The 72,089-nt window shown below is 44.8% G+C and overlaps 3 protein-coding genes across 3 annotated transcripts; all 3 read left to right on the top strand.

Moving 5' to 3' along the window:
* The first annotated feature begins 29,249 nt into the window (after window positions 1-29,249).
* On the top strand, window positions 29,250-33,544 carry LOC123401867 (monodehydroascorbate reductase 2, peroxisomal). Its single transcript, XM_045095722.1, has 7 exons — window positions 29,250-29,533; window positions 30,216-30,267; window positions 30,756-30,836; window positions 31,100-31,218; window positions 31,313-31,532; window positions 31,661-31,779; window positions 32,643-33,544. The coding sequence occupies exons 1-7, from the start codon at window positions 29,411-29,413 to the stop codon at window positions 33,357-33,359; spliced, it is 1,431 nt and encodes a 476-aa protein (XP_044951657.1). The 5' UTR covers window positions 29,250-29,410; the 3' UTR covers window positions 33,360-33,544.
* Window positions 33,544-36,536, top strand: LOC123401866 (monodehydroascorbate reductase 1, peroxisomal-like). Its single transcript, XM_045095720.1, has 7 exons — window positions 33,544-34,190; window positions 34,312-34,363; window positions 34,518-34,598; window positions 34,738-34,856; window positions 34,996-35,215; window positions 35,378-35,493; window positions 35,589-36,536. Exons 1-7 carry the CDS (start codon window positions 34,065-34,067, stop codon window positions 36,351-36,353), a joined length of 1,479 nt encoding a protein of 492 aa, XP_044951655.1. The 5' UTR covers window positions 33,544-34,064; the 3' UTR covers window positions 36,354-36,536.
* Window positions 36,537-37,415: 879 nt separating this feature from the next.
* Window positions 37,416-40,277, top strand: LOC123402363 (putative aminoacrylate hydrolase RutD). Its single transcript, XM_045096283.1, has 4 exons — window positions 37,416-38,311; window positions 38,502-38,591; window positions 39,631-39,698; window positions 39,848-40,277. Exons 1-4 carry the CDS (start codon window positions 37,601-37,603, stop codon window positions 39,984-39,986), a joined length of 1,008 nt encoding a protein of 335 aa, XP_044952218.1. The 5' UTR covers window positions 37,416-37,600; the 3' UTR covers window positions 39,987-40,277.
* Window positions 40,278-72,089: the final 31,812 nt, after the last annotated feature.

Below are 72,089 nucleotides of genomic sequence, written 5' to 3'. Positions count from 1 at the left end.
AAGAAAAAAGGAAAGGCAGGAGAGGAGGAAGAAGAAGAGATGGAAGTGGCAGAGGAAATAGAAGTGTTGGAAATATGCCCTAGAGGCAATAATAAATTAGTTATTATTATATTTCTTAGTTCATGATAATCGTTTATTATCCATGCTATAATTGTATTGATTGGAAACACAATACTTGTGTGGATACATAGACAAAACACTGTCCCTGGTAAGCCTCTAGTTGACTAGCTCGTTGATCAAAGATGGTTAAGGTTTCCTGGCCATAGGCAAGTGTTGTCACTTGATAACGGGATCACATCATTAGAAGAATCATGTGATGGACTAGACCCAAACTAATAGACGTAGCATGTTGATCGTGTCATTTTGTTGCTACTGTTTTCTGCGTGTCAAGTATTTGTTCCTATGACCATGAGATCATATAACTCACGGACACCGGAGGAATGCTTTGTGTGTATCAAACGTCGCAACGTAACTGGGTGACTATAAAGATGCTCTACAGGTATCTCCGAAGGTGTTCGTTGAGTTAGTATGGATCAAGACTGGGATTTGTCACTCCGTATGACGGAGAGGTATCTCGGGGCCCACTCGGTAATACAACATCACACACAAGCCTTGCAAGCAATGTGACTTAGTGTAAGTTGCGGGATCTTGTATTACGGAATGAGTAAAGAGACTTGCCGGTAAACGAGATTGAAATAGGTATACGGATACTGACGATCGAATCTCGGGAAAGTAACATACCGAAGGACAAAGGGAATGACATACGGGATCATATGAATCCTTGGCACTGAGGTTCAAACGATAAGATCTTCGTAGAATATGTAGGATCCAATATGGGCATCCAGTTCCCGCTATTGGATATTGACCGAGGAGTCTCTCGGGTCATGTCTACATAGTTCTCGAACCCGCAGGGTCTGCACACTTAAGGTTCGACGTTGTTTTATGCGTATTTGAGTTATATGGTTGGTTATCGAATGTTGTTCGGAGTCCCGGATGAGATCACGGACGTCACGAGGGTTTCCGGAATGGTCCGGAAACGAAGATTGATATATAGGATGACCTCATTTGGTTACCGGAAGGTTTTCGTGCATTACCGGAAAAGTTCCGGGCTCATCGGTAGTGTACCGGGAGTGCCGGGGACCATCGGGAGGGGTGTCACGCCCCCAAGGGGTCTCATGGGCTATGGGAAGAGATAAACCAGCCCCTAGTGGGCTAGAATAAGTTCCCACTAAGGCCCATAAGGTTTGAGAAGGAAAAAACACAAGGTGGAAAGAGTTTCCAAGTGGGAAGGTGGAATCCTACTCCAAGTAGGATTGGAGTAGGACTCCTCCACCTCCAATTTCGGCCAAACCTTTAGGTTTTGAGGCTGCCTCCTCCCCTCCCTCCCACCTATATATACGGAGGTTTTAGGGCTGATTTGAGACGACTTTTCCACGGCAGCCCGACCACATACCTCCACGGTTTTTCCTCTAGATCGCGTTTCTGCGGAGCTCGGGCGGAGCCCTGCTGAGACAAGGTCATCACCAACCTCCGGAGCGCCGTAACGCTGCCGGAGAACTCTTCTACCTCTCCATCTCTCTTGCTGGATCAAGAAGGCCGAGATCATCGTCGAGCTGTACGTGTGCTGAACGCGGAGGTGCCGTCCGTTCGGTACTAGATCGTGGGACTGATCGCGGGATTGTTCGCGGGGCGGATCGAGGGACGTGAGGACGTTCCACTACATCAACCGCGTTCACTAACGCTTCTGCTGTACGATCTACAAGGGTACGTAGATCACTCATCCCCTCTCGTAGATGGACATCACCATGATAGGTCTTCGTGCGCGTAGGAAAATTTTTGTTTCCCATGCGACGTTCCCCAACAAGAAGAGAGGGCAGCGGCAGTGAATTATGATGATGAAGACTTGGGAAATATTGCTCGATTAAAGAGGCACAAAGAAGATCCCATGGAGCACATGGACGGCGACACATATATTGAGGACCTTTTTATCCACTACTACATGATGCACATGTTATCACAACTGATTCTTGTAATCCATAAAAGGAGAGAGAGAGAAAGCATGGAAGAAGAAGAAGAAACAAAGGAAGGATGATATTCTCAGTTCACTAGCAAAGTCGTGAGGTGGAACCAACACTCAAGCATGTGAATTCACATGCATGAAGTGAGGACATTGGAATGGAGATCATACCAAGCAATGATGATGGCTTCGAACCTGCAATATTAGTTGCGTCAAAATACAAGAAGAGTATAGCACAACCACTTCCAACTAGAGTGTGGTATGATGAGGGCAACTTGCTTGGAAGTGAACAACTCTGTTTGCTTGGAAGTGAACAACTCTGTTTGCATATGTGTTTTGTGAACATGCATCAATATAGAAGAGCCTTGAAGAATTATTACATACTTCAGAGCACAGACTATAAGTATCCTAGGAATGAGTAAAAGGCACGCGATATGAGAACTTGCTTTTTGGGTGCACTTAAGTCACACTACTTGCAATCTGGAAAACCCATCATAGAACTTGCATTGCAGGTGTACCTAGGTTACATTCGCCATCTCGACGAGACACTTGCCCTGTTTTCTCTGTTCGAGGGTCATGGGAGGCGCATATGTCATCCATGGGCTGGGCTCTTTTTGCATAGAAGACCCTACTGGTTAAGTGTGACGCCCAAGATGCGATCCTATCCATATTTTGGCATGAGGGACTCAACAGAGATATAAGCGCATCTCGTTGTTTTGCAAGAATGGATATCGTCACACGTACATGTACATAATAGATGAGGATATGGAATTGGCTTACACTCGCCACAAACTACATCAAGTTCACATCAATACAAGAATATACACTCATCATGAAGAATAGCAGGGTCCGACTACGCACGAAGACAAATGATAAAAGAACAACGTCCATACTTGCTATCCCAGGTTGCCGGCCTGGAACCCATCCTAGATCGACGGAGAAGAAGAAGAGGAAACCCCAAATAGAACAATCATCACGCTCATGTCAAAGTGTCGCTTTACTTGTACCTGCAACTGTTGTTGTAGTAATCTATGAGTCAGAGGGACTCAACAATCTCATTTCCAAAGGTATCAAGACTAGCAATGCTTAATGGGTGAGGTATGGTTAAGTGGTGAGTCTACAACAAGCGACTAAGCATTTATTTGAGGTGGCTAACTTACGAGTACAAGAATAAAAGAGGGGGATGGTCTACGCACAACGGAGGTGAATTAATGATGATCAAATGAATGATCCTGAACACCTGCTTACATCAGACATAACCCCACCGTGTCCTCTTCCGGATATAGAACTCACGAGAAGAGACAGTCATGGTTACACACAGTTGGCATATTTTAATTAAGCTTACGTCAAGTTATCTAGAACCGGATGTTAAACAAAGTTTCCAAGTTCCCACATAATCGCGGGCACGACTTTCCGAAAGATTTAACCCTGCAAGGGTGCTCCAACTAGTCCATCATAAATTATCACAAGCTGCATAGAAAGCCTCGATCATGAAACTCGTGATCTCCTCGGATTCCTTAGTGGGAAACCTCAACTCTCAGATAACCCAAAGCATCACCGGAATCCCGATGCAAAAGATATTTCATAAAAGGTAAAACAAGTCCAGCAAGGCCGCCCGACGTGTCGACGATCCCGATAGGAGACGCGTATCTCGTTCTCAGGACACGACGGATGAGCGATGGTTACCATGCCAAAACACCAAGTTGCCCCGGGGAGCGTTAATAAGCTGCTCTAGGTTGGACAACACTCATGCGGAGCATTGGCCCGGGGGTTGTTTAATTATCCGCGGGGGTGGACGGGTCCCTATGCAAGTTTATTAGTTATTAGGAAAATATAGTATCAAAGTTACGCCTTGCCAGACCAGTTTTAAACTAAAATGAATTATCAAGGGGGTCCCCATAACAACCCCGAGCATGTTAGTACCACTTACTTGTGGCACTGCCACTTGAGTCATGTTGGTGTAAAATGCATGAAGAAGCTCCATGCTGATGGATCTTTATACTCATTCATTTTTGAAACGTTTGAGACATGCAAACCATACCTATTGGTACAAACGCATGAAGAAACTCCATGCAGATGGATCGTTTGGACTCACTTGATTTTTTAATCACTTGAGACATGCAAATCATACCACATGGAACAAGAAAGTAACTTGTTGGAAGTAATACATTTTTGATGTGTGCAGTCCAATGAGTGCTGAGGCATGCAGTGGATATCGTTATGTTCTTACTTCACTGATGATTTGAGTATATACAGGAGTATTTACTTGATGAATCACAAGTATGAAATATTGAAAAGTTCAAAGCTACTTCATAGTGAAGATCATCGTGACAAGAGGATAAACTGTCTATGATATGATCATAGAAATGAATATCTGAGTTGCGAGTTTTGGTACATGGTTAAGACAATGTGGAAATTGTTTCGCAATTCATGCCACCTAAGAACACCATAGTGTGATGGTGTGTCTGAACGTCATAGCCGCGCCCTATTGGATATAGCACATACTCTAATGTCTCTTATCGAATTACCACTATCGTTTATGGGTTATGCATTAGAGACAACTACATTCACTTTAATTAGGGCACCGCATATTTTCGTTGAGATGACACAATATGAACTATGGTTTGGAGAAACCTAAGCTATCGTTTTTTAAAGTTTGGGGCTGCGACGCTTATGTGAAAAAGTTTCAGTCTGATAAGCTCGAACCCAAAGCGGATAAATGCATCTTCATAGGATATCCAAAACGGTTGGGTACATCTCCTATCTCAGATCCGGAAGCGAAGTGTTTCTTTCTAGAAACGGGTCCTTTCTCGAGGAAAGGTTTCTCTCGAAAGAATTGAGTGGGAGGGTGGTGGAACTTGACGAGGTTAGTGAACCGTCACTTCAACCAGTGTGTAGAAGGGCAGAGGAAGTTCTTCATGTGGCGCCTACACCAATTGAAGTGGAAACTGATGATGGTGATCATTGAGCTTCGGATCAAGTTATTACAAACCTCGTAGGTCGACAAGGTCGCGTACTACTACAGAGTGGTACGATAACCATGTCTTGGAGGTCATGTTGTTGAACAACAATGAACCTGCGAGCTATGGAGAAGCGATGGTGGGCCCGGATTCCGACAAATGGCTAGAGGCCATGAAATCCGAGAGAGGATCCATGTATGAACACAAAGTGTAGACTTTGGAAGAACTACTTGATGGTCGTAGGACTGTTAAGTAAAATATGGATCTTTAAAGGGAAGACAGACGATGATGGTGAAAAGTCACCATTAAGAAAAGCTCGACTTATCACAAAGATGTTTCCGACAAGTTCAAAGAGTTGACTATGATGGAACTTTCTCACTCGTAGCGATGCTAAAAATCTGTTGGAATTATGTTAGCAGTTGTTGCATTGTTTGTGAAATATTGCACATAGGATGTCAAAACAATGTTTCCTCGACGGTTTCCTTGAGGAAAGGTTGTATGTGATACAACCAAAAGGTTTTGTCGATCCTAAGGATGCTAACAAGTATGCAAGCTCCAGCGATCCTTCTATGGACTGGTGCAAGCATCTCGGAGTTGGAATATACGCTTTGATGAGATGGTCAGAGCTTTTGGGTTTATACAAGGTTTATGAGGAACTTGTATTTCCAAAGAAGTGAGTGGGAGCACTATAGAATTTCTGATAAGTATATGTGGTTGACATATTGTTGATCAGAAGTAATGTAGAATTTATGTAAAGCATAAAGGGTTGTTTGAAAGGAGTTTTTCAAAGGAAATAGATAGAGCTACTTGAACATTGAGCATCAAGATCTATAGAGATAGATCAAAACGCTTAATAGAACTTTCAATGAAATGCATGCCTTGACAAGTTTTTGAAGGAGTTCAAAATAGATCAACAAAGAAGGAGTTCTTGGTTGTGTTGTAAGGTGTGAATTTGAGTAAGACTCAAATCCCGACGATGGCAGAAGAGAGAGAAAGGACGAAGGTCGTCCCCTAAGCCTTAGCCGTAGGATCTAAAGTATGCCAAGCTGTGTACCGCACCTCATGTGTGCCTTGCCATGAGTCTGTCAAGGGGTACAAAAGGTGATCCAGGATTGAATCACTAAAACAGCGGTCAAAGTTATCCTTAGTAACTAGTGGACTAAGGAATTTTTCTCGATTATGGAGGTGATTAAAGAGTTCGTCGTAAAGGGTTACGTCGATGCAAGCTTTGACACTAATCAAAATAACTTTGAGTAGTAAAACGGATTCGTATAATAGAGTAGATATTTGGAGTATTTCCGAATAGAACGTAGTAGCAGCATCTATAAGATGACATAAAGATTTGTAAAGCACACACGGATCTGAAATATTCAGAACCGTTGACTAAAACCTCTCTCACGAGCAAGATGTGATCAAACCCCAGAACTGTATGGGTGTTGGATTCGTTAAAATCACATGGTGATGTGAACTAGATTATTGACTAGTGCAAGTGGGAGACTGTTGGAAATATGCCCTAGAGGCAATAATAAATTAGTTATTATTATATTTCTTTGTTCATGATAATCGTTTATTATCCATGCTATAATAGTATTGATTGGAAACACAAATACATGTGTGGATACATAGACAAAACACTGTCCCTAGTAAGCCTCTAGTTGACTAGCTCGTTGATCAAACATGGTCAAGGTTTCCTGACCATAGACAAGTGTTGTCACTTGATAACGGAATCACATCATTGGGAGAATCATGTGATGGACTAGACCCAAACTATGAACGTAGCATGTGATCGTGTCATTTTATTGCTATTGTTTTCTGCGTGTCAAGTATTCATTCCTATGACCATGAGATCATGTAACTCACTCACACCGGAGGAATACCTTATGTGTATCAAATGTCACAATGTAACTGGATGACTATAAAGGTGCTCTATAGGTATCTCCGAAGGTGTCCGTTGAGTTAGCATGGATCAAGACTGGGATTTGTCACTCCGTGTGACGGTGAGGTATCTCGGATCCCACTCGGTAATACAACATCACAAACAAGCGCTGCAAGCAATGTGACTCAAGTGTGAGTCACGGGATCTTGTATCACGGAACGAGTAAAGAGACTTGCCGGTAACAAGATTGAAATGGGTATAGGGATACCAACGATCAAATCTCGGCAAGTAACATACCGAAGGACAAAGGAAATGTTATACGGGATTATATGAATCCTTGGCACAGAGGTTCAACCGATAAGATCTACGTAGAATATGTAGGATTCAATATGGGCATCCAGGTCCCGCTATTGGATATTGACCGAGAAGTGTTTCGGGTCATGTCTACATAGTTCTCGAACCCGCAGGGTTTGCACACTTAAGGTTCGATGATGTTTTAGTATAGTTGAGTTACATGTTTTGGTGACCAAAGGTTGTTTGGAGTCCCAGATGAGATCACGGACGTCACGAGGGTTTCCGGAATGGTCCGGAAACGAAGATCGATATATAGGAAGTTGGTGTTTGGATTCCGGAAAGTTTCCAGGCATTGCCGGAAGTGTATCGGGACTGACGAATGGGTTCCGGGGGCCCATTGCATGGACCCACCACGCCCCAAGGGGTCCACGTGGGTTTATTGGATGTAAAATAAGGTATAATGGGCTGACAAAGTCATCCAAGAAAGCCCATGAGGAAAAAATGGAAAAACCAAAAGAGGTGGGAAAATAAGGAAGGAGTCCTCATCCAAGTGGGATTGGAGAAGGACTCCTCCCTCCCACTTCGGCTGACCCAAGGAGGGCCTCCTTTGGCCGGCTCCCTAGGGCTTTGCCCCACCGCTTGGCTCCTCCTATATATACTAGAGGTTTAGGGCTGTTTGAGACACAACTTTGCCACGTGCAACTCAAACCTACACCTCGTACTTCTTTCTCTAGATTAGATTTCTACAGAGCTCAGGCGGAGCCCTGCAGGAATAGATCATCACCAACACCGGCGCGTCGTCACGCTGCCGGAGAACTCATCTACTTCTCCATCTCTCTTGCTGGATCAATAAGGCCGAGATCGTCATCGAGTTGTACGTGTGCGGAACGCGGAGGTGTCGTCCGTTCGGCGCTAGATCGGAATGGATTGTGGGACGACAGTGATTTGAATCACGAAGCTGTACCACTACATCAACCGCGTTTCTTAACGCTTCCCGCTGAGAGATCTACAAGGGTATGTGGATCTAATTTCTCTCGTAGATGAACATCACCATGATATGTCTTCGTGTGCGTAGGAAATTTTTTGTTTCCCATGCAACGTTTCCAAACACTTATCGGTCATGTGTTGTAATAATTCGGTACTTGGATGTAAGACTCTTAATATTGAGCATGTGTGTGTTCGGTGAGCATTGATCTCTCGGATCACTGAGCGCGTTTATTTGACGATCTCGACTCATAAGTCGGGGTCCCCACACCAGATCCCGTATCCGTTGGAACCGAAGGTGATCATGCTAACATGTCGCAGATTCTGGGTAGTATGTGAGATTTTCAGTACAAGAGTAACTTCACAGATTGCTCTTTTTGGTGCCGCTATCTCTTGTGTGAACATCTTTGTCGTGCCCATGTTAGTGCAAGATGCAATGTGTGAGACTGATATTACCAGGCACTCCAAATTGACTGGTTATTAACTGCTATGTCTTTTCGTTTATTCCTAAATAGATGGTGAAAACATAATATTAAATTTATTTGGTTTATTTTTTTTCTTTCAGGCTTCAAGTTGTTTAAAGAAGGATTCACATTGTAACTGTTAGGAATTAATTAAATATATTTAATTAAGGGATAATCCCTGCTATGTCGGTTGCTTTAGTTTAGCAACTGCTCCTTGTAACCGCCTTTGTACTTGGGTATATATACCCACATCTTCAATCAATGAGACATCGATTTCATCATTTGCTCTTCCTCTCTTCTTCTACTCTTCACACGTTATCATCAGGAGCCTCTTCGAGAGAGCGGTAGGCCAAGAACGGCAGCAGAGAAGGGAAGAAATCGACAGCAACCATGGCGGCGGCGCCCTCCAGACCAAGAACACGGCTACCCTCCACCTCGACAGCGCTCCGGCGGCACACCATCAGCGCGTGATGCACACGACAGAGGCACCTCCACGGTCGATGACACCCTCTTCTGCAGGCGCGTCGAAGCGGTGCCCTCCGGCCTTCAACCAGCCACATGACTGTCGACGGCAGCGGCGGCAAACAGCAAGGCCTCACTATGGCCTTCGGCCCTGACCCGACCCCCCAACGCGGCTGCACGCCTCAGGCGCGATGCGGACGCTGGTGACCGGCCACTCCTCGACGCATGGCAGCGGCACCCTTCCCACGACGCTCGCCGGACTCGAACGCGAGACACAACCGTGTGGCAAGCGCCCTCAAGCTCTCGAATCGCAGCCCTGGCGCACGGCTGCGTCGGCGACCAACAGCCGCTGCTCTGCGCGGCAGAGCACAGCGCAGCGTTGAATTGGATTGACTCAATCGATTCGTAACCACAGTCGGCCGCACTGCATGGCTACATCACCAGCGCTCATATACAAAGGATCGATGAATTCCAGTCCAAGCAAGCACGAGAAGGAAATTGGATTACTATCCACACACATACACGCACGGGATAAGGATTTGGAGAAACCTTATCCTTACACAGTTTTGCACTTTCATCCTTCTTGTATTTATTATTAATAGAAATGTCCTGTGTTTCTTTGTTAATCTCTCAGGCTTCACAGATTTGGCAGATTTATGCCATGAGTTTGTTGATGCATAAAAGCCTTTATGCTTACTATAAACCTCTGATTAGGTCATTGTCACTATAATATATATCATCAGGTTCTTCTGCATTACATTTATGTTTTGTAAGTCAATATTCTAGACCTATTTTCTAGAATGTTCTTGGTGCAACAACCATGTTTTGCAATTAATTTTCTTCTTCTTGCAAATCATGACGCAAACTCAAAACAACTCCAAAGTGTCATACTTAATATGACTACCTTAAATTATATTTGTGAAACACAAGGTATTTGATGGCATCTACTGCATATTATGCAGATTATCCATCATTACTGTGAGATCTACGTTTTGTCATTTTGGCAAGACAACTATCTTCAACGTGCTCTTCCAAATATTAATATGATAAGCCCAAATATTATTTGTGAAACACAAGGTATTTGATGGCATCTACTACATATTCTGCAGATTATCCATCATTACTGTGAGATCTACTTTTTGTCATTTTGGCAAGAGGACTATCTTCAACGTGCTCTTCCAAATATTAATATGATAAGCCCAAATATTATTTGTGAATCACAAGGTATTGGTGGCATCTACTGCAAAATTTTGTGGATTATCCACTATTACTATGAGGTCTACATCATGTCATCCTAACATATGACTACCTTCAAAGTGATTTTATTAAATATAGTATAACATAAGGTAACAGATATATAAACATCTACTGACAATAGTCAGACTATGTTTTCTATTACTGCGAGATCTACACCATATTGGTGATTATCTTCAAAGTGTTATCCTACATAAATTGAGGTCTACACATATGGCTATAAGGCATCAGCGGTACTAGAACTTGCTCCTCCGAAGCATTCATTGTTGTTGTTCACTAAAATATTTTACTCTCATAGTAAATATTATACTTTCTTGAATATATCATAGGAAACTATGAAAATATTAGCATATACGTCTGATTACCTTCTATTACATTGGTAAAATACATGGCAATGAAGCCTATGACACTATTTCTAATTATAGTGTCATCCATCCATCAAGAGGGATCGCATAATTTATGACAATGATTAAGTGTCACAACACCTTTACAAGGCCCACATCACATTGTCATTATACTTTCATAGCGACTAACCAATGTGAAATACACAAAGTCTATACGTTTTGGCAGTGACTCTCAAGTCACACACTTCCTTAAGAATGAATTCCAAAACATTAGCAATAATTTCATCGCGTGTGTTGTATTGAAGGATACACCCAGGTTCACCAAGGGTCACCTTGGCCATGATTGTTCCCAAACAAATCATTTATTCATTGATGCCACTTACTCCTAGTAGTAAATTAAATAAATGCATTAGCATTTTCAAGTAACACATGGCTGACATTTCCAAATACACCAAATGCATGATTTGGTGGGAGTATTTATTTTAAGATGATTCATGACATCAGTCATTATATCCACATGTGGCATTGTTGCCACTATAACTCCATCTTGGGAAAATGTGACATGGCTATTATCTTAATAGCTAATATGTGCATATGCATTTTATAAATCACCAACTTCACTTAGTTATCAAACTGAGTACATAATGGATGAATATTTATTCACCTTGAATATTTCCTTTAAGAGAAACATGTTGCCATGAGCACATTTGGAATGATCACCCAATATTTTTTCAAGGCCTCAAGCCTATAGTAACTTACAATTTTGGTAATTATAAAATCAACTTGAAGTTGAGATCTCATGATCTGACATTTTTATATGCAGATCGGGTTGAAAAGCCCTTGATACACTTTACATCTCCTTATGATGGTATTACCATTTTCATGGTAAAGAAACATGTTATTTCTTAAAATCATCATATTCACCCAACGGGTGCTTCAAATATTTGCTAGCATTGAGAATACTATGCAAGTCAGTGGTCACAAAATAGAACCATGAGGAATTCAAAGTAAAGTGGAGGCTAAAGACAACCAATGACATAATTATCTTTTAATTGGGAATTGATCATTTCCAAATGATCACAGAGACAACTCTTAAGTTTATCAAATATGTGGTTATATATATATCGTACATATGATTACCAAACCCTCAAACATATGGTCAAACCACACAATGAGTTTATTAAAAGGCAAATAAGTTCATTGGGGTATTTGAAAATTTGCAAACATACAACCAAAAAATATTCTGGTAAATGATGTTCTCAAATCTTCATCAGAAGGAGAACCAAAAATATAGTGCACAAAAAGAATTATCAATTCTTTTGCGCCTATGATATGTTTGCGTAATTATTTTTCAGTAATATGGGAGATCTCATGCAATATCCTGATTATTCCCAAAATATTGTTTGCCTATACTTGTACTACTACATGTAGTGTAATGTCCAATATCCTATTTATTAGACATTATATTTGATAAATTTTGAATGTATGAATCAATTCATACTCAGTTTTGTTGCGTACAAAATAATTTTCTAAATCTTACAAAATATTTGGCTTTAAGCCTTACAATCCTAGTTTGGGGTTGATTAGAAAAATTATTGGCAATTCTATTGGTCATAACGTTTTAAGTTATAATATTTTCCAAATCAACAGATCTTATGTCCAGTGCATGTGCAATAGGGGAAATAAGTTTTAAGGCTCTCTCACCTTAAAAAATTCAAATGAGCCACTCATTCTTCCTTGAACACATTCAGAAGATACGTGGATTACTCAACCATTATGTGATATTATATAGATACTTCATGGTACTCATGGAAACATTTATAAAATGATTTCTAGTGTGTCTCTTGTCACACAAAACCATGAATGATATAACTAAATTAGTTGCTCAAATTCTCAAAGTAAGAGCAAGCTAGTTATCCTAAACAAGGGATAAATCCATTCGAATGGACAACTTCGTTGAACTCATTTCGCAAGCAATCACTACTGGAAATCAGTTTTTTGCCATCTGCCAAATCTTTGCCGTCTGCTAGCTGATGGCAAAGAGTGTCTTTGCCGTCAGCTGCCACAAAGCAGACGACAAAGAATTGGCTGATGGCATAGAAGGTCTGTGCCATCAGCCACTTCTTTGCCGTCAGCCACAGACGGCAAAGGGCCGCACAGCAGACGACAAAGCTGTAAGGGGGCCCCACCTGACCGCGGGGATGGTAGGTCAAACTGGAGTCCCTTCTTTGTCGTCTGCTAGCGGACGGCAAAGAGGCCAGAGGCAGACGGCAAAGAGTCTAGACTCTTTGCCGTCCGCCAGCAGACGACAAAGCCCTAACGTCTACTAACGGCCGTCCCGCCCCCACCCTGGCCTCTCTCTCTCTCACCCCGACGCCCACCGCCGCCGCACTGCCCCCCACCGCCGCCACCAGTGCCCCTCGCCGCCGCACTGCCCCCCACCGCCGCCACCAGTGCCCCCACCACCGCCACCACTGCCCCCCGCCCCATAGCACCCCGTCGCCGCCACCACTGCCCCCTGCCGCCACCATTGCCCCCCGCCGCCGCACTGCCCCCGGCGACGCCCCACTGCCCCGTCGCACCCGTCCTCCTCGCCGCCCCGATGCCCCCGCCGGTGAGTCCCCCCATTTTTATTTTGTTTTTCCTTATTTTTATTTATGTTAAATTAGTTAGGTTAGTTTTTTAGTTTATTAGGTTAGTTAGGCTAGTTAGTTAGGTTGCTAAATTAGTTAGGTTAGTTAGTTAGCTTGGTTAGTTAGGTGGAGGAGGAGAAGAGGAGAAGAGGAGGAGGAGGATGACGAGAAGAAGAAGAGGAGGAGAAGAGGAGAAGAAAGAGGAAAATGAAAAGAAGGAAGAAGAAGAAGAAGAAGAGAAGAAAAAATAATAAGAAGAAGAAGTAAAGAAGAAGAGAAGAAAAAATAATAAGAAGAAGAAGTAAAGAAGAAGAGAAGAATAGAATAAGAAAAAATAAGAAGGAGAAGAAGAGAAAAAAGAAGAAGAAGTAGAAGAAGAGGATAAAGAAAAATAGAAATAGAAGTAAGAGTAAGAGGAAGAAGAAGAGTAGAAGTGGAGGAGGAGGAGAAGAAGAAGAAGAAGAAGAGGAGAAGAGGAGAAGAAAGAGGAAAAATGAAAAGAAGAAGAAGAGAAGAAGAAGGAGAAGGAGGAGGAGGAGAAGGAGCCCTCCTTCTTCTCCTTCTTCTCCCCTCCTTCTTATTTTTTAGCTTGTTTAGCTAATTATCCTCCAAAATGACATAATAAGCTAAAAACCATGGTTAGCTCATGAATATTATATTCTTAGCTTGTTTTCCTAAAAAATGACATAATTAGACATAATTAGAATATCTGTGTTGATCGGGTGGATTTACATGTGATAGTTGTCTCGTCGCTGTGAGGTCTGGTGTGCGAAGACCTGCTCGTGCATTGTACGAGCTCCGCCCCTGCATTCGTGGGTCAGTACAAATTTCATCTCCTCCTCGCGCCTTCATTTACTATGGCTCGGTTTCCGGATGAAACTTTCTAGATTTAGGTAATTCAATTAATTTATCAGTATGCGTGACCAATATGCGTCTCACGTTCGAAAGGGCGACATCTATAAATATGCATGTCTTTGCATATTTATAACCGCCATCCTTTCGAATTGTCCAACATTATCCATGGACAGCCCGAGTATGTGTAGATTGGGTTCGTTTTCCCGTATGCTGTGCTCTGGATCCGATGCGGAATTTCGTCAGTGCCTCCCTGTTGTTCTCCAGATGCACATCCTCTCTGTTTATTGCGGAGACGTGTATCAGGCGAACAGCTGGGAGGTGCTGCCGAAATTTTGCGTTGGATCCGGAGCAGAGCATGGGAAAACGAACCCAATCTACACATATTCGGGTGGGATTAGGACCTATCTTTACCTATTAGCGTGTAGGTTGCCTGGACGTAATAAAAGTGGCGAACCTGATTAACAGATGAATATAAATGCTAAATTATATAAAAATATATTTCTTCTGTCTTTAGTAGCTACGCAAGATGAGTGATCGTGTGTGGATGTATACCGGTCACCCTAGTCAGAAAGATATGATGAAAGAATGGTTTGTAAAAACAAAGGAATTTTGTGAAAGCTGCATTCGCAAATGGCCAGGAAAGAAACTATTGCCCCTGTCCTGGATGCGGCAACTATAAAAAGACGACAGAGGCTGTAATGATTAAACACCTGCAGAGGAGGGGTTTTAAGCCTAATTATACGGTGTGGACATTTCATGGTGAGTCTATACAACGCACAAGAGCTGAGGTGGTCCGTCGTCGCACGGACGAGCATGGTACCGGGATCGAAGACATGGTGCAAGACTTTGATGATGCTCGGGATTCGGAAGATGAGATGGAGGAATCTGCAAAGGCCTTTTATGAAATGTTGGAGTCTTCAAAACGTCCTCTCCATGAGCACACTGAGCTCTGTCAGCTGGATGCAATTGCACAAGTAATGGCTCTGAAGGCTCAGTTCAACTTGGGAAGAGAATGCTACGACGCGATGATGACACTATTTGGACGTTTCCTACCCAAAGGCCATGTCATGCCTGCAAATCTGTACCAGTCGGACAAAATACTTCATGTACTTAAGATGCCCTATGAGAAGATAGATGCATGTGAGAAAGGATGTGTCTTATTTAGGAAGGAGTATGCATACTTGGACTATTGTCCCAATTGCGAGTCTTGCAGGTATCTTGTGGTAGACAACGGTATGGGTGAGAAGAGGCAGACCAAAATCGCAGTTAGTGTTCTTCGGTATATGCCAATCGTACCAAGACTTGAACGTCTTTTCATGGTCGAAGAGACAGCCAGACAGATGACATGGCACAAATTGGGCAAAAGAACCGAACTAGATGCTGATGGGAATAAGATGATGGTACACACATCAGATGGGGAAGCGTGGAAACATTTCGATGGATTGCATCAGGATAAAGCGGCAGATCCAAGGAATCCCCGAGTCTGCGTCGCCACGGATGGTTTTAATCCCTTCGGCATGACGGCAACCCAATACAGTTGTTGGCATGTATTTGTCATTCCACTCAATCTCCCCCCCCCCCCCGGGGCAGATTATGAAAAGAAAGAACATATTTCTGACGTTGATAATTCCAGGGCCCAATTATCCGGGGAAGAATATGAATGTGTACTAGGAACCGCTTAAGGATGAATTGGAAGAAGCTTGGGATAATGGGGTCAAGACATACGATGCCACTAGAAAAGAAAACTTCAAAATGCATGTGTGGTACATGTACGCTATGCATGACTTGCCAGCGTATGCGCTATTCTCTGGATGGTGTGTGCATGGAAGGTTCCCGTGCCCCCAATGCAAGGCAGCTCTTCAGTTTCATTGGTTGCAGGAGGGTCGGAAGTATTCTTGCTTTGACTTGCATAGACAGTTCCTGGATCCTGACCATCAGTTCAGAAAAGACAAGAAGAACTTTACCAAAGGTAAAGTTGTCAAAAACTTGGCACCACCTGCGTTCACAGGCCAACAGATCCTGGATTAGTTAAACGCCCTCGAGCCTGATCCAGAGTGTCCAGGGTATTTCAAGGGGTATAATTCAAAACACGCCTGGACTCACAAGCCATGCTTCTGGGATCTGCCTTACTTCAAAGACCTCCTTCTTCCACACAATATCGACATGATGCACACTGAAAAGAATATCGGAGAGGCTATTTTTGGTACATTGTTCGACATAGATGGGAAGACAAAGGATAATATTAAGGCTAGAGTCGATCAAGAGACACTATGTCATAGACCGTTACAAAACATGCGAGAAGGCAAAGGAAAGCAAAAGTGGTCGAAGCCAAAGGCCTGGTTCAATCTTGGAAGGCCAGCTATGCGGGAAATTATCTTGTGGGTCAAAATGCACTTGATGTTCCCCGATGGGTATGCAGCGAATCTAAAGAGGGGAGCGAGTCTTGAAAAAATAAAAATCTTTGGTCTCAAGAGTCATGATTGGCACATATGGCTAGAGCGGGTAATGCCGGTGATGTTACGTGGCTTTATTCCTGAGGATGAATGGCTAGTACTGGCAGAGCTCAGCTATTTCTTCCGTGTTCTTTGTGCGAAAGAATTTTTGCCTGGCGTGGTAGAAGACATGGAGGAGTTTGCACCGGAGTTGTTGTGCAAGTTAGAGAAGATCTTTCCACCGGGCTTCTTTAATCCAATGCAGCATTTGATTTTACATCTACCGACCGAGGCAAGATTGGGTGGGCCCGTGCAAGATCGTTGGTGCTATGCAACTGAGAGGATGCAAAAGACCCTTCGAGCTAAATGTAAAAGTAAGCATAGAATTGAAGCATCGATGGCTGAGGCATTCATTACTGAGGAGGTGGCAAACTTTGTGACAGCACACTACGAAGCCAAAAATCATCATTTGCATAATCCGAAGCCTCGGCACAAATGATGCAGACCCTAAAAAAGGTGGGTCCAACCTCAGCCTATTCAAAGGGAAGCTCGCACTAGCCGGTGCTTCGAAACCAATAACGTTGGATGTCGAAGAATGGCGGAACATTTCGTTGTATATCTTCAACAACCTAACAGAAGTGCGGCCGTACATCGAGTGAGTTCTCGGCACATTTTCCTGTAACTTCTAATTCATTTGAACTGCTCTTATTCCCAGATATTTCAAACAGCCGTTACGTCGTCAAATTCTCAGATGGAGCGGTGATCGAAAATGATTCCGTTGAAGAGTATAAGCTTCTGTCAAAGACAGGAGGCGGCTACCCGGTTTCATCTCTTGGTTCAAACAAACGGTAATTATCAATAATGGACCATTTCATTCTTGGTCTAACTTGCGGCTAATGCAACAACCATTTCGTATTAAACTTGTAGGCTAATTCAGAGTCTATGGACGCCGAATTGAGACAAGTCGCTAATGGTTTTGACTATAAGGTCCGTTCATTTGAGAAATACAACATCAACGGGTATCTCTTTCGTACCTTTGGCAAAGAGCTATCTATGCCCGACCGGAAATCTACAAATTGTGGTGTCTCTGCTATCGGCGAAGGTGTTATCGAGTATTATGGAAGAGTTGAAGCAATTTATGAACTTCAATTCTATGGTGAAAACCCACCGAACGTCGTAGTCTTCAAATGTTATTGGTTCCAGCCGAAAAAGACTAGAAGGACTCATGAACATATAGGACTAGTCGAAATCAATCCAAACACCCATTTAGATGTTCCCGATGTCTATATTACGGCTCAACAGGCGACCCAAGTTTTCTATCTACCGTGGGCATGCCAAACGGATAAGAATCTGGAAGGTTGGTATGTTGTTTATGAAGTGCCGCCACATGTCAGACCACCTCTCCCAAATGAACAATATTATGAACCTCACATTAACCCAGACACATATGATGGAGAATTCTTCCAAGAAACACGTCTTTCCAAGAAACGTTTCAAGAACCGCCGTGCTTCACCCAAGAACATGGACAACGACAATGAATCCGACTCCAGCCCTGAGCCGGAACCAGAAGACCTGGAACTCGTAGAGGTTACTCATGCGGATGACCTGTCAATGCTTCAACGATTAAAGGAAGGCCTTTCACAACTTCACGCCGTTGAACCCGACGAGCACGTCATTCATGAAGACATGCGTGATAGTGATGACGATGATGCATTTATTGATGATGATTATTAGTTTGTAAGATTCACAACTTCAAATATATATATATTAATCTTTATTATTCATGTACATATTATTATTCATGTCAGTTATTCAATTTTTTTATGTTGTGCTAATTTCTTTTAATCTTTATCATGGCAGGTCACCAGGTGTGGAAAGATGGTGGGCGCTGGTCCAGATCGCTCGACGGGTTCTTCCCAGGCGCCCCGCACGAGGGGTGGTACTTCCCTTCCACCCCTATCTCTCCGTAGAGCCTTGGCAGACAGTGTGTCGACACCACCCGTGGGTTCTTCTTCGTCGGCGGCATTGCCCACTGGGAGAGGTGTTGGTCGGGTAGGGAAGAAGGGGAAGGGTGCAGGAAGAGGTGGTGGCCGCGGAAGATCCAGGAGGACCGTTGAGCCGTCCTCGCCACCACCACCAGCTCATTCACCCGAGCATAGGACTAGTATGGTCGACCCGTTTGCGGAGGAGGCTACGGGGACTCCGTTCCAGGAGCCTGTTGTTGACGGGCATTCGTCCCATGAGACTCCGGTCCAGGAGCAACCTCGGGTCGAGGTGCATTCGGCCCAGGAGCAGCCGGAGGAGACTACGGTTCCGGAGGCTTCACCCGACGTGGAGAGGCCCGGATGGGAGACCTGGCCGGATCGTACCAAGTTGCCGGATTGGACCGAGGGTCCGGGTGGCTCAGGGGGTGGGGATGGCAGGGATGAGCTTATGGATAGTGAGGGCGATGTGCAGGTGGACGGGGCCACCGTGTACAAGCGTGGTAGTACACGTCTCCCGGTCACGCCGGCTACCCGCGAGCAGAGGCCGGTGATTAAACCTGAAGGAGATAGGTAAGTACATTTACTCTTTTTTTTAGCTTTTGCCTTCAAGTTTGTTCAAATATCTAATGCGTTGACCTTATCATACTGCAGGGGATGGGTACACCCTCTTGGAGTCCACAGGCCGAACTCCGTCCTTGGTTTGCTTTGCCGGACAAATTTCCCGGGGTTTATCACGTTGCCAGGTGAGGGTCAGGTTCCTACACTAGGATTTTCCTGGGAGCACTATCAGGTTGCGCAGGCCCTGCCGGAGGAGATTATAGATGGTGTCTTGTGCCACACGAGGGTCGAGATGGTGATCAAGAGCTTTTGGGTAAATTATCCTTTTACAGAATCTAAAATTAACAATATAGCTAATTATTGTACTAATCAGTGTTTTCACGTTTGATTGCAGACCTTCTATAGGTGTGAGGATGGATATGAGGAGGAGGCGGCCAGGGTTCTCGAGGCCGAGTGTAGGCGGTTACTACAGAACTTGCGCCACGAGGCTCGACCGCAGGCTATTCGAGATTACTACGCCACGCGTGGTATTAAGAAGTAGAAGAAGGATTGCCGCGGAAAGTTTCTGAAGAAGGAGCAATACATGAAGGTAATTACCTATTCTTAAGTCCTTCTACGTAGTTTTATTGATTTCATTCATAGGCGTAGCACTGAAAATTCTTTTTAATAACTTACAGGTGCCCCCGAGATGGTGTGCGGATAAGATGGATTGTTGGGAGGTGTTGGTTGATGAGTGGTGCGCAGGCAGCTGGCGAGCCGTCCACGAGAATGCGAAGGATCAGCGTAGCCAAATGGTTGGTGTGCCACACCATCAAGGCAGCGCCAACTTACTCCAGTTTGGACGAAACTCGGTATGTTATTTGCTTCATGATTCATGCAATTCATTCTTGATGCTAATATTTTGTTCCTCTCTTTTAGGCGCATCACAATAAGACGGAGATGCCACACTTGTACGACCTTTATGGCATGGCCCATACTGCCTCGTACAAGAAGGCGAAGGCATTCTCTGAGTCTGACCTGGATGATCCCAATAACTTCACCAACATATCATCCCACCAGAAGCTCGTGGCATACGGGACGCGGGGAAGGCTACGAAAGGGGATGACTTTAACCCTAGACAGGAACCTTTGGATCCAGAGCTGGTGATGATATCTGGTGGTGGGAGGCCCCATGGCTCGATAGCCATTGGAGATGGGATAATACGTTGTCCACTCACTCTTCCGGAGATCAAGGCGCGCCAGTCGAGCAGCTGTCCTGAGATAATGCGTCATCCACGGCCAGTCGAACTTGCCATCGAGGTTAGTTGTACGGACTAAGAACACTTTCATCCATTTCATTATGTGTTACCATAGATCATTACTGTGGTAACGAGGAATGGTGTTTGAGGCTGCTCTTCAGAAAGAGAGATTGGCAAACCAGACTGCTCTTGAGAAAGAGAGATTGGCAAGCCAGGCTGCTCTTGAGGCTGCTCTTGAGAAAGAGAGATTGGCAAGTCAGGCTGCTCTTGATGAGAGGGACCAGACCACGGCACGATTAATTGAGGAGGAGAGGTCCCGGAATGAGGCGGGTCAACGGGCCGTGTACGAGCTTTTTGTGGTAAGTTTTTTTTCCACATTAGCCAAATCATGTGTGTAATGTCTGTTTCATTACTAACTAATACGACCCACTCTTCAGGGTCTATGCAAGAAGAGCGGTCAAGTCCCTCCGCCGATGCCCGTCTTCTCTTCGATTGACACGGTGAGTTTCATTATGAACTAGCATTAATAATTGAGTGTCATCATGCTAACTGAGACATTGCAAAATATCTATTCTGCAGAATAACTCCCGAGCGACATCGCACGACCCTTCTCCAGGTGTTTCTCCTCCTTGATGACCACTACGGTAAGTTTCTCTTCTCCTCTTTCATATTCTCATTGGCTTAATTTCCCCAACAATGACATAGTTAGCCCATTTAGCTCCAAAAAGACATAATTAGCCAATTTAGCTCCAAATGCCATAATAACCTCAAAATGGCATAAGAACCTTGCTTAGCTCATTAATATTATATACTTAGCCTGTTTTCCTCTAAAATGAGATAATTAGCCCATTTAGCTCCAAAAAGACATAGTTAGCTAATTTAGCTCCAAGAAGAGGAGAAGAGGAGAAGAAATAGGAAAAATGAAAAGAAAGAAGAAGAAGAAGAGAAGAAGGAGAAGGAGGAGGAGGAGGAGGAGGAGGAGAAGGCCAAGGACCTTCTAGTCCTTCTCCTCCTCCTCCTTCTCCTCCTTCTTCTTGATTTCTTCTTCTCCTCCTCCTCCTCCTCCTCTTTCTTCCCCTCTTTCATATTATCCTTGCTTTAATTTCCCCCAAAAAGACATAATTAGCCCATTTAGCTCCAAAATGCCACAATAACCTCAAAATGGCATAAGAACCTTGGTTAGCTCATGAGTATTATATACTTAGCTTTGTTTTCCTCTAAAATGAGATAATTAGCACATTTAGCTCCAAAAAGACATAGTTAGCTAATTTATCTCCAAGAAGAGGAGAAGAAATAGGAAAAATGAAAAGAGAGAAGAAGAAGAAGAAGAAGAGAAGAAGGAGAAGGAGGAGGAGGAGGAGGAGGAGAAGGAGGAGAAGGCCAAGGACCTTCTAGTCCTTCTCCTCCTCCTCCTTCTCCTCCTTCTTGATTTCTTATTCTTCTCCTCCTCCTCATCTTTCTTATCCTCTTTCATATTATCCTTGCTTCAATTTCCCCAAAAAGACATAATTAGCCCATTTAGCTCCAAAATGCCATAATAACCTAAAAATGGCATAAGAACCTTGGTTAGCTCATGAATATTATATACTTAGCTTGTTTTCCTCTAAAATGAGATAATTAGCCCATTTAGCTCCAAAAAGACATAATTAGGTAATTTAGCTCCAAGAAGAGGAGAAGAAATAGGAAAAATGAAAAGAAAGAAGAAGAAGAAGAAGAGAAGAAGGAGAAGGAGGAGGAGGAGGAGAAGGCCAAGGACCTTCTAGTCCTTCTCCTCCTCCTCCTTCTCCTCCTTCTCCTCCTTTTTCTTGATTTCTTCTTCTTCTCCTTCTCCTCCTCTTTCTTCTCCTCTTTAATATTATCCTTGCTTTAATTTCCCCAACAATGACATAATTAGCCCATTTAGCTCCAAAATGCCATAATAACCTAAAAATGGCATAAGAACCTTGGTTAGCTCATGAATATTATATACTTAGCCTGTTTTCCTCTAAAATGGGATAATTAGCCCATTTAGCTCCAAAAATACATAATTAGGTAATTTAGCTCCAACAAGAGGAGAAGAAATAGGAAAAATTAAAAGAAAGAAGAAGAATAAGAAGAGAAGAAGGAGAAGGAGGAGGAGGAGGAGAAGGACTAGAAGGACCTTCTAGTCCTTCTCCTCCTCCTCCTTCTCCTCCTTCTCCTCCTTCTTCTTGATTTGTTCTTCTTCTCCTCCTCCTCCTCTTTCTTTTCCTCTTTCATATTATCCTTGCTTTAATTTCCCCAACGATGACATAATTAGCCCATTTAGCTCCAAAATGCCATAATAAGCTTTAAATGGCATAAGAACCTTGGTTAGCTCATGAATATTATATACTTAGCTTGTTTTCCTCTAAAATGGGATAATTAGCCCATTTAGCTCCAAAAGGACATAATTAGGTAATTTATCTCCAACAAAAGGAGAAGAGGAGAAGAAATAGGAAAAATGAAAAGAAAGAAGAAGAAGAAGAAGAAGAGAAGAAGGAGAAGGAGGAGGAGGAGGAGGAGGAGGAGAAGGCCAAGGACCTTCTAGTCCTTCTCCTCCTCCTCCTTCTCCTCCTTATCCTCCTTCTTATTGATTTCTTCTTCTTCTCCTCCTCCTCCTCTTTCTTCTCCTCTTTCATATTATCCTTGCTTTAATTTCCCCAACAATGACATAATTAGCCCATTTAGCTCCAAAATGCCATAATAAGCTCAAAATGGCATAAGAACCTTGGTTAGCTCATGAATATTATATACTTAGCTTGTTTTCCTCTAAAATGGGATAATTAGCCCATTTAGCTCCAAAAAGAAATAATTAGTTAATTTAGCTCCAACAAGAGGAGAAGAGAAGAAATAGGAAAAATGAAAAGAAAGAAGAAGAAGAAGAAGAAGAAGAAGAAGAAGAAGAAGAAGAGAAGAAGCAGAAGGAGGAGGAGGAGGAGAAGGCCAAGGACCTTCTAGTCCTTCTCCTCCTCCTTCTCCTACTTCTTCTTGATTTCTTCTTCTTCTCCTCCCCCTCCTCTTTCTTCTCCTCTTTCATATTATCCTTGCTTTAATTTCCCCAACAATGACATAATTAGCCCATTTAGCTCCAAAATACCATAATAAGCTTAAAATGGCATAAGAACCTTGGTTAGCTCATGAATATTATATACTTAGCTTGTTTTCCTCTAAAATGGGATAATTAGCCCATTTATCTCCAAAAAGAAATAATTAGGTAATTTAGCTCCAACAAGAGGAGAAGAGGAGAAGAAATAGGAAAAATGAAAAGAAAGAAGAAGAAGAAGAGAAGAAGGAGAAGGAGGAGGAGGAGGAGGAGAAGGAGAAGGCCAATGACCTTCTAGTCCTTCTCCTCCTCCTCCTTCTCCTCGTTCTTCTTCTTCTCCTCTTCCTCCTCTTTATTCTCCTCTTTCATATTATCCTTGCTTTAATTTCCCCAACAATGACATAATTAGCCCATTTAGCTCCAAAATACCATAATAAGCTCAAAATGGCATAAGAACCTTGGTTAGCTCATGAATATTATATACTTAGCTTGTTTTCCTCTAAAATCGGATAATTAACCTATTTAGCTCCAAAAGGACATAATTAGGTAATTTAGCTCCAACAAGAGGAGAAGAGGAGAAGAAATAGGCAAAATGAAAAGAAAGAAGAAGAAGAAGAAGAAGAAGAGAAGAAGGAGAAGGAGGAGGAGGAGGAGAAGGCCAAGGACCTTCCAGTCCTTCTCCTCCTCCTCCTTCTCCTCCTTCTTCTTGATTTCTTCTTCTTCTCCTCCTCCTCCTCTTTCTTCTCCTCTTTCATATTATCCTTGCTTTAATTTCCCCAACAATGACATAATTAGCCCATTTAGCTCCAAAATGCCATAATAAGATCAAAATGGCATAAGAACCTTGGTTAGCTCATGAATATTATATTCTTAGCTTGTTTTCCTCTAAAATGGGATAATTAGCCCATATAGCTCCAAAAAGACATAATTAGGTAAATTAGCTCCAACAAGAGGAGAAGAGGAGAATAAATAGGAAAAATGAAAAGAAAGAAAGAAGAAGAAGAAGAAGAAGAAGAGAAGAAGGAGAAGGAGGAGGAGGAGGAGGAGGAGGAGAAGGCAAAGGACCTTCTAGTCCTTCTCCTCCTCCTCCTCCTCCTCCTCCTTCTTCTTGATTTCTTCTTCTTCTCCTCCTCGTCCTCTTTCTTCTCCTCTTTCATATTATCCTTGCTTTAATTTCCCCAACAATGACATAATTAACCCATTTAGCTCCAAAATGCCATAATAAGCTAAAAATGGCATAAGAACCTTGGTTAGCTCATGAATATTACATTCTTAGCTTGTTTTCCGCTAAAAATGACATAATTAGCTCAAAAACATCATATTTTGTTCTTCTTCTGACTTTCTTATTCACATTTTTGTAGATTGGATATACTACATGCATGGAAGCTGGCATTCATGGAGTTGAACAATGTCGACGGATGAACTTTATATGTATATCATCTAGTTTTCATTTGAGTTGATGAACAATGTCGAACTATATGTATATGTATATATGGATAAACAGTGCAATACTTTGTATGCTGGTTCTTTCGATATATGGGGATGTACATTGATTTATATGTATATCATATATGTGTGGTGAATTATATATATATGTGTTGGCAAGTATATGTGTGGTGAACTATATATCATATATGTGTGGTGAATTATATAAATGTGCTGTCAAATATATATATATATGTGTGTGTGCTGTGAAATAATATAAAACAAAAAAACAGGTACTATATGGGCTCTTTGCCGTCTGCCAGCTGATGGCAAAGACCTGTGCCATCAGCTGGCAGATGGCAAAGGTGCCACATGGCACCTAGTTGTGCATCCTGGGGTGTCTATATAGGCTCTTTGCCGTTTGCCTCCAGGGTGGGCAGACGGCAAAAGAGGAGGGAACAGAGGAGGGGGGAGGAGGAGGCAGACGGCAAAGAGTGGAGGGGGGGAGGAGGAGGAGGCAGACGACAAAGAATAAGGGGGAGGCAAACGACAAAGAATAAGGGGGAGGCAGACGGCAAAGCCTCCGTTAACCCCTAACGGAGGCAACGCCTGTCGGCTGCCGTCTCGAGCACTTTGCCGACTGCTCCTATGGAAAGCTGACGGCAAAGAGCTTTGTCGTCCGCTTTGGGGGGACAGACGGCAAAGAAGGTCCTATGCCGTCGTAGGCTAACGCAGAAATTTTGCCGGCCGTGAGATTCTTTGCCGTCTGTGGTATTCTCTTTGCCGTCCGGGATTGACTCTTTGCCGTCTGTGATGGCAGACGGCAAAGAAGCTGATTCCTGTAGTGAATGTCATATTATATATAATACTTTATGTACATATCGAGAATGTTTAGTTAAATATCTTATCAAAGATAGTGAAATTAATAAACATGACCAAACTTATAGAATTGTAAATTTACCAGCCTCTTGCTGGACAACTACGGCCTTACACACCGTAAGTATGATCTAAATCATACCAATTGCATATCATCCTACTTTCCCCTTGTAGTAATTACGTGGAAATCAACAAAGTATTTCCTATCTGCGATAATTCAGTTACATACCGATATCACCACTCCAGCATACATCAATGGGCTCTCATAGAAAAATAGGGATCTATGTGAGGAATAAAAATTTATCCGTCAATCAAAATTATTCACAGCCCGTATGCTGATTGCATTAGCAATAAGGACATTTCCGGCATTAGGGGGAGATTAGTACCACAAAGAATGCCGAGAAATAAATTAGATATGTTATTGACATTCAGTCCTTATATCCACGTACTCAAAGAATCTAAACAAGAAGTTTAGAATCACATATTTGCAACTCATTGCAAATATGCCACATACATTTACTGATGACGAAGGTGTCACTCAATTTTATATTCCTGCAGTAAAGTGTCAGAAAGAGTGGAGGTACCTAATAAGCCACTCTTCTCCCGAAATGAGAGCAAGAGGGGGAGAAATCTGACCACACGAGATATAATCTCGCATATGCTTCCGCGGAAATAGAGGAAATCAAATCCTCAACCAGTAAATGTAATTCAACATCAAGTTGAAAGAACACCTCACTGGATGCTCATCATCCAAAGCCCGACATAAATGTGCACAAATGTTTTCGTGTCGGGACATCGAAACACCTTGACTCCATTGTTGTAGGAAATCACAAGGAGTTAAAAGGAATAAATACATTTCCACAAATTTCATTGATTCCTCCAGAATCATATAACATAAGTCTACATTTGTCGACATATATTTCTTCTGAAAATTGCTAAAACCTTTTGGGCCCTGAACCAAAATCCATGGTAGAGTGCCTCTTGCACTCATGTTGGTTCACATAAAAGGAAGCAAGTAATGAAGAATAGCCTCGCTCTACAAACGCGTGGTATTTACCACAGTAATACCTACTCCTCATAAGTGTCTTCCATATGGAATACTAAAAACTTCTCATTCATAGACAAAGTCAATGAGGTGGTGAGAAAGCAAGGTTGTAGCAAAAGGGTTCACGCAGAGACCCGACATCAAATTATGATGTAAGACACCCTCTTGGTATGAGTGGAATTAAGTTTCGATAATAAATATAATTGGTAGTACAAATAATATTATCCATGCAATTAATGGATGCAGTGACTACATACTCATATGGGTCACTCGTTTCGGAAATTTATAACAAAGTCCCTGAAGGGCTTACAATACCGAATCCAAAATAAATCGCAACATATTTGTGTAAAATTTCAGAAGTCACTCTATGGCTTGAAATAGTCGGAAATCATATGGTACTACCGACTAAATGAGTTCCTTCTTCAAAGGATTACTCAAAGGATGATCTTTTTTATGTATTAATAAAGGAATCCCAAATTTTGTTTTCCTTACATCACCTCTGTGTATATTGATGATTTCGTCATCAATGTCTCTATAAGACCTAAACATACATAAAATCATCTCAAGATAGAAAATTTGGATTCAACCAAATTTAGCTTAAGTTTACAACTTAAGCATTCTCTCAAAGAATACATATCAGTCTACATATATCCAAAACATATATGAGAAGTTCAATTTGGATATATCATATCAACAAAAGACATGTATGGTCATACTACCTTTGATAAGGTACAAATCCATTCATACCTAGGGGTGATAATGAAGTGATACTAGGACCTGAAGTTCTATATTTCACTAATGTCAAAGCACTTGTATACTTGGAAACTACGTTAGGCCTGACACTATATTTGCTATCTTTATTCGGAGTGCAACCCCCAACAAAAGGTATATGGTTGATATAAGTACTATCATCTTATATCTGAAGATTACAGTAAATCTTGGATATTTTCATGAGGAAATAGAAGATATGACCATGATATGATGTAATGATATTGGCTTTTTATTTGATCTCAATGACGCCATATCAATGACTGAATTTGCTGGAATAGCCTTCACATGAAAGTCATATAAATGGATTTTAATGGCTATTTCCAATTATCATTCTAACATAATTGCTTTATCTAAAAGCATTGTAAAATATGCATGATTTGGCAGAATGATTAACCACACTCAAAATCATGTGGTTGAGATTCATCAGGATCACATTACTTGATTTATCAAGATACTTCCACTTGTGTTACTCAATACCTACAGGTTATATGAAGAGCAATATCATAAATCACATTGCTCAGAAATTACTTATCCTCTGGATTATAGAAAGTTGAGGAAATAATTTGCAAACAAAATATTGTGATAATCCAACAGATTATACACAATCTCATGTCAATGGCATTGGTATGAGACATACTCCATATATGCAAAGTTCAGGGGGAGTAATCTCCCAGACTATAACCTATTAACAATCATCAAATTGCATATATTGTACTCTTTTTCCCTTGATGAGTTTTTCCTAACGATTTCTCATAAAAGGTTTTTTATGAGATAATATAAACACAAGTATGTATATATGCCATATCATTTCCTTCTTATATTTTTTTCGCTGGGTTTTAAAGGAGTTTTTCAGTGGCATGTGAAATGCACTCTTTTCCTTTATGAGTTTTCTCTCGAAGTTTCTCATGATGGTTTTTAATGAGGCAATATCTCCTCAAAGATCATATGTTATACTTTCTATTTTCCCTATCGGGGTTTTTAAAGGAAGTACTCAAGACATATTTATTGTTCTCTAAACTCAAAGATGAGTTTTCTCCTTCTACAAAGGTTTTCTCAAATGAGTTATCACAAGACAAAAATCATTATACGTTGTATCATTTTCTCCTTATTTTTCCCACGGGGTTTAAAGGAGTTTTAGCAACATATCTACACTATTCTCCTCATATTTTTCCCACAGGGTTTTTAGAGGAGACTTTAAAGATTATACAACGATTTCTCAAAATGAAGATGGTGAACATTCTCGAAGGCAAACACATACAAGGAGGAGTCTTTATCAACATGATATATATTATACAGACAAGCATTGATTAGGAAGAGTGTTAGGAATTAATTAAATATATTTAATTAAAGGATAATCCCTGCTATGTCGGTTGCTTTAGTTTAGTAACTGTGCTCCTTGTAACCGCCTTTGTACTGGGGTATATATACCCACATCTTCAATCAATAAGACATCGATTTCATCATTTGCTCTTCCTCTCTTCTTCTACTCTTCACAGTAACTAATCTTGAAATAAATCGTATTGGTGGAGACGTAAATTGCACGTGCACCGATTATTAGTTGTGTTAAAAAAAAACTAGTTACTCCCACATTTTCCTTGGAGAAATTCTCAACCCACACGAAAACATTTCTGAGACAAACACCAGGAAATCCCACGCTCCACATCAACAGAAGCCCGTATCCAACTTTGCTTGAACGCAACACACACAGAGCGGACCCGCTGGGCCCCACAGCGGCGGGGGTGAGGTGGAGACGCAACGCAGTGGACATCATTCCTTTCATCATCCCCCACCCCCACCACGACTCGCCACAAGCCGAGCAGAGAGGCCGCGCCATGGCCCGCATCTAGGCACCGAGAAGGAGGAGGAGGAGAAGCAGCCCAGTGGACGCGGGCAGGATGGGGCGCGCGTTCGTGTACGTCGTCCTGGGCGGCGGCGTGGCCGCGGGCTACGCGGCGCTCGAGTTCGCCCGCCGCGGCGGCTACTCCCGCGGCGAGCTCTGCATCATCTCCGAAGAGGCCGTGAGCGCCCCCTTCCCCTCTTGGCTTCGTTCAGTATATTCTCGTCAGCTTCACAACTCCCATCCGTATCTCTGTAACCGAATCCGAATTGTCCAGTTAGTGGATAGGACCGCCCCGCTGCTGCTTCGGATTGCTTGTTTTCTTGCGCCTCGGACTGTATTAGGAATTCCTCTTTTTTTTTTTTGCATGAAAAGAGGATTTTATTTTTGTTGCTTCAGCCGCCAAACCAGGAATGCTTACATTTTGTTGCCTTGGGGGGGGGGGGGGGGGGTTGGTGTATGGCTAAGTAGAGCCTTGATTTGCCTGGATGAGTAAGGGGGATGTTGTCACGGTGCAAGCAGGGCGCTATTTAGGGACACACGGATTAGCCTGCGCTGCAGTTTGGTAACTGAAAAATGACGAGTGAAGTAGCAATGGCAAAACATATAAATTCCTTTAGGATTGGGTTAGATTTGATCCTATGTCTGACCTCTAAGGGATACATGTATGTTCCAAGTATGCATTTTGTGCCTAGTTTGTAGGGATTTCCCTTCAAGTGTCAAACCGGGGGAATTGAAAACAAACAGGGATAATAAGTTCTTTTTTTTTTTTTGCTTGTGGAACAATTATCACTCAGTTCATGCCCCGTGATTCTATCATTGAACGTGTATTTCTCTTAATGATTTCTTTTGTATCTTGCCAGGTTGCTCCTTATGAACGCCCTGCATTAAGCAAAGGCTATTTACTCCCAGAAGGTACATTTCTCACACACTTAAACGTTTTGATAACCCAGCTAGCATTCTGCCTTACCACTTATATACAATATCAATCGTGATTAATATCACTGTTTTAAAATTTTGAAATATTACCTCTCTTCTTTCACTAAAAAATGATTATAGCTACATCCTAAAAAGGTAGTTTTATAACACATCGATAGACAGTTTCACACTTTCAAAATAATGTGATTAATTCATCATCCTACTGTTAACACTATGTTTTGCATTCTTTTCTTGCCATGGCACCCCTATTCACAAATATAAGATGTTTTGGATATTTCAATATGGACTACATACGGGCTGAAATGAGTGAACAAACACACTAAAAGATGTCTATATACATCCGACTCGGAAAAAAAGTTAGAACATCTTATATTTGTGAAAGGAGGGAGTATTTGCTAATGCGTCCTGTCTCCCAGCATTTGATGCAGCCTGTTAACTGTTTTCAATACCTGTGAAATTTACAGATCCTTCTCGTCTTCCAAAATTCCATACTTGTGTTGGAGCTAACGATGAGTTACTGACGACAAAATGGTACAAGGAACAAGGTAGGTTTGTTTAGCTTTTGGTTTTCCACTTCGTTCTAATTTCAATTGCATGTATGCATATTGAGAAATGAGATAGTTCAGTAGAGTTCTGGGTAAATATCATATTTGATAAAAGTATCCTTGAAAAAAAGATCTGGTAAAATATATGGTATTTTTGTTTGTTCTTCGATTCAATTACACTAATAGTTTTGTGATCCACTTGTTGTTATTATCTGTAATGTGTCCGCCCGATATATGTACTAACTGTCAATTTACGTGGGTAGGTATTGAACTTGTTCTTGGAACAAGAGTGATATCTGCTGATGTGAGACGGAAGACATTGCTTACAGCAACTGGAGAAACTATCAGCTATAAGACACTTATAATTGCAACAGGTGCTCGGGTATGGACTTATTTATCTTCTTTAAGTCCATCTTCTCTCACTTTTAATTATAATATATTGGATTCATTTTTGTGTGTCTCTGTTCATGATATAGGCTTTAAAGCTGGAAGAGTTTGGAATAAGTGGTTCGGATGCTGAAAACATATGTTATTTGCGCAATCTTGAAGACGCGGATAAATTAGTGAATGCGATGAGCTCATGTTCTGGTGGAAATGCTGTTGTCATCGGTGGTGGCTACATAGGAATGGAATGTGCAGCAGCATTGGTTACTAATAAGATAAAAGTAACCATGGTCTTCCCTGAAAAACACTGCAGTAAGTACTAGATGCTTTGTCGCTTGATTTGTTGTTTTACATGTTGTCTTACGATTTAGGACTCCCGTGATACGCTGTAAAGACCCATTTTGCTCATCTGTAGATGATCTTGATTTGTTTTTCTGCAGTGGGTCGGCTATTTACAGAAAAAATTGCTGAATATTATGAAAGCTACTACACTTCGAAAGGAGTTACTTTTACCAAAGGAACTGTGCTTACATCATTTGAAAAGGACTCAACAGGGAAGGTGAGTTTCTATTCCATGAAACTGGGTGTGCTTTGCAGTTGCTGGCTAGTAACTTAACATTGTATTAACAAGTAGCGGAAACTCTTGTCTTATACTCCAAGTCAAGGTCCAGAATTTCCTTTTCTGCCAGTAACATTCAGGTGGCTGAGGGAGGTTCTTGGGCTGGGAGTATGGTGTAACTGTTGAAGTCAGTCATGCTCATTCATTCACCTGATTGAAGAGAATCCCAACCAATTTCCATTACGCACTGGCAAAGAACTAATTGGGGTTTGACCATTTGTGGGAGAATTGTTTAGATATTCTGCAGTATTGCGTAGGCCCTGTCGTTTGTCCAACATTGGCATATCGCTTGGAACCCGGTCTACATCTAGTGGTGATACCGTATCTAGTTTATCATGTCTTGTCATGCTATGAATAAGCAAGAGGCTTCTGGAAAACTTGTGTTCTGGGAGTTGTATTGAAGCAAGTAAACAAAAGAAAACGACTGGGTATTTAAACCTGAGTACCCAGGGGAAAAGCAGAATATTTGATACAGGAACTGGAAAGCCCTCTGAACACCCTTTTCATAAGGGAAGTCCTATAAGATTAGAGATAATGCATCCCTGGAGAGAAAAATTGCTTGGTTTTCAGTAGCATGCTGTGGCACCAATGAGCATGTTGACCTTAACAAGGTTCAACAATGCCTGATATTTTACTATCGAATATGATGTGTTGCCACCAATCAATACCAACCACTATTAGGTCTATTATCTGAAGTATGCTTTCCATGTCCGTCCAGTTTGAATAGTCTAGCGATACTTAAGCTAGTGCCTTTATTTATTGACAATGACTGTCAAAGTAAGAGGGTTACTGTGTGTTTACAGGTGACTTCGGTAATCCTAAAAGATGGTAACCACCTTCCTGCTGATATGGTAGTAGTTGGTATTGGGATCCGTGCAAATACCAGCCTTTTTGAAGGTCAGCTGCTGATGGAGAAAGGCGGCATAAAAGTAAACGGGCAAATGCAAACCAGCGACAGCTCGGTGTATGCTGTTGGTGATGTTGCCGCGTTCCCCATCAAGCTCTTTGACGGCGATGTCCGACGGCTTGAACATGTTGACTCGGCTCGTAGAACCGCCAGGCACGCTGTCGCAGCCATCCTGGAGCCTTCGAAAACCAGGGACGTCGATTACCTGCCATTCTTCTACTCAAGAGTCTTCACACTGTCCTGGCAGTTCTACGGGGACAATGTCGGAGAAGTAATTCACTACGGCGACTTCACAAGCAACAGCCCGAGGTTCGGCGCATACTGGGTCAGTAAGGGCCAGATCACGGGCGCGTTCCTGGAAGGTGGGAACCGGGACGACTACGAGGCATTGTCGGTGGTTGTCCGGCGTAAAACCAAGGCCTCGGACATGTCTGAACTTGAAAGACAAGGCCTAGCGTTTGCCATCCAGGAAAGCAAGAAAGAGGTGCCTGACAGCGGGGTTACCCTCGGCGAAAAGCCCACCTTCGTATGGTATGCAACGGCAGGGGTCGTTGCGGCAGTGTCGATCTCCGCGTTCGGTTATTGGTACGGCAGGAAGCGCCGCAGGTGGTGAAACCCGGGATCGGTTTGCGGGCGGCTGGGATAAACTGCTGGAAGGAAGGAGGAAGATCTATTGTTTACATACAGTTACTTGGAGGAAACCCTGTACAAACCTGTACGAAAGTGTAATCGTTGCCTCATGTGTAAACAAGTATAGAAATCTCATAATATATTGTTCAACGAAATGATGTTACGAAATCTCAGGTGCCGCCAGCCTTTTCTTTTCCTACGCGTTGCTGGCCGTCTGCTCTCTTTGAACCATATATCCAAGTTTTGCATGCAAAGACAGATACCTGAGATCAGCTGCAAGTTTTTAACTCTCGTTACGTTGTCGTGGCAGCCAATACACACACCCAAGAAAACAGCAGAGAGCAGAAGCTGTGTGAGCAGAGAGGACGAGCGTGCCTTGCCTTCACCGAGAAGAATTCCCTCCCTGCAGCATTTTTCTTGGTGTCAAGGGTAAGGAAGATGGCAGGATCAGTGGCCCCGCAGCAGGAGTGCGGGGAGGAGCAAGGGCAAGGCATTTGTTGTGCTCCCGCCATGCATCTGCATGTCCCCACTCGATCTCCTCCTCGCAAGACAAGAACAAGCTACCCTGGGCTACTTAAGCCCGGCCGTCCACTGATCCATGGCGAGCAGCTACGGACCAGGCAGATACCCAGATAGCTTTGCTGATTGACATACAAGTTGAAGAGAATATATATAGCGGGGAGCAGAGATGGGCCGCGCGTTCGCCTACGTGATCCTGGGCGGCGGCGTGGCCGCGGGCTACGCGGCGCTCGAGTTCGTCCGCCGCCGCGCCGGCGCCTCCCCCGGCGAGCTCTGCATCATCTCCGACGAGGCCGTACGTATCATCTCCCTTCTGCACCTTTATTAACAATAACAATTCTGTCAAGTTCATTTCGTACACGTCGATGAACGGCTGCCCGTGTTCCTTTGTTGAGCCACCATTCTTGGATTGGCAGGCCGCTCCTTACGAACGCCCAGCACTAAGCAAAGCCTATCTGCTCCCACAAGGTACCCACATATCTATCTTTTTCGATCCCCGATTGTTATACTCCATCTTCGACTAAAATCTGAAACTATAAGATAAGCGTTGTGTCTGCGCATGACCTAACTTTAATCATCCTGTTATCTCCCCGGGGATCAAAAACCGCTCTGCTATTTGCAGGCGCTGCTCGTCTCCCTGCGTTTCATACCTGCGCTGGTGCTAACGATGAGGTGCTCACGGAACAATGGTACAAAGATCACGGTATGTATGTATATATGTATGCTTCTAGGCTAGCTAGTGGAGTACACGGAACTTCTTTATCTGCACTGCGATTTCATCTTCGTTATCTAGCTCCTGTTCAGCATTACTGATCATGTACGTGTCCCTGCTGCTTGACCAGGTATCGAGCTTGTTCTTGGGACGAGGGTGATCTCCGCCGATGTCCGCCGGAAGACGCTGCTCACGGACACCGGGGAGACCATCAGCTACAAAACCCTCATCGTCGCCACAGGTGCCCGGGTACGTAAACATCTCCCTATACGTGCTTTTACCTCTGTCACATTCAAACTGAACACTCTCCAATACCCTGCGTGTTTGCTTGCGAAAATTCAGAACCAAAACGGCCAAGATCCGTGACATATATGTGTAACGTATGTAGGCCTTGGAGCTGGAGGAATCTGGAGTTCGCGGTTCGGATGCGGCCAACGTGTGCTACCTGCGCAGTCTCGAGGATGCCGAGAGAATGGTGGGGGTGATGAGATCATGCCATGGTGGAAACGCCCTTATCATCGGTGGTGGTTACATTGGAATGGAGTGCGCTGCGGCCTTGGTTGCCAATCAGATCAAGGTCACCATCGTCTTCCCGGGAAAACACTGCAGTAAGTAGTCTGTGATATGCTAGTACGTAGTACTTATCTGAAGCTCGATCTGAACTCTGAATTTTTCTACTTCGACACTAGGACGCTAAGTAAGAGAGTACGCACCCAATTTTATTTCCGCCCTGATCTGGATGTGAGCTTCGTGCGATTTGTTCTGTGCAGTGGGTCGTCTTTTTACACCGAAAATCGCTGAATTTTACGAGAAGTACTACGCTGCAAAAGGGGTTGTTTTCGTCAAAGGAACCGCGGTTAAATCCTTGGAGGTTTCAGATGGGAAGGTCAGTTCCTATCTTGCCATCCTAATGTAGTTTTGCTGATCAGCTACACTCGGACTGCTGGTAGGGTGTAAACTGAACTGATTTTGCATGCGCAGGTGGCTGCGGCAGTCCTGCGAGACGGCAGGCGGCTTCCCGCGGACATGGTGGTCGTCGGCATCGGCGCACGCGCCAACACGGGTCTCTTCGACGGCCAGCTGGCCATGGAGAGGAGCGGGATCAAGGTGAACGGGCGGATGCAGACGAGCGACGCCGCCGTGTACGCCGTGGGCGACGTGGCCGCGTTCCCCGTCGCGCTCCTGGGCGGCGACGTGCGCCGGTTCGAGCACGTCGACTGCGCGCGCAGGACCGCGCGGCGGGCCGTCGAGGCGATCCTGGAGCCCTCCGGTGGCGCAGCCGGGGAGGGGAAAGGCTTCGGCTACCTGCCGTACTTCTACTCCAGGGCCTTCGCTCTGTCCTGGCAGTTCTACGGCGACAACGCCGGTGAAGCCGTCTACTTCGGGGACTTCTCGCCGCCCGGCGCCGGCGGAAAGCCGAAGTTCGGCGCGTGCTGGGTCAGGGGAGGCCGGGTCGCCGGCGCGTTCATCGAAGGCGGGAGCCGGGAAGAGAACGAGGCGATGGCGAGCGCCGTGCGGCGGGGGGCGGCGATCGCGGACGTGGCCGCCGAACTCGAGGGCCACGGCCTCGGGTTCGCCGATCAGGAGAGCCGACGGAAGGGGGCGCGTCGTCGTGGGCTGGCAGCCGGTGACAGGCCTACCTATGCGCGGCACGCCACCGTCGGGGTCGCTGCGGCGGTGTCCATCGCGGCGTTCGCGTACTGGTATGGCTGGATGGCGCCGTACGTGGTGAAACGAGATTCCTGAATACGTTGCGGACCAGATGGAGACCGTTCGACCCCGAGTTATGATGTATCCACAATCCGTTTAAACTGTACAGGGGACTGACTATGCATTAGGTATTTGATGAAAACGATTCATATATCAGTCACTTTTCTCAGGAACCACTAGATCTCAATCTAATGGTACAAAACAGATCACCACTTTTGATATTCAACCTCACTAAGAGCATCTCCAACAGCCGCACAAAAATTTCGGGTCCAATAAAAAATTTAGCGCATCGCTGTAGCACTTTTAATGCGTGGGATCAGAGCATCTCCAACAGCCGCACAAAAACGCGCGTCCAAAAAACACGCAATGCAAACTGTGAAGAGCGTGTTATCCGGCGTTCAAAATATGTTGTGCGCGATAGCGTTTTTTAACAAATGTCCAAAAAAATTTAGCGCACGCATAATTTTAAATCATCTGTTGGAGCTATCCGGCGTTTAAAAAAATATATTTCAACGCGCGGAGCAGTTTTGGGGCGCCTAGATAATGGGATTCTGCTCTACCCTAAGATAGATAGTAGGTTGGTTTTTCTCCGACCAGGTTTCATCTTGTGTCCTCGCGAAAAAGGAAAATGTGACTGGCGCAAAAAAAAAAATCAGGTACCTGAAAAATAGAAAACAGGATGTACAATTATTCGAATGAATTCTCATATCGTTGTATACAGCTAGCATAACAAACCGATGAAGTTGCATTTGGAATCTTGGATGATGGAGATCTTTTTCATTCCGTTTGGAAATTAACTAGTAGTAGGTCCAACGAGTGGAGAAATGCTCAAGGAGCAGCCGGCGCGTCACAGTAGCACGCAGCGGGATGGGTTTGTTGCACCAAGCCACCAATCCAAGCTAACGCACGCGCATGCGTGGACTGCGGTAGATCACTAAACCCCACTAAACCCGCTCCTTGTTCCCGTTGGATCCCCTCTGCCCGGTCGCTGCCGCCCTGTCCCTCCATCGCCACCCACCCAACGCCCACCCGTCCTCACGCCCGTCGCCGTCAGTAGTCGCCGACGACATCACCGGTCGTTGCAACGCCCCGCCCCTCGTCGCATTCTCTCACATGCATGTCGCAGCTGACTGACCCCTGCTCTTCCGGCGTCTCGTCTCCCCTACTAATGCAAGCCCAGCCCACTGCTCCGATTTCAAACACGTACTCGAGCCGCAACGTGCAGCTCTACCACATTACACGCAGCCACGCACGTACGTAGCCACGCCCAGATCACAAGCAAGATGGTGAACTTGATCGAGGCGCAGAAGCCGCTGCTGACGGGGATGATGAGGCTGGCCGGGCTCCGCCCCATCGACGTCGAGCTGGAGCCGGGCACCACCATGCACGTCTGGGCTCCCAAGCACCACGCCGGCAAGAAAGGCACCACCATCAGCCCTCACGACGCCAGCGCCGCCGCCGCCGCCAATAAGCCGTCAGGCGGCCGTCGTGGGGGCAGGAGGAAGGGCCCCGAGTCCAAGCCCAACGTGGTCCTCATCCACGGCTTCGCCGCCGAGGGCAACGTGACGTTCCAGTTCAATTTCGGCGTGCTGGTGTCGCGCTACAACGTGTACATCCCTGACCTGCTCTTCTTCGGCAAGTCGTCCACGACGGACAGCGCCGACCGGTCCCCGGAGTTCCAGGCGCGCTGCGTGGCGGCGGCGCTGGCGCGGCTCGGCGTGGCGCGCTGCGACGTGGTCGGGTTCAGCTACGGGGGCATGGTAGCGTTCAAGCTGGCGGAGGCGCGGCCGGAGCTGGTGCGGTCGCTGGCCGTGTCCGGGTCCGTGGTGGCCATGACGGACGCCGTGAACCGGGAGACCATGGAGCGGCTCGGCGCCGGGTCCTCCGCGGAGCTGCTCATGCCGGAGACGCTGCAGGGGCTCAAGGCGCTCTTCTCCGTCTCCATGTACAGGAAGATGTGGTTCCCGGACAGGATGTACAAGGACTACCTCAAGGTAATCAATCAAGCTGCGCACCGAGTATGGCTAACACTCTAAATGTTGATCTGGAATCGGTTATTAGCTAAATGTGGATGTTAGTTTGGAATTGACATAGTAGCGTTTTTTGTTCGTTTGAGAAATGCAAGTGTTTGGTTGGGGTGGTTAACTGATGTAGGTATATATGTTCTGCTTTGGTGATGAGTAGGCGATGTTCACCAATAGGAAGGAGAGGCTGGAGCTGCTGCAGGGGTTGCTAGACAGCAACATGGACGCAAAGACACCAACATTCCAGCAGGTAAGGAAGCAGTGCCTTCGTTTAGGTCAAACAAAGCAACACCTTACTCTTAATATTGGTCACCAACCTGCCTAACAGGCATGAGTGACAGTACTGCTAAAACAGTACTGCCTAGCGAGTGTGGCTGCCAGATTGCAGATATGGCATCATATGTACTCTTTCTGTATAGAGGCCGGGGCCTTTTCCAAAAAAAATGTACTCTTTCTTTCTGTATCAAAATATAAACCGTTCTTATTGTTAAAAACATCTTATATTTTGATACAGAGGGAGTATATGAGTGGCAATATCTTGCTCATCCCAAGGAACCATGGAAACCTTGTTAAGAAATGCTCAGTACGAGTATAAACTTTGTTAAGAAATGCTCGGTACGAGTATAATTTCTTGAGCATGTTTACTACGTAGTACTTTATCACTGGATGTCTGGCTGTTAGACCAAGTAAATGTATACTTTCTCCGTTCCAAAATTCCTGTCTTTAATTTGTCTAAATATAAATGTATATAGTCATGTATTAGTATTTAGATACATTCATTTTTAGACAAATTTAAGACAAAATTTTTGGGACGGAGGGAGTATGTATATTTGGTGTTTTGTGAGATGTGAGTACTAAAAATTGGTCCATTTTTTATGAACGGTGGCCCTTTATGCTGGAAAGCAAAAGGGTCTGCTCCATGTACTAGTGTTTCACTGTCTAACAAAAATGTGGTAGTGTTCCCCTGCAAAAAATAAAATGTAGTAGGAGTAGTATTGTTTCTTCACTGATGCTCAGCTATGGGCTATATATTTGAGCTGGCTTTGGGCTCTAAAGCTGAAGTGGGCCGAATGCTTGGGTGCTAGTTGGCTCACACTTATATGGGCCCTTAATACTATAAAAAGCTAGGTCACCTGCAGCTTGGGCAATCTAATTAGACTGAACACCCTCAAAACAATCTAATAAGAGTAAGACTGAAAAAAATCCTACTGAATTTGGTTTATTCATAAAAAAAGCATGAAACTGTTCACTTGTGATAAAGTAAACCGAAATTGGTGGCATGGTTGCAGAAGATAATGTTGATCTGGGGCGAGGAGGACAAGCTTTTCGACATCGAGCTGGCCAAGAAGATGAAAGAGTGAGCATTTTAGCATCCCTCCCCGCTCGCTCGCTCGCTGCCATTAACTTCAATCAGACAAGCTTTCCGAACTTGGACGTGTAGTATGTATGGCCAAACTCTCTATTCACTCGCTGATGCCTGTTTTGCTGACGGTGCATAATTTTCAGGCAGCTGGGCGAGAACTGCTACCTGCAGGGCATCCCCAAGGCCGGGCACCTGCTCCACCTGGAGCGCCCCTGCGCCTACAACCGCCAGCTCGGGAGGTTCCTCGCCTTCGTCAACTCCCAGGAAAACCAAGCCAATTAAATTGATCACTATATATCTTGTTCGTTCCAGAGGAGGATAATCGATTAATTATCGTGCAAGCAAAGCAGGTTCCTCGCAAAAAAGAAAAGCAAAGCAAAGCTGGTAGCCTGTCCTGTCAATGTTCATCTGCAACACGTACCGCATACTACTCTACATGATTGCCTTGAGAGGTCAACCCATGCAGCAGCATGGAAAGCTAAGCCATTAAGCACTACTCCTAGCTAGGTTTACATGGCTACATTCGGGCGCCCTGCAGATTATTTAATGGATGCGTTTACTTCCTCCTGTTCCTGGGAACTGTTTGCCTTGATGGGTTGATGTTGCTACTTACTAGTACTGCTTTTCTAGACGCGATTGTGATGATAATCTTTTGCTGTTGCTGGCGAGGAAATGGCACACACGTTCTTCTTTCGACCTGGCGTTCGTTTCATTGGATTTCACGATCGAGATATACGTACTGCCCCCATATATATACGAAACCCGAATCTCGAAACGCCTCCCGGAGATGGCGCGCGCGCAAGACAAACGGGCAGGGGGGGCCCCGCGCGCGCTTCGTAGAGTGGAAGACTGTCCGTGTCACGCAAACACAGGCACAGGGGAACGAGTAACCTCATCAATCAGTCAGATCATCTCAAGTACTCCATGGGCGGTCTCGATCGTGGGGCGGTGCGATTCTAGGTCGATCATACGGTCCACCAGCGCACACCACCAACAGTGTCTGCATGACGACGCTACGTCCGGTTGGACTTGGGGTTGGAGCATCCGATGTTGGAGTGGACCCTCGTCCGGGACGGTTCTCCACCCTACACCCTCTGACGGTAAACGTGAGAATGGTTATTAAAAACCCAGGTGTAACGATTCGGTTCTTACTTTGGGTTTGATTGGTTCAGGTTTTATTGGGCTGAGATTTTTTTAGTTTGGTTTTGGCTTGGGTATGTGAAGAAACCAGTTTGGATATAGTTGGTTATGGGTTTAAACGGTTTGGTTATTAGCGGTTATAAACTATGGGTTCAAACCGGTTTCTAGGCATTGGTTATATGAAATAATCAACTACGACCGAGAACGAGTATCTTTGATCCACGTGCATGCTGTAATGCATTATGTAATTATGTATTATGGGGAAACAACGGATGAAAATCGGAAGTGTTTTCTTGTGCTTTCATTAAGCAATTTGGTTTTAATACACTTGTTAGTGAGCTTATCAGCCATGGGCATGTTCTTTTTGCCTCTTACTGTGTGTTGACTGTATCTCAAGGATTACTTTGTTTTTAAACTGTTGTAGATGCACTTATGCCTTTTCTATCTTATTTGCTTCTTAACATGTCAATTTGTGCAATCATATGCGCATTAAAGCAAACCCATGGTTATGTACTGGGTTTAAACCCATGGTTATGTTTTGGGTTTAAATTGGTTTGGGTGGAAAAAATAGTGGGTTTGGTTTTGGTTGGGCTAAAAATGACACTAAGGCCCTGTTTGGAACCATAATAGATTATGATAATCTGGATTATGAAGATAAATTATATAATCTGGTTTATAAAAATAATCTAGGTGAACATGTTTGGAGGCCAGATTATATAAACTGTAATCTAGGTTTTACATTGCATAATGACCTATCTACCTTCTGTTTTTTTAAAGAGGAGGGTAGCGGTGGTAGAAATGTTATTATCTCCAACTTTACAAGGGTAATGGGTCATTAGCAATCCATAATCTGATTTTAGCTGGTATAGAGTAGATTATGAGTTTTTAATAATCTATCCATCTAGTTTTTATAATCTACACTATAAGTTGTCCTGTTTGGAAACATAATAGATTATAAAAACTGGATTATATAATCTAGGTGGTTCCAAACAGGGCCTAAATGGGTATGGTTCAAGTATGGTTTTGAGAGATAAATGAATGGGTATGGTTCAAGTATGAAACCATTCTCAGGTTTAGGTGCCGGTCCTCGGGCAGGGGCAGGGCACGACACGGGCTGCGATACGACTCCTAAACCAGTTTTAATAGGGTGACCCATTTCATCCGCCGTCATTCGTTTGGATCCACGCAGGCAAAACTTATCCCAACGCGTCGACCAAAACGAACGCGCGTCCGTTTTTGTCCGTCTGCCGATCCATTTTTGGTTCAATTTTAAGTCTTATTTGCATCGTGCGGACACGAAACTGACGTGCACGGCGCGCGCCTACTTCCCTCCCTGACCCGCAAGTAGGTGACAAAGCGGTTACCTTTTCCCTCCATTTTCTTCAAACCCCCCCACTCGCTCCCGTGCCTACTCCCATCGTCATGGACGACGACCTCGAGGCAGCCACCATCGCCTCCATGGCCTCGTTCGTCGTCGAAGCCGAAGCCAGAGGCAAGGCCGCCACACCGCCCAAGAAGAAGAAGAAGGAGTTGACGCCCGAGGAGCGGGCCATGGAGTCGGCCAAGACGAAGGGCCGGAGGCATGCGCAGGATGCAAGGGGCGAGGCAGCTGCCGTCGCCACCGCGCAGCAGGAAGACACCAATGCCCGGGTGAAGGCGGCAACGAGGGAGGCCTTGTTGTACCTAGGGGTGAACCCTAGCCAGCACGGGCTTGTCAACACCGTCCTTACCGCGGCCGTGGCCAACACGAGCTCGTTAACATATCCTCGGATGATGCTGCCGGACTCGCCGCACCCGTCTTGCACGCATCCGATTCCCGGCTTCCACGTCTACCCGCAAAGCAGTCGCTTCTTCGGGAATGCTCGCTGGAGGTGAGCATCGTGTCCCCTTCCACGCCGGCGCCGGTGACCATCGACCTCAATGCCGCGCCGATGGCACGCGGATCATTGTCCGGAGGCATGAGGAAACGCAAGCGCGAGATGCCACCCGACATGCTCACCAGCTCCCGCAATCTGTTCGATGGAATGCCGACGGCCGTCAATGATGACACGACCAACCGTTTCCTCGAGAAGATGATCTTCAAAGACGATGCGCCTGCGGCTGGTGCATACGATCCTGATAAGACCTAAAGCCAGGACGGTCGAGCTCCATTCCATTCACGCAAGCCACCAATGATCCACATGACGCCTTCATGCAAGATCAGTTCGGCCTAGACGGCTTCCCGCTCGGCCATGAGTTCCCGGAGGACTACGACCTTGAGGAGGAGGATGATGCCATGGACATCGACGGGGAGCCTTTGTTCGAGGAGGAGCTCGCCAACCAAACTGCCGTCGGGGGAAGCTGAATCGCAAGAGCAAGCGGACGAAGGCATACACGTCGTCCGAGAACAAGCTCCTTTGTGAGTGTTGGAGGGACATTGGCCAAGACCCAAAGGTCGGCGCCGAACAGAAGTGGTCAGCCTTATGGACTCGTGTTCACCGTGAGTTCCATGAGCGCAAGAAGTTTCTCCCATACCAAATGCAAAGCAAGCGTGGATGGATGTCACTTTCAAAGCATTGAAGGGTGATTCAGCAAGAGTGCAACAAGTTTCGTGCCACCTATGAGAGCATCAAGGCATGCCCCGTGAGCAGCCTCGGCATGCAAGACATGGTATGCATGCCCTCTCATTCCCTTTTGATGGCACACATTTTTCCCGTGGATTGCATGTCCATTTTCTCACATATGCTTGATTGGTTTGAATTGTAGGTGTTCCAAGCTTTGGAGGCATTCAAGCTTCAGTACGACGACAAAGCCTGTTGTCTCGCCCATTGTTGGACTATCATCAACGGGGAGGAGAAGTTCAAGGCGTAATATGCCGCCCTCTTGGCGCATGGGGGGGGGGGAGAAGCCGTGCAAGACCATGGTGGCGAGAAGGCCCGACCGCGGGGGAAGACCAACTCGAAGAAGGAGGACACGCAGGACACGACATTGATCGCCTTGCTTGAAAAGGTGGAGGGCATGATAAGCAAGATGGACTCGAGGAGGAGAAGCGCCGGCAAGAAAAGGAAGAGCAAATGCACGCCTTCATGGAAATCCAAAGGAGGAGGCTTGAGATAGATGCGGAGAGGCATGCCAGGATGCTTGAGTTGGAAGGAGGCGAAGCAAGCCAAGATGCTCGAGATCGAGGCCACCAATGCGAGGACCAAGGCGAAAGAAGTGGCCCTTGCAAGCATGAAGACGGGCGCGAAGATCATGAAGGTTGATCTAAACACCGTGTCACTGAGGAAGATGCTATGGTTCGAGAAGATGCAGGCCAAAATGCTCAAGTTCGACCAGCTCTGATCTGCGATGGAGATCACAATCCCTTTTTTGTATGCTGGCAAGTGTGCTGGTACGACCACGGGTCGACATGGCGTGGTCGAATTCCCGTCCCTTTTGGTGTACTCGCATGTGTGCCGCCCGCTAGCAAGTGTGTCAGCATGAAAATAATAAACATGCATAATTAAACATTAAAAGCCGACTACAAAGGCCGGTGAGAGTCCATGCGTCTGCATTACATTAATTAAAAATAAAAAAACCTAAAACTACGAGGTAGCCCTAGACGGCGTCGTCGTCGTCATCGGGGTTGGTGAGGTCGACCAGCGTAGGCGCAGGGCCGGCCCAGGGGGACGTCGTGTTCCAGAGCGCAGCTGCGTGCGCCTTCGTCGTTTGTTCCTGTAATGACTAAGATGCGGCCCTTTCCTTATTTGGGGCGAGGCCTCAAAAGGGGAAAGGGGCGCATCTACGCGTTTCACAAACGGGATAATCATCACATTACATAAATAAAGATTAACAAGTAGGGCATACACTTGCCATTTGTTAAGAATATATCATAGCTTACAGACACACATTATTCAGAGTAGCAGCAAGTCCATCTACAGACTTAAACAGAAGAAAAACAGATGATCTAACACATCCCGTATGCTAGCCCACGATCACGACCACGGCCTCAGTCTTCCGGATATTTCACATACAGACGGTCAGAGTCCTCATCGTACTCCCACTTCAGCTGGTTGTCATCAGGATCTCCCGCATCGGGCGTACCTGTACCTGTTGGGGTTGGTACTAATTTGTGAGCCACGAGGACTCAACAATCTAATGACCTTGGTACTGAATCTAGTCAAGTTATTAGGTGAGGAAGGTTTGGGGTATGGGTTTGCAACAACCTAAGCATACATGGTGGCTAACTTATGATGATCAGAGTAATTTATATGGTGGTCTACGCGAGCGATCGAAGACTAGATGATCACTAAGTGATCTTGAACACCTACTTACGTCAAACATAACCCCACCATGTTCCCGATCGGAGAGAGGTCTTCGAAGGGGACAGTCACGGTTACGCACACAGTTGGCAGTTTTATTAGAGTTACTTTAAGTTGTCTAGAACCGGATGTTAACAAATTATCCATGTTTGCCACATAACCGTGGGCACGACTTTCTGAAAGATGAAATCCAGCAGGCGTGCTCCAACTAGTCCATCACAAACTGCCACGGGCCACAAAGTAATCATCTATCACGAAACTCGTGATCTTGTCGGATTCCTTAGAGGAAAACCTCAACTTTGAGGAGACCCAAAGTTTCACCGGGATTCCTATACGCAAGATATATCGCTAAGGTAAGACAAATCTGGCAAGACCTCCCGTCGTGTCGATGAACCTGGTAGGAGCCGCGTATCTCGTTCTCAGGAAACGACGAATTGTCCAAACTTCCGGTAGGTCTAACACAGAGTTGCCCCTGGTAGCCACCGGTGGTTGATAGGGTGGACCAACACTCATGAGGAGCACTGGCCCGGGTTGTTGATTTAATCCTCGGGGTAGCTATTCCCTATGCAAATTATTATTAGGTGATATCCATGTTTGCCACATAACCGTGGGCACGACTTTCTGAAAGATGAAATCCAGCAGGCGTGCTCCAACTAGTCCATCACAAACTGCCACGGGCCACAAAGTAATCATCTATCACGAAACTCGTGATCTTGTCGGATTCCTTAGAGGAAAACCTCAACTTTGAGGAGACCCAAAGTTTCACCGGGATTCCTATACGCAAGATATATCGCTAAGGTAAGACAAATCTGGCAAGACCTCCCGTCGTGTCGATGAACCTGGTAGGAGCCGCGTATCTCGTTCTCAGGAAACGACGAATTGTCCAAACTTCCGGTAGGTCTAACACAGAGTTGCCCCTGGTAGCCACCGGTGGTTGATAGGGTGGACGAACACTCATGAGGAGCACTGGCCCGGGTTGTTGATTTAATCCTCGGGGTAGCTATTCCCTATGCAAATTATTATTAGGTGATTAGCAGATTAAAACCAATGTTGGGCCCTGCCAGACAAGCCTTAACACTACACGATTTATCAAGGGGGTCCCCATAACAACCCCGAACGTGTTAGGAACGGTCAGTTATGGAATCAAACACCAGTAACCGGAACTAAGGCGGCAACAACGGAACAAATCACCCGGCAAAAGGCTAGGCCTTCTGTCATTTACCAAGTATATAGGTGCATTAATTAAATAACAGTTTTAACATAATGATATCAAAGTACTCATTTTATCACATGAGATAGCTCACACCTGCAACTAGCAAAGCTATTCATTAGAGGTTCAGCAAGCCTACTTAGCCAAACAACATTTGCTAGGAGAGAAAGGTGTATGGGGTTCATGGCAAAAACATGTGGCATTATAACAAGTGGTAGGCAGCGAGCATGTATCGAAGGAAACATGATTCTAAGCATAACAAAGCTAGATACGGTATCAAGGTCACGATCATCTTGCCTGTGATGTCTTCAGCTTGGAACTTCTCTTGACCTTCCTGCACGTACTCTCCAGAACCCACGTACTCGTTCTCTGCTACGGCAACAAAAGTCCTTCCCCGGCAGTGGTGCCAGAGATCCTTCTGTCGTCTCTTGAGCTTGCGTTGGTTTTTCCCTTGAAGAGGAAAGGGTGATGCAACACAGGAGCAGTAAGTATTTCCCTCAGTTTGAGAACCAAGGTATCAATCCAGTAGGAGAATCTCGTCAAGTCCAGAGTACCCGCGCAAACACAAAAGAGCTTGCACCCAACGCTTTAAAGGGGTTGTCAATCCCTTCAAGATTGATTGCAAAGTGAGATCTGAAGGCGGAAAGTGCAACGAAGAAAAAGTGTAAGGCTAAAAATATGGTGTGGAGTAGACCTGGGGGCCATAGTGTTCACTAGAGGATTCTCTCAAAATAGCAAATATCACGGTGGGTGAACAAATTACTGTCGAGCAATTGATAGAACCGCGCAAATTCATGACGATATCTAAGGCAATGATCATACATATAGGCATCACGTCCTAGACAAGTAGACCGATACTTTCTGCATCTACTACTATTACTCCACACATCGACCGCTATCCAGCATGCATCTAGTGTATTGAGTTCATGACGAACAGAGTAATGCCTTAAGCAAGATGACATGATGTAGAGGGATAAACTCAAACCAATGATGAAAACCCCATCTTTTTACCCTTGATGGCAACAACACGATGCGTGCCTCTCTACCCCTTCCGTCACTGGGTGAGGTCACCGCACGGTATGAACCCAAAACCAAGCACTTCTCCCATTGCAAGAATCATAGATATAGTTGGCCAAACAAAACCCACAACTCGAAGAGAATTACAAGGATATGAAATCATGCATAAGAGAGATCAGAAGAAACTCAAATAAGATTCATAGATAATCTCATCATAAATCCACAATTCATCGGATCTCGACAAACACACCGCAAAAGAAGATTACATCGGATAGATCTCCATGAAGATCATGGAGAACTTTGTATTGAAGATCCAAGAGAGAGAAGAAGCCATCTAGCTACTAGCTATGGACCTGTAGGTCTATGGTGAACTACTCACGCATCATCGGAGAGGTCATGGTGTTGATGAAGAAGCCCTCCGTATCCGAATCCCCCTCCGGCAGGGCACCAGATGGGATCTTGCGGAGACAGAAGCTTGCGGCGGCGGAAAAGTACTTTCGATGATCTCCTGATTTTTTCTGGGATTTTAGGGAATTTATAGGCGAAAGTCCTAGGGCAGAGGTGGCCCAGGGAGCCCACAAGCCAGGGAGGCGCGACCAGGGGGGCTTGTGGGGGTCCCTGCAGGCCCCCTGCCCTGATTCTCACGCTTCCCGATCTTTTTCTGTTTCCGAAAAAATCTTTTTGGCAGTTTCATTCCGTTTGGACTCTGTTCAAAATCCTCCTCTGAAAAGGGTCAAAAACATGAAAAAAATAGCAACTGGCACTTGGCACTGAGTTAATAAGTTAGTCCCAAAAAATATATAAAAGGCATACAAAACATCCAAAGTTTGACAAGATAATAGCATGAAACCATAAAAAATTATTGATACGTTGGAGACGTATCAAGCATCCCCAAGCTTAACTCCTGCTCGTCCTCGAGTAGGGAAGTGATAAAGACTAATTTTTCGATGTGGAATGCTACCAAGCATAGTTGTCCTTTGTAACTTCTTTCACGTGACATGAATGTTCAGATCCGTAAGATTCAAAACAATAGTTTGCTATTGACATGAAAACAATAATACTTCAAGCAAACTAGCAAGGTAATCATGAACTTTCAAAATAACAAGGCCAAGGAAAGTTATCCCTACAAAATCATATAGTCTGGCTATGCTCCATCATCCTCACACAACTAATGTAAATAATGCACACCCCCGGTATTGGCCAAGTAATTGTTTTCGCACTCTTACTTTCTCAAACTTTTTATAACTATCACGCAATACATGAGCGTGAGCCATGGATATAGCACTATAGGTGGAATAGAGTGTGGTGGTGGTTGTCAGACAAAAAGAAGGAGATGGTCACATTGACTCGGTGTATCAAAGGGCTATGGAGATGCCCATTGATAGATATCAATGTGAATGAGTAGGGATTGCCATACAAAGGATGCACTAGAGCTATGAGTATGTGAACGCTCAAAAGGAGAACCAGTGGGTGTGCATCCAACTTGCTTGCTCATGAAGACCTAGGGCAATTTTGAGGAAGCCCATCATTGGAATATACAAGCCAAGTTATATAATGAAGATTCCCACTAGCATATGGTAGTGAAAAAGCAAGAAGCTCTCAATCATGAAGAACATGGTGCTATTATGAAGCACAAGTGTGGAAAAAGATAGTAGCATTGTCACTTCTCTCTTTTTCTCTCCCTTATTTTATTTTATTTTATTATTTCGGCTCTTGGGCCTCTTTTTTTTATTTTCTCCTTTTTTTATTTGGGCTCTTTGGCTTCTCTTTTTTCCCTCACATGGGACAATGCTCCAATAATGATGATCATCACACTTTTATTTACTCACATCTCAAAGCTTAGAACGATGATGACTCTATAGGAAATGCCTCAGGCAGTGTACCGGGATGTGCAACGATCTAGCATGGCGTATGACGTTTAAACATCTAGCTAGCTATCTTACGATCATGCAATGGCAATATGAGAGTGACGGCACAAGTCATGAGACGGGATGGTGGGAGTTGCATGGCAATATATCTCGGAATGGCTATGAAAATGCCATAGTAGGTAGGTATGGTAGCTGTTTTGAGGAAGGCATATGGTGGGTTCGTGTATCGGCAAGAATTGCGCGGCACTAGAGAGGCTAGCAATGGTGGAAGGTGAAAGTGCATCTATACCATGGACTAACATTAGTCATGAAGAACTCACATACTTGTTGCGAAAGTTTTTATTAGTAATCGAAACAAAGTGCTAAACGCATACTCCTAGGGGAAGGGTTGGTAGGTGTTAACCATCGCGCGATCCCGACCTCAACACAAAGGATGACAATCAATAGATAAATTATGCTCCGACTTCCTAACATAGCGGTTCACCATACGTGCATGCTACGGGAACCACTAACTTCAACACAAGTATTTCTAGATTCACAACACCCTACTAACATAACTCTTAATATTACCAAATCCACGTCTCAAAACTAATTGAGGGGAATCAAGACTTCTCTTTCTACTCAATGCACATGAAGATGGAGGTTTTTGTATCCTCTTTGGGTACCTATCACCCTTGGGACTACTTTCATAGCATAAGCCAACTACCAAGTCACGCACCGCCGTGCTCTAAAAGATATAAGTGAAGCACATAGAGCAAAATTATCTAGCTCAAAAGATATAAGTGAAGCACTATGAGCATTCTAGCAAAATCACGATGAGTGCATGTCTCTCTCTAAAGGTGTGCAACAAGGATGATTGTGACACAACAAAAATAAAATACTCCTACGATACAAGACGCTCCAAGCAAAACACATATCATGTGCTGAATAAAAATATAGCTCCAAGTAATGTTACCGATGGATTGAAGACGAAAGAGGGGATGCCTTCCCGGGGCATCCCCAAGCTTAGACTTTTTTGTGTCCTTGAATTTGGCTTGGGATGCCTTGGGCATCCCCAAGATTGAGCTCTTTCCACTCCTTATCTCTTTGTCCATGAGAACATCACCCAAAACTTGAAAACTTCACAACACAAAACTTAAACAGATACTCGTGATAACATTAGCACAAGAAAACAATCTACCACCTCTTTTGGTACTGTAGCAAACTTGAATTATATCTATATTGGTGTTGGTCTACTGTATTCTCACTTTTCCATGGCTAGTACCCCCGATACTATCCATATTTTCATCAAAACAAGCAACCAACTCAACAAAAACAGAATCTGTCAAAAACAGACGAGTCTGTAGCAATCTGTATACTTCGTATACTTCTGGTACCTCAAAAATTCTGAAAAATTACGACTTCCTGGGAAAACGGCATATCAACCAGAAGCAAAAAGAATCAACTCAAAATCTCATTCTGAATAAAAATTAAAAATCATCTCGTGAGCGAAAAGTTTCTGTCTTTTTCCAGCAGGATTAAACAACCCTCACAAAGACTAGTCATAAAGGTTTTGGTTGGCTCAAACACAAAAAACACAATCACAACAGAATTATGATGGTGTGGACGCAACAAAACAGAAAGAAAAAGATAAATTCATTGGGTTGCCTCCCAACAAGCGCTATTGTTTAACGCCCTTAGCTAGGCATAAGGATTTCAATGATGCTCACATAAAAGACAAGAATTGAAGCACAACGAGAGCATCATAAAGCATGTGAAAATCACATCTAAGTCTAACATACTTCCTATGCATAGGCATTTTATAGGAGAACAAATTGTCAAGACAACCAATAGTTACCAAATGCAAGGAAGAAGAAAGAGACAATAGCAATCTCAACATAACGAGAGGTAATTTGGTAACATGAAAGTTTGTACCACAATATTTTCCTCTCTCATAGCAATTATATGTGGGATCGTAATCAAATTCAACAATATAGCTATCACAAAGGATATTATTTTCATGATCCACATGCATGCAAAGTTGACGCTCTTCAAAAACAATGGGATTATCATCAACTAAAGTCATGACTTCTCCAAACCCACTTTCAATATTATTGCAAATATCATAATCTTCATGAGGCTTAAACAAATTTTCAAGATCATAAGAAAAATTGTCACCCCAATCACGATCATTGCAACAAGTAGTGGAAATAGAAAAACTAGCATCCCCAAGCTTAGGGTTTTGCATATTTTTAGCATGATTGTCATTAATAGAATTTATAATGAAACCATTGCAATGATGCTTTTCATTCAAGGAGCCCTCGTGGATCACTTCATAAATATCTTCATCACGATTTTCAGATTCACGCATCTCAAGCAAAACTCCATAGAGAAAGTCAAGTGCACTCAACTCACTAGCAATTGGATCAACATAATTGGATCTCTTAAAGAGATTAGCAAGTGAATGAGGATCCATATCAATAGATTTTCAGCAAGCAAAGATGCAAGCATATTGAAGGCACATAGCACACAAGCGAACAGAAGGCAAGCGAAAGAAAGAGCGAACGAAAAAGGCAAACGAAAAAGGCAAATTGTGAAGTGGGGGAGAGGAAAACGAGAGGCAACTCGCAAACAAAGTAAATGCAAGAGATGAGTTTGCGACACCTACTTGGATGAGTTCTTGACTTGATCCTCCCCGGCAACGGCGCTCGAAATTCTTCTGCTACGGCAACAAAAGTCCTTCCCCGGCAGTGGTGCCAGAGATTATTCTGTCGTCTCTTGAGCTTGCGTTGGTTTTTCCCTTAAAGAGGAAAGGGTGATGCAACACAGGAGCAGTAAGTATTTCCCTCAGTTTGAGAACCAAGGTATCAATCCAGTAGGAGAATCTCGTCAAGTCTAGAGTACCTGCGCAAACACAAAAGAGCTTGCACCCAACGCTTTAAAGGGGTTGTCAATCCCTTCAAGATTGCTTGCAAAGTGAGATCTAAAGGCGGAAAGTGCAACGAAGAAAAAGTGTAAGGTTGAAAATATGGTGTGGAGTAGACCCGGGGGCCATAGTGTTCACTAGAGGCTTCTCTCAAAATAGCAAATATCACGGTGGGTGAAAAATTACTGTCGAGCAATTGATAGAACCGCGCAAAGTCACGATGATATCTAAGGCAATGATCATACATATAGGCATCACGTCCGAGACAAGTAGACCGATACTTTCTGCATCTACTACTATTACTCCACACATCGACCGATAACCAGCATGCATCTAGTGTATCGAGTTCATGACGAATAGAGTAACGCCTTAAGCAAGATGACATGATGTAGAGGGATAAACTCAAACCAATGATGAAAACCCCATCTTTTTACCCTTGATGACAACAACACGATGCGTGACTCGCTACCCCTTCTGTCACTGGGTGAGGTCACCGCACGGTATGAACCCAAAACCAAGCACTTCTCCCATTGAAAGAATCATAGATCTAGTTGGCCAAACAAAACCCACAACTCGAAGAGAATTACAAGGATATGAAATCATGCATAAGAGAGATCAGAAGAAACTCAAATAAGATGAACTACTCACGCATCATCGGAGAGGTCATGGTGTTGATGAAGAAGCCCTCCATATCCGAATCCCCCTCCGGCAAGGCACCAAAACGTGCCCCAGATGGGATCTTGCAGCGACAGAAGCTTGCGACGGTGGAAAAGTACTTCCGATAATCTCCTGATTTTTTCTGGGATTTTAGGGAATTTATAGGCGAAAGTCCTAGGGTAGAGGTGGCCTAGGGAGCCCACAAGCCAGGGAGGCGTGGGCCCCGTGGCCGTGCCATGAGGGCTTGTGGGGTCCTTGCAGGCCCCCTGCCCTGATTCTCAGGCTTCCCAATCTTTTTCTGTTTCAGAAAAAATCTTTTTGGCAGTTTCATTCCGTTTGGACTCCGTTCAAAATCCTCCTCTGAAAGGGGTAAAAAACATGGAAAAAACAGGAACTGCACTTGGCACTGAGTTAATAAGTTAGTCCCAAAATATATATAAAAGGCACACAAAACATCCAAAGTTTGACAAGATAATAGCATGAAACCATCAAAAATTATAGATACGTTGGAGACGTATCACTCTCTGATCCCGATGCTACCCAAGATAAAATAACAGCCAATGAACACCAACACAACATGATGCAACAAACAATATGATGCATCTGTGAAGAAGGAAGCATGCATCAATATTCTAGTCACTTTGATATGCATTAGTTGTGTTAATTGAATTCTTGACAGAACCTCGTATTAAGTTATCTTGACATGCATGATGATGGCATGATCATGTGCATCACGAGAAAACGATGCAAATCATATAAAGAACGCAGAGAACGGAGCTACGGATCAACCGGAAACTACGAAACAAGATATGGAGACCTAAGGTTCAAATGAGCCACAAACACACTCCAATTGCACTCTCCTGGTGTTACCAGGTTGCCACATGATCAAGCAACCAAATACAAGTGGGGTGGTGCAAGGAAACACACCACACCATCAACAATGCCCACACAAGCTTCAAATCAACAAAACATGCAATCTGTTTTTAACAGCATCATAGCAGTTTGTCTACAACATTTAAAGTAGCTACAACCATCCAAATGAGCCAAACAAGATATGAGGCAAAAACCATCCAAAAGCTCTACAACCCTGAAGCATTTTGGCAGCCTCCAAAATGATATCTACAGGAAGTGTATAAGCATGAAATTTAACAAGGATCTAGACAAACACAAAAGATCACAAACTTTAGTTTGTTGCATGGGCTGATTCCCAACACAGGAAGAAAATACCATCGGATTCTCAGACTTAGTGAAAATCATAGATTTTCACAAGCTGTCAGTTTCAGCCAAGTGTCAACTTTGACAATGCAGAAAAGGTGCATACAAATTCCTATGAACAAAACAAACACCCCATGCTGTAGAGGGGTTCACCCATTACTACTACATCAAGGATTCATCCTCATAGGGTCAAGGCACCACCTAATACAAAGCACTAAACATGGCATCATGACAGAAAATAACAGCTTTATGAAGTTGCTCTAAAGTGAAATCTGATTGCACCAATGGATTCCTGAGATGATTCTACCCCAACATCATATATAATACATGGGTACTTGCATGTAGCATCCAGGCACAAAGCTAGCTCGAAAAACACACCTAGAATCCAATATGACAAATAGGAACATATCACATGTAAAAGTTATCCTATGCATCACCTACACATGGACTTGCACTAGGTCAAGATCATTCTAACTAGGCATAGCCTTACAAACATAAATAATGACAAGTAGGGATGCGTTCATCCACACACCCCCATGAGCAAACACATGCACATGAGCACACACACTCATGCACATGGATATGTGGAATCATACCACACACTCCTACACCTACACATGCACTACACAAGCCCCACACACACAACCACATCACTCCAATGTGGTAACCATGAGGGGTTAGCCCTCATGCACAAGTGCATATGCACCCATGCAAACACACACACATGCATGAGCACATACACACAAATGCACATACACACTCAAACACTACAAGGAGGGGTGCAACTTGAGAGGCTAGGCCCTCTTGCACATGTGCATATGTGCACCCACATGCACACGCACGCACACTCACATGTGTGCACACACTCACTCATGTGCACACACACACACACTCACATGTGTGCACACACTCACTCATGTGCACACACACACACTCACATGTGTGCACACACTCACTCATGTGCACACACACAAACAAGTGCACACACCACCTATCATGCACACACATACTAGGCATTAAAAGGAATACATACCCTGGTTTTGCTAAAATAAAAACAAAGCATAACTTGTTGTACAAGAAAAGGAAAGGGGAAAAAATAAACAAGGGAAGCAAAATAAAATGGGGAGGCCCCTGGTGTCGAACCCAGGACCTCTAGTACTACCACACCAACACACACCACTTGGCTACCCTTCGGCTCTCGACAGAGGAGAGGAAGGAAACCACGTAAGCTAGCTCTGATGGCAATTACCACGAGCGAAAAACAAAAATAAAAAGGGCCCTATGGGGGATCGAACCCGCGTCGCACCGATCTGTGCGCAGGGGTCAAACCAGTTGAGCTGGCGCGGTGCTACTGTCCTAGAGGGGAATCTCAAACCAGGTAAGCAAGAAAAGGGGCGGCCTTGCTCTGCTTTTGCAGAGAGGCGCCGGCGACGAGGCTCACTGGAGCAGGTCGTCCTACACACGTACGATACATCTGCGGGGTCTACTACGGCTAGTCTACGACTGCGAGAGGGACGCCTCGGCCATGAAGCACAGGAGCTATGCCCACGCACAAGCAACAGCAAGTAGCGGCCATAGCTGCATCAACCTGCCGATGCAACTCCGGCATGCCTCGAGCTCACGACTCGGACGCGGCTAACGGAGAGGGGAAGCGGAGGAGAGCAGGGAATACGCGCGTCACCTAGGGTGCCGAGGAGAGGGAAGCGCCGTGGAGGAAGAAGGTGCCTACGACGAGTTGCTGCAGGAAGAGGCCGCCGGAGTGGAAGAAGAGGAGGTCGTCGAGGACGTCGACGTAGCAGCTCCCGTCGCGCGTCCTCCTCGGGAATGGAACTCCCGTGTGGGGACCTCGACTTACGAGTCGAGATCGCCGTGCTCAGTGATCCCAGAGATCAATGCTCACCGAATACAGATACCAAAATAAAAGAGTCTTACATCCATACATACCATTTGATACAGTAATTGACCACCTCTGTCGAGTCTTACATATATAGGGCCTTAAAGGCCTACACTCCAAATTGGACCAATAGCGGAAATATTGGTTGAAATCGTGAACCCATGCCATCATCCTTAACCTACAGGCTTTCTGACTAGGAAGCATCCTAGCTCGCAAGAACGTCACCGAGTTAATCTTCACCATATCCTGTTCTTTCACACCTGGTCAATGAAATAACTAGTGGCAAGCCAATGAGTACTTTGAATGTACTCGCAAATTGTCCATGATATGAACAATGAAAGCGAAGGATAACAATATCATGCATCTTTGGTGTACCTCATCTTGGTGGAATGATCATGAATATGCATCAAGTTAAAGAAGTACTTTTGAAGAACAACTTACATATATCAATATATCTATTGAGGGCTGAACCATCCGGGTTCACCCTATATGCCAAGTCACCGAACTTGGTCATATCATTGCTATCATAGCAACACATTTTTCAACACCACACACACTCACACTTGGTTTATGCGGAAATAACTAGACGTAGTTTAAGCAGGATTACCCAACTGTCCTTGACCGTGGACACGGCTATTCGAATAGTTTACACTCTACAGAGGTAGTACGCTGGACCCACGAGATTCGGAAACTTCCGTGTCATCCACGACTCGCGGTATATCACATACCCGAGGTAAGTACCCGATCAATGCCTTTCCCCTAACGATACTAGACAAAGAGGTCCACTCGATTGGTACCCAACCCACATGTTGTACGTCTTACGAGCACCAACTCTGGACAGTACCAACCATGCGGGGACCAACGGTGTGACTGGAACTCATAAAAATGGCATAGTCGTCCTACCTGGCACGATCCCATCATGAGAGTGACCACACATCACTCCCGCCACTAGAAATGTGGCTCTTTGCTAGCACCGACCAGAGTAATTAACATAGCCCCGTCCCACGAGGGGTAACGTGGTCGTACTGGTAAGGTTGGGACAGTCGACACATCATAAATCTAATCCCGTTTCCGAAACCATACTCACACAAATACTGGGTGCATCACTTCACCGAAAGTGACCACCTAACTCGTCATCACCCTCGGGCATTGGTGGCACCCGACGGGGTTTTAGTAAACTCTTGCTTTATGTCAATAACATGCTCATGATAATACTACTTCTATCTATACTTGTCAACATGGTACTAGCATGACCCTCAAGGGGTAGAGTCAAGCTCAATGCATGTGCTCCGGGGGAGCCTTCGGTAAAATCATGTCAAATGATTACCGGCACTTATGATCATATGCAACGGGAATACTTGCTATTTTAACATGCAAAGTAACATATGCTCAGTCATGGTCAAATGGTTGCTTGCCTTGCTCACGTAAGTCTTAGGGGTCTTCGGGGTCTTCCGCTCCAACTCCGAATACTCCGTCTACCCGTAAACTATCGTGAGAAACAATTACAGTAAGCCACATAGCAAGCAGAAACAAAAGTGTCCTATAAATAGACGTTTTATTTTTCTTGGACCTCTCTGGTCATAAGAAAAATACCTGAAGCTTTCCATAGGAGATTTGAATCATCCAGGATTTTTGAATGGATGGAAAGAGAATAGGTGATTATTAAAGAAGCCTACAAAAATCATTCTCTTAAAAATGAGTGGAGGCACTCAATAAACATAGCATGATTTTAGAAATATTTAGGAAGTTGATTCACTGGATTTGTAGTTTTACATGAATATTCTAGGAATTTCTAATGTGGAATAAATAGCAATAGGAAGCTATTTATTTTATACAACAGAACAAGCCTGAAAAAAATGTTGACCAAGGTTCTAAAAATAGGTAATGATCTTAGAAGGCCCTAGGAATTGGAATCACTCCATTTGGAGTTGATTTGGAACCTATAGAAATTTTGAAAGGTGGGACGTTTATATCCAGATTTTGATTTTAATAAACACACCACACAAAGTTGCTCTGGAAAAATGTGCAAGGCACATATTTGGATAGCCCTGAATTTCAGGAGCCTGCAGAAGTTTGAATCAAACAATTTGGAGTTAGAAAGATTTTAATATGGATTTTTGAAGTTGATAAATAAAGAAAAGACACAGGGCTGACCCAGGGAGTTAAACTGCGCTCAGGGTGGCAGCTAGGCAGATGGGCCGGCCCAGCAGCTCGGCTTGGGACAGTCGGCCACGCATGAGGCGTATTCTCGGCTGGATGAAGGCGTAAAGCGCTAGGGCGCCTCCACTTAACCTGACAGCAGGGTCGCGCGGATGCCTCTTAGACCGACAGGTGGGCCGGGGGAAATATGGGGCCAGCGTGCAGGTGCTTCTTCCTCCTCCCGCCTCAGCATAGAGGAGGGCACGGGAGGCTGGGCTGCGCGGGCGCCGACACCGATCTGGCTGCCCAGGCCACCTCCTGCGACGCTCCGGCCACCAGCACGCTCGGGGCAACGAGCCGCGTCGACCTGGGGGTCCCGTTCCCGCAGGGGAACCGCAGAGAGAGGGGGCCTTGGCCGCGGCTGAGGGCGGCGACGGTAACCGTGGGGAGAGGAGCCCCAGCCACCTGGTGGAAGGAGGAAGAAAGGGGATGGGAGATGCAGGCTTGGGGGAACTCTGGGTGAGGCGCTAGGGAGAGGTAGGGGGGGGGCTAGAGAGCCCGGTCATGAGCATGGCCGAAGTGGCCATGTCGGCCATGGAAGAAAAGGAGGGAAGGAGAGCTCGGGAGGGAGAAGGGGGCTCCAGGGTGGTTCCAGGGAGAGAGGGAGAGGGTCCTGGAGGCTTAGGGCGCTCGGGGGAGCCATATGGAGAGGGGAAGAGGAGCGAGAGCTCAGGAGCTCTTGGAGCTCCCTGGTGCATGAATGCCACGCGTGCCTGAGGAAGCTTGGAAGTTTCTAATGATGGGGAGCGGTTTGAACGGTCAAAATAAAGTTCTAACACAAGAGGGGACAAGGTTTGGCCGCGACGTTCAGGCTGTGGGGCAAGGTTAAGGTGCACAACTCTCTAATTGCAGGTCAGGGTGGTGGTCACCACCCCACTTGGTGTCCTGGGCCACCCCTTGGCAAGCCCAAGGTGTCAAACATGCAAGGCATGCGTGCCACGAAGAACTGGTGGAATTTGAACCCAAGAGGACCAGTTTTGAATGGGGTTTGACTGCTGTTAAGTTTGCAACAGCAAACTTAGAGTTAAGGAGAGTGGGTCTCAAATGGGGAGTCTTGGGAAAACATTATGTCTCGCAGTGTTATCTATGAGAGGACTACAATACTGCCAAATTTGAGATCAAGCACAAGGGGGTAGCTAGTACTTGTTGTACAAAGCTATGTTTTCGCCAGAAATGAACTTGTAGATGTGCTGCTCATTTTCTCCACATGAGCATGCCATCTCTTGGTTTGAAATGAAGCATTGACACACTAGAGAGGCTCTGGAAAGAATTGGGGGTATTAGCTTAAGCAGAAGTATGGGAAGAGAGGTAAAACAGTGCTGCCAAGGGTGAAAATGAGAAGTAGTTACATAGGGTCCTTCTCCAATAGTTGACCAGTGGCCATGGGAATGTTACTGGAGGTAAAATGTAACTATGTGAGGCTGTGGTCAAAAGTTGAGCTCAAGGGTAAAAGTGGAAGGGATCAAAGAAGCCATTTTAGTGAGTGCACACTAGGTGTTTGATCTGTGGTTGGGCTACCAGATGGATCCCAATGGCTATGAAACTTATCAGGATCAAATAATAGATGAAAATAAGCTTGCACACCAAATTTGGGATTTGCTGGAGAAGTTTTCCAATGTAGACTTGGAAATCCCCTGAAATGGGCAGAAATGGCTTTCTCTTACAACCCTATTCAAATCAATCCCCACAAATCCAATATTTGGTGTAGGGGCATTATTTGAGCATTAAGGCATGCACAAAAAGTTTGAGGTTAATTGGAGAAACTTTATAATGTAAAGTTTACCATAGTTAGAAATCAACAAAGAGGGTTTTGAGGGTCTTAGGACAAGTTCTTCTATTCTCCTTGATGTACCACTTGGTGTGGATGCCTTATTGGAGTATTAGAACATGTCCACCAAATTTGAGCACAATAGGAGACACTTCACAATGTAGAGTTGCTCAAATTTGAATCTCGACATACAGGGTTTTAGAATAATTAGGGGAGCCAAATCAACTTGGATTAAGTTAAAACTTGGCAAGATCATCAAGCATATCATAGGTGCCATGCTGGAATTTTAATGGAATTTATTGAGAATATTTCTTATAGAAATATTTCAAAAGCTTGAAATAGGCAGGAATGGTTTTGGAGGGGTTGCCCAATATTTTGAACATGACCATGTGTTGAAACTCATATATATGGAATAAATATATCCACTCAGTTTCCCTAAATTTTCTTAAATATTTTGAAAGCAATAAAAATAACTTTCTTTCATAAGAGACCATTTCTGGCCTCACAGAAAGGCATTTAAATAAAATAATAAAAGAAAGTTTAAAATAATATTGTGGTTTTTGGAAGACATTTTGATAAAAGGTTTTAAATAAAATAATTGGTGCAAAATAAGTTCCCCAATTGGAGGACTTGTAGTGCAAATCTCATCTGAGGGTTTTGAAAGTTTAATTCAAAGAAATGCCTTTGGTGGGAAGATATTATTTGGTAAAAATAGAGTGTGGTCCTAAACACATGGCATGATTATTAGGCAGGAGAACATGGGCTAAAGAGGTGAGTTGGAGGATGGCAAGAATTATTGGGGAGCAATCACATGCATTCAACCAAGCGGGCAAACAATAGTCAGTTCAAGCATCACAAGCATTTACAACAAAAAAATAATTGGTCCTAATTTTTGAAATAAGTTAATTAGTTAGGAGAGCTAAACATAGAGTGTTACAGATCTTACCCCCTTAAGAAAATCTCGTCCCCAAGATTTCTAGGCTAGGGGTTGGAGGGATTCAAAATCTTGAGTCGGAGGTAGTCTTCATGTCCCCATGTTGTTGTGGTGGTCTTGAGGTGCTTGATGATACAACTTCGAATGTTTCGTACGTCCTTGCCTGATCGTGAGTGGGATCTGGCAATAAGTTATGCTTGACCGAGGTCAAGGCTTGATGGGCTAAGTCTGTGCAAGGTTCTAGCTTGCAAGTGTATTCCAAAGTCAGAATACGTGGCAAGATGGTGTGTCTGGGTTCTGGTCCCGGGCTTCGCATGCCGGTTAGTGACATCAAGATGTCTCGTGTTAGAATGCACTGCCAAAGTCTTCGTGTAGTTTCCTGCTTACGGGGAAGTCTTTGACTCCTTTACGGCAGGCAAACTATGGTCGCAATTAGTCTTCATCCTTGAGGGCGTTGCAGTGGTCTTCGAAGGCTTCTCGTGAAGGGGTCCGGGTTGGGTCTTACCCATGAGCTTAAGCTCGGAGGCTTAGAGCCCACAATAGTCCTGCTATCTGGGAGGGTTTGCGAGGGGTTCTCGACAAGCTGGCTATCCAAGAGTATAAACCAGTCGTCCACTCCCAAGGCCTGCGGCTCGGCAAGCGGGAATCACCTTTAGCAGTTTTTCTGATCCTCTCGCTTGTCCAAAGGTTTCATCGTCTTGAATCGTCGAGGCTTCTGACGTTGTTGATGTAGTCGGTGCACGATCGGTGGTTGACTTCATTTGCTTCTTCTACAATGTCGTGGCTTCCTCGTCACGGTGGTTCTTCGTCTTGACTTGAGTAGGATAGACTTCCGTTGTTTTGGGGTTGCTTCGAGAAGCCCACCTTCTCGAGATAACACTGTACCCTCGAGAGGCATCACCATCGGCGCTCCTGGGCTCGTCCAAACAGGACTAAGATGTTCTTCCTCTTACTGGGTCAATAAGTACGTCATCAGTGAGGATGACAACATACCTTCCCCAAACGTGACATAAGCACAATGTTCATGAGTTAGGTGAGGAGAACGGGGACTTGCTATGGTGGATCGCTGGCCGAGGGGGGGGGGGGGTTATGGTCCACATGACCTGGTCCTTCATGCCCATGTTCGACATGGACGCGATGGGCGAAGCTTTAGGGTCTCATGGAACTAGGATGTGGGCGAACAATTATCATCTTATCTCTAAGCACTTCCGTGGATGCCAGTAGTTCGACCTCTAACTCGGGACAACATCACCTCATCTCATCAAAGATGCCATCCCACATGGGTCAACTCCACACTGCTCATGCTAGTCAACTCTGGGTTGAGGGAAGAACTAACCCACACTACAGGTATTAAACATTGCACATGCATTCCTATGCAAGAACCTCGGGAGGCATACAAGTTCCTATGATTGAATTTAAGACACAACAAATCCAAATGTCCATCTAAGTCATCCAATGGACAGGGTACTGCATTACTATATTAGGGAAATACATAGTATACCAATCCAATGTCTTGCTTCCTTTCTATGAATCCGATAAAGTGATCCATCAATCCGATAAATCATTACTGGGCCTATCACTCCTACAAATCCAACATTGATGGGGTTCTACATTAATTGATTAGGGTCCTCATAATTCACATATTACCGCAAGAATTACATCCTAGTATGTCCACCAACTTCAATAATCATGGCCATCTAATCTCCAAGGACAAACCACATATGTGGTAAATCAATTTGGCAACTCCAAGTATACGCACTCTATATCCACCGAGAAACATGGTATCATGATCGAGATTATCGGGCTAAATCCAATTTACTCCGAACCATGTGGTCTCTGTCATCCTCGATGCTCTATTAAGATTACCTATGTAAATCCAAGACTCAAGTCCAATAAGAATTCTACTTGATACTCCAGGTCATTATGGTAAAGGCATCAAATCATGCCAACTACTTGCTAAAGTCATGTATACCACCAAGAATATTGTTGATCGTGATTATGATCGTTCTACTAAATCCAATCTTACTCCAAGGATATGTATGTTATGCTACCATATCAATTCGTTCCACCAAGTTCATCTACCTATACAAGGGTCTTATGATCCACCAAGATAGCCTAGCTATATCCTCAAGACACATATCATCATTACCACAACAGTCTTTAGTCTATACCCTTATATCTGAGATCGGCCCTTCTTATGGCATCAGGGTTATGGTGCTATGTTAAGATTGAAGGATACTGGTTCACTGTGATCACTCGTTCCATTAAGAACCCGGTGCTAGGCGGGGTTTATCGGGGACCTACACGTGTATTGGCAAGTCCGTGTACTAGACACGTGACCAGAAAATTTGAGCCGGAAAGGCTTGTGGAGGTTAGTCTGGTTTAGTGAGGTTCTCCCATTCTCAAGGGAAAAGCATCACTACTACGGTTATGTGCGGTTAAGCATAGCACAGTCAATGTCTTCAGTATTAGTCGTCCTTCGAAGTGGATCCCTGGTGCATCTTGTCTTGCCGTCTTCAGTTGTCGAGAGGGGTGAGGGAGAGAGAGAGAGCACAAAGGGGAGTGTCTAAGGGTCTTAGTGGAATCAAACAAGCATCGGAAAGTCAACTCAAGCAAGTGCCAAAAATCGTTTTGAGCATCAAAATAAGACAGGCGATAAAATCGCATGCTTGTTGCCTAAGCAAAAGTGCGACTTATATCAAAGCACAAACAACAAAAACAAACAACACATAACATGGTCCATCCGAACCATTTCACGGACTCGACTTCTCACAGGGTATTTTACCACTCATCCTATCCTAGGTTCTGGGACTCGACAGTCGTGCTTGCTTCGTGCCTCGGAGAGGAGTCCGCTAAATCTTCTAGACCTTCTCATGGTGTTGCCACGTCTCTTGGTGTTGTTTGCCGAAGCAATTCGCTTGAGTCGTAAAGAACTCTTGTTGTCTTCTCGTTAGGGGAGTTGCTGACGAAGGTGGTTCTTCATGGCTGTCATTGACAGGATCTCCTTGTCTTCATGATCTTGTCATTGTCTTCTTGTCTTCGAGGCTTCAAAAGTCTCAAGTGGACATCTTCATGCATTGATATTTGCAAGACATGATAGAGTTCTGATTTGTCAATCATACTAATTGCGAGATCGACACCTAGAGCGGGGAATGAAGAGAACCGTTTTCCTGCTCACTAAGGTGAGGTGGACCAAATGGCGAGGTTCTCATCCACCGGTGGTGGTCGACACAATCCTTATAATTGACAGGGTCGCTCTATTAGTGATGCAGATCATGGTTTGCATATATTATGTCCAGATTATCGTAGGTGAAAGTGGCATCACTCTAGAACAGTGCCCAAGGTGTCACCATCTTCTAAGCCTCGATGTCCTTGTTCCTCATGGAGGTACTTCTGTTGGTGTTGTCTGGTCGCAGAGTTGTCTTCTCTGTCCTTCAGCATAGGTGTTTGTCCGGAAAGGTTACTTCCTTCTGGGCAGCCCATGAGGATTTCAATTTATCCCGTGGTCAGAGGGCATAAGGTACTAGCGACCATTTGCAGGTTTGAAAAAGTAGACGAGGAGTGTCAAGAAAATAAGAGTGGAAGGCTAGAGAATAACCTTCACTTTCTTTGAAAATTTAGGAGAGTCGAGAAAATATATAGGTTTTGTAAGTGTTTTTGAAGGAGCTGAAAAGCAGTTTTATCCTAAGCTAACGTCTGTGCTAACTAAGGGCTTCCTACAGTCAGGATGGCTCTGATACCAGCTCTGTGGGGATCCCGACTTACGAGTCGAGATCGCCGTGCTTAGTGATCCCAGAGATCAATGCTCACCGAACACAGATACCGAAATAAAAGAGTCTTACATCCATACATACCGTTTGATACAGTAATTGACCACCTCGGTCGAGTCTTACATATATAGGGCCTTAAAGGCCTACACTCCAAACTGAACCAATAGCGGAAATATTGGTTGAAAGCGTGAACCCATGCCATCAACCTTAACCTACAAGCATTCTCACTTGGAAGCGTCCTAGCTCGCAAGAACGTCACCGAGTTAATCTTCACCATATCCTGTTCTTTCACACCTGGTCAATGAAATAACCAGTGGCAAGCCAATGAGTACTTTGAATCTACTCGCAAACATCCCATGATATGAACAATGAAAGCGAAGGATAACAATATCATGCATCTTTGGTGTAACTCATTGTAACGACCAAGATGCGGTCCTTTCCGATCTGGGGGTCGAGGCCCCCGAATAGGAAAGAAGCGCATCTAAGCGTTTCGCAAGCAAGTAACATAGCACTATAATAATAAAAGTAGACAATTCGGGATTCAATTGTCTTCTTATTAAACACAGAGTACAACACAGATACAATCAAGGTAGTTCCGATACGGACTACAAAACATGGAAAATACCATGCTACCCTGCTGCAGGCCCACGATCACGACCACGCCTCAGTCCTCTGGATAGTTCACGTAAAGGCGGTGTGTCTCCTCGTCGTACTGCCACGCCAGCTGGGTGCCGTCGGGATCATCTGTCGCTGGGGTACCTGTACCTGCTGGGAGTTTCGGAGGAATCTGTGAGCCACGGGAACTCAGCAATCTAACACCTTGGTGCCAGAACTAGTCATGTTATTGGGTAAGGTAAGGGTGAAGTGTATCACGCTGCAGATACCTATGCTTGATCAAGTGGCTAACTTACGCAAAGTATAAGGGAAGGTGGTCTACACTAACGGTCGGATTTACTTGATCACTAAGTGATCCTGAACACCTACCTACGGCATTCATAACCCCACCGTGTTCCCGATCGAAGAGAGATCTTCGAAGGGACAGTCACGGTTACACACACAGTTGGCATTTTTATTAGTTTATGTTTAAGTTCTCTAATACCGGATGTTAACAAAATATTCCAAGTTGCCACATAACCACGAGCACGACTTTCCGAAAGATTAAACCCTGCAGGGGTGCTCCAACTAGTCCATCAGAAACGAACACAGGCCGCAAAGGCATCCTCTATCACGAATCTCGTGATCTCGTCGGATTCCTTAGAGGAAAACCTCAACTCTGGGGGAAACCAAAGCTTCACTGGGATTCCTATACGCAAGATATACCGCTAAGGTAAGACAAGGCTAGCAGGACCTCCCATCGTGTCGACGACCCTGATAAGAGCCGCGTATCTCAGTCTCAGGACACGACAGATGAGCTAGACGTCGGGATGGCTAAACCTCTGGGTGACCAGTGGAGCCCCGGACATCGCTCAGGTGGGGCCAACACTCATGAGGAGCACTCGCCCGGGTTGTTGATTAAATTCCTCGGGGTAGCTATTCCCTATGCAGATTATTATGTGATTAGCAGATTAAAACCAAAGTTGGGTCCTGCCGGACAGGCCTTAGCACTACACGATTTATCAAGGGGGTCCCCATAACAACCCCGAACGTGTTAGGAGCGATCATTATGGAATCAAACACCGGTAACCGGTAACTAAGGCGGCAATAACGGAACAAAGCACCCGACAAAAGGCTAGGCCTCCCGTCATTTACCAAGTATATAGGTGCATTAAATAAATAACAAAATTTAATATAATGATATCAAGCTCATGTCATCACATGAGTCAAAACACCTGCAACTAGCAACGCTAACATTAGTAGCTGAGCAAGCCTACTTAGCCATACAAGTTTGCTAGGAAGGAGTACGGTGTTTGGGCTCATGGCATATGAAGAGGCAATTTAAATTCAGTGGTAGGCAGCGAGCAATACGACATGGAAACGAAACTAGCATAACAAGTCTAGAAATGGAATCAAGGTCATATCATCTTGCCTGTGATATCCTCAGCTTGGAATGGTTCTGGTTCGTCCTGCACGTACTCTCCTGACTCCACGTATTCGTTCTCCGATCCCGGTGCTACCCAACATAAAAATAACAGCCAATGAACAGCAGCACCACAATATGCAACATTCACATGATGCATGAGATGAAATTTGAACATGCACCACTATTCTATCACTAGCACAAGCAAAATAAACTACTGCAAGTTTCTGGACAGAACTGAACACTAAGCTATTTTGACATGCATGAGAATGACATGAACAGATGCGGCTCGTGAAAACGGTGCAAAACCATATAAAGAACATTGCAAACGGAGCTACGGATCAACGGGAAACAACGGAACAAGATATGAAGCTCTACGTGAAAGATTCAACACCACACTCACAATTGGCACAAATCTGCTGTTCCCAGGTTGTCAAGACATGTATCATACCAACATGAAAGAATTTGAGCAAGAAAGAACACCACCACATCAATTAAGCACACACATTGATCAAAATGACAAAACTACATAATCTGCCATAATCTGCATCTTAGCTATTTGGGAGCTACATGCATCATAGCTAATGGCCTCCAAACATGACAAATAATATATGTGGCTGTTTCCAAACAAGATCACTACAAGCACCAGCAAGAATCACGACAAAAGTAATTGAACTCTAGAAGATACAAGGCCACAAACTTTCCCAAAACCATCAGATCTCAGGGACTTAGTGAAAATTCCTGCACCTGACTTTCTGTCTCTGTTCTGAAGCTTTTTTACAACAATAAAAACAAAACCTACGGGACTCCAAATGACTTGAAAATTGACAGGGAGCTTCAAAAACACATCAGGTTCAAAATCCTAGCACTGACCTAAGGCCAGTTCTCAACAGAATGACCAGCACATCCTCATCTATAGGGGAAGAAAATGTTTCCGGAATCCCAGACTTTGTGAGATTTCAGAGTTCACTAATCTGGATTTTTTCCAGCCACATGCCCACTTTGTCTAGGCATAGTTTGCACACACATAACACCAAGAGGTAATTGACACCACTATGGTGTAGAGCAAAACCCCTACTACTAACACACAAAAACTCATGCCCTTGGGCTCCACCTATTCCATGGAATCAAAGACCAAACTTGCAACAAAACTGAATATGCAACTCCATAAAGTGCCCTTCTAAGATAAAAACTACATAGAATGAGTTCATGTGCACAATGACAAAGTGACATGGGGGTTTGAACCCGATGTTTGTGTCATGCACATCAACAACACCAATGCTTATCACAAGCCAACCCCACACACACAACATGCTCTCTCTCATATTAAACATGAGGAGGTGCACCACTTGCAAAGGTGGGAAGGTCCACACACACACACACACACACACATTTCTAGCATAACATAAAGCTAGTCCTACTCAATCTAGTTAGAACATACAATAGCTACACTCCCATCATGAATCCAACACCATCACAAACTACTTCCACCAAAGCTTAAACTTCAAGGCTTGTGCAATTGCACAAGTAGGGGTGTAGGGTTACACACACACTTGCACTCACACTCAACCTCAAGCACAAATTCACATGCACCTAGATCCACATCACTACTACCATCACACAAACCCTACATTCATGCCTTCTCTCACACCTCCATCAAAAACACAGGGATGTTGAAAAAGATAAGGCATTGGAACCCCATTGAACTAGGCATGGAGTAGCACACAAGGCAAGGGAAAACAACAAAAAAACAACAAGAAAGAAACAGGAAAAGAATTAGGGGCTCTGTGGGATTCGAACCCCAGAGCCCCTGTTTCCACACCCACATACAATTCCACTGCGCTGCTCCAGTTTACTCGACAGAGAGGGGAGCCCAACCAGTTTAAGGTGCCCTGATGCTGCTACTACTGAGTCGACGAAAACAACAAAAAGGGGAGGGTTTTCTCCCTGGGTCGAACCCACGACCTGCTGTTAGTAAGCCCAAGGTTCCGACCACTGCGCTACAGATAGTCAACTGTTAGAACACGGGAGAACCGCGGCTAAGCTAGTATGGGCCCCTGAGCCTGCGCTCTGTACGCCGGCGTCAGGGAGGACGTCGGGCAGAACGCTGCTGCTGCTGCCCATGAAGGGAGCCACCTACACGCCCACTGCACTGCACCACGAGGGGGAAGGCACCTCTGCTACCCAACATGGACACACAGCCGGCGTCTACTGCACCACACCACGAGCACGACTACTCTCTCCTGCTGGCTACCGCGAACAGCGAGATACGAGGAGGGCCACGGCGGATCTAGACCGAGGGGAAGGGAGGAAGAGGACCGGCTCACCTAGGGAACGGAAGGAGGCACCGATCGGAGGAGGAGGAAGACCGGAGAGGAAGAAGGTGCTCGGGGAAGTTCCTGCCCTGTCGAACCGAAGCAGGACGGAGAGACCACCGGGGCCGAGCCGTAGACGGGCTCGTGCTCGTCGGTGAGGACGCTCCTCGTCCTCAACGACGGCGGGAATGGAGCGCGGGGTGCACCCCCGAGCCCCTGGACATGGCGGACTCACCGGACGGCGACGTACGCGGGGTAGACGCGGCGAGCTCCACCCTCTCTCTCTCTCTGATGCTAGACTACAAGCCTTACCTGCGGGGAGGAAGAGAGAAAAGGAGGGAGGTGGCGGCGCTGGGGAGAAGGAGAGGGAACCCTAGGGGAAGGAGGAGGGTTCCCTTCCTCTTATATTACCTCGGGGGAGGCGCTGGAGCCACAGGATCATGCCATGACGAATCTGTGGAGGAGGTGGAGTCGTACAACATGACGTCGACGGGAGGAGGAAGAGGGACGGCGCTGGGCTGCTGCAGCGAAGGGGTATTGGCCCAGGAGAGAAACTGGGCCTCTCTTGGTGGGAGGGAGCCCACCAGAGAAGGGAAAAAAAGAAAAGCAGCCGTGGAGATATTCTAATTAGGTAACAAAACCAGAGAAAGAAAAAAAAATCCCAGGACTACTGCTGAAATAAAAATCAAAACATAAAATGTCCTTGGGCCTAAAAATACCTAAGCTTTAAAAAATAAAATGCAAAAGGAATTTATAGGGCATTTAAATAAATACAAAACAGCACTAAGTATACTGTTTTGTGATTTTTTAAACACCCTCAAGACCACAATAAAAACTCCACATCATCACATTATCATCCCCACAATAACCTCTAAATACAAGACATTTTAAAAGAGCTCTTGTAAAGATGGAATTTTTAACAAAAGAAAATAGGAAAGGGAAAGGGTTTGAAATTTGTAAAGAGCTTTGGAATCCCAAGCTACCACTATTTCTACACACCATCATCACATGTTATCACAAGATCACCTCCAACATCATGACCACAAATACCACATGTAACCCAATGGCCACTTTGCAACAACAAGAGCACATGGGCATGCAATGATATGCTATGCATGCATGCATGAGAAGGAAATAGCAAGGAACACACATGAAATCATGGAACCAACTTAACATCATAATCTCTGACAATGTGGTCCCACATGAAGTAGGTCCAAAAAGGGTAGGTTCTACACTTGGGGCATTACAAACTCTTCCACACTACAAAGAAGATCTCGACCTCGAGATCTAAGACTGAAAGAACTCGGGAAATTCGGAACGGAGGTGATCCTCGCGTTCCCACGTAGCCTCTTTATCGGAATGGTGTGACCACTGCACTTTGAGAAACTTGACAGTCTTGTTACGGGTCTTGCGCTTAGTCGCCTCGAGAACCGCAACTGGATGCTCACAATAAGAAAGATCAGGCTGAAGGTCGATATCTTGAAGATGCACAGTGCGCTCGGGGTTCTTGAAACACCTCCGAAGCTGAGAAACATGGAACACATCATAGACATTTGCAAAGGTTGACGGTAGCTCGAGCTGGTATGCAAGGTCACCCCTCTTGCCAACCACTCTGAACGGACCAACGAAACGAGGCGCAAGCTTGCCTTTGAGGCCAAAGCGCTGCATACCCTTCATAGGTGACACCTTGAGATAGACAAAATCATCAAGCTCATACGACATGTCACGGTGCTTGCTATCGTAATAGCTCTTCTGACGGGACTGAGCTGCTCTGAGGTTGTCACGAATGATCTGACACATCTCCTCAGCTTGTTCTATCATATCATTGCCAAGGATCTGACGCTCGCCTGTCTCGGACCAGTTGAGCGGAGTACGACACTTCGTGCCATAGAGAATTTCAAACGGAGCCTTGCCAGAACTAGCTTGATAACTGTTGTTATACGAGAACTCCGCAAAAGGCAGACAATCCTCCCACTTCATGCCAAAAGAGATAACACAGGCTCTCAACATATCCTCAAGAACTTGATTCACTCTCTCCACTTGACCACTAGTCTGAGGATGGAACGCTGTGCTGAAGCGGATCTTTGTGCCCATAGCAGACTGACAGGAGTCCCAGAACTTGGAAGTGAAGATACTTCCGCGATCTGACGAGATCATCATAGGTACACCGTGCAACGAGACGATCCTGGAGGTGTACAACTCTGCCAGCTGAGCTGCTGAAATGGACTCCTTGACTGGAAGGAAATGCGCCACTTCACTCAATTTGTCGATGACGACGAAGATAGCATCATTGCCCTTCTTGGACTTCGGAAACCCTGTGACGAAGTCCATCTCAATGTGATCGAACTTCCACTCGGGAATCGGCAAAGGCTCCAAGAGGCCCGCTGGTCTTTGATGTTCTGCTTTCACCCTTCGACATACATCACACTCGTTTACGAATTGTGCAATTTCATGTTTCATACGGGTCCACCAGAAAGTCTGCTTCAAGTCATGGTACATTTTGGAACTTCCAGGATGAATAGAGAGCAGAGAGTTATGAGCTTCTTCCATGATCACCTTCCTGAGATCACCTTTCGGGACGACAAGGCGGTCCTCGAAAAACAAAGTGTCCCTGGCATCAACAGTGAAACACTTATACTTGGGAAGATTCTTTCCCACACCAATCTTGACCTTCTTCACTATAGCGTCAAGTAGCTGAGCTGCTCTGACCTAATATTCCAAGGTAGGAGAGATCTGAAGGTTCGCAAGAAAACCCTGAGGAACGAGCTGAAGATTGAGCTTCCTGAAAGACTCAGAAAGACCCGGCTGGAGAGGTTGCAGAATCAGACTGTTGCAATATGCCTTCCTGCTCAATGCATCTGCCACAACATTTGCCTTGCCTGGCGTGTACTCAACACTCGGATTAAAATCCTGGAGCATTTCCACCCAACGTGTTTGCCGAAGATTCAAGTTAGGCTGAGTGAAGATATACTTGAGGCTCTTGTGATCGGTGAAAACTTCAACCTTACGTTCCAACAAGAGATGTCTCCAAGTCATCAAGGCGTGCACAACAGCTCCTAGCTCGAGATCGTGCACAGGATAGTTCTTCTCCGCTGGCTTCAGCTGCCTGGAGGTATAAGCAACCACCTTCCTATCTTGCATCAAGACTGCACCGAAACCCTGGAGAGAAGCATCACAAAGACCTGGTACGGCTTGG

This window comes from Hordeum vulgare, chromosome 6H, assembly GCF_904849725.1.
Source record: "Hordeum vulgare subsp. vulgare chromosome 6H, MorexV3_pseudomolecules_assembly, whole genome shotgun sequence".
In the NCBI taxonomy this organism is placed as follows: Eukaryota; Viridiplantae; Streptophyta; class Magnoliopsida; order Poales; family Poaceae; genus Hordeum; species Hordeum vulgare.
The sequence above is the reverse complement of the archived record's forward strand: the minus strand, read 5'-3'. Positions and strand labels throughout refer to the sequence as shown.

Bases quoted from the DNA above. Each gene is read 5' to 3' on its own strand.
- LOC123401867 (XM_045095722.1), top strand. From the start codon at position 29,411: ATGGGGCGCGCGTTCGTGTACGTCGTCCTGGGCGGCGGCGTGGCCGCG. The intron at 30,268-30,755 runs GTACATTTCTCA...TGAAATTTACAG, and splicing joins AGGCTATTTACTCCCAGAAG to ATCCTTCTCGTCTTCCAAAA. The intron at 31,219-31,312 runs GTATGGACTTAT...TTCATGATATAG, and splicing joins TAATTGCAACAGGTGCTCGG to GCTTTAAAGCTGGAAGAGTT.
- LOC123401866 (XM_045095720.1), top strand. From the start codon at position 34,065: ATGGGCCGCGCGTTCGCCTACGTGATCCTGGGCGGCGGCGTGGCCGCG. The intron at 34,857-34,995 runs GTACGTAAACAT...TAACGTATGTAG, and splicing joins TCGTCGCCACAGGTGCCCGG to GCCTTGGAGCTGGAGGAATC. The intron at 35,494-35,588 runs GTCAGTTCCTAT...TTGCATGCGCAG, and splicing joins TGGAGGTTTCAGATGGGAAG to GTGGCTGCGGCAGTCCTGCG.
- LOC123402363 (XM_045096283.1), top strand. From the start codon at position 37,601: ATGGTGAACTTGATCGAGGCGCAGAAGCCGCTGCTGACGGGGATGATG. The intron at 38,312-38,501 runs GTAATCAATCAA...GGTGATGAGTAG, and splicing joins TGTACAAGGACTACCTCAAG to GCGATGTTCACCAATAGGAA. The intron at 38,592-39,630 runs GTAAGGAAGCAG...GCATGGTTGCAG, and splicing joins AGACACCAACATTCCAGCAG to AAGATAATGTTGATCTGGGG.